The following is a 72089-nucleotide window of genomic DNA, read 5'->3' on the forward strand; positions in this document are numbered from 1 at the left end:
TATTGCTTCAAATGGTCACTGAAAAACCATTTGTTTAGAAAAGCCTACTAGTCCTCCACTTAAACATTTCAACATATAGTATAACTCACCCTCCATCTTTCCCACTCTTGCTTCTTGCCCTCAGATCCCCTTACATTGGCTCATCCCAATGTGTCAATTGTTAGTCTGTCCCTTTCCCATTAGGTTGTAGGCTCTAGTGAGCAGGGTCCTCATTCCTTCTGTTGTCTATATTATCTATAACTTTTGCTCACCAACTGCACTGTGCCTTTCCTCCATTGACTCCACTCCTCTATTGTCTTTGCACCTATTTCAGTGGCTCTAAATCTGTTAGTTGCGCCCTCGCTAATGGGCACAGATTTCAGCCTGCACTGAATATATCCCTTACACCCCAGTAGCTGTGTTGAGTTGTAGAGTGGTTTACTGTATTGTTGTATGTATGGCGCTGCGGATCTCATGTGGCGCCCTATAAATTTACTTTTTAACAGAGTTGCATTGGAATACCAACTAAACACTGAATAATGTATTTTATCTCTGTGGTTCATACCTGAAGATTTTAATTTTGGATTGTAGTAGTCTCATGAGGCTTGTCTATTTTGTTTGAAATGTCCGGAAGACTCCAAATCTAAAGGGACACCTCCCATACTCCCAAGAGTGCAGGCAATTATCTCATAAGTATGTTTGGCTGCCTGCAAGATGGATGTCACTTTCACTTCATCAATGTTTTCATCTTTCTTCTCCCTTCTGCTCCACGGGAGGTTTCTGTCCTCCCTGAGTTCGCCTTAGGACACCTGCGTTACGGTTTGACATGTGTACCGCCCCAGTCAAACTCCCCACCTGCCACTGCCCTTGGAGCGGACATGTCATGAAGACCGAAATAACAGTATCGAGCCATGCACATCGCAGTGAACACTGAGTGGGAAGGGGTGTTAACCACACCCACCCTATGATAAACATATCATTATCAAATAACCCCACTTATTTCTTTCATACCTGCCCTACGTATTTCCCAGATGACAAGTGTGAACAGTAGGTAAGAATGATTTGTAGAAAACTGCATGTTTAAAGGTCTCTTTTCTGTTTTAATTGTAGCAGGGTGGAAGGATCACTGCTTGAACCACATTACAGACATGTGAATTACTGATCTGCTTTTTACTGAAGTCACCATTAATTAATGTTATGTATTGTGTATACTAGCAACCAGAATTATTAACTATAATTACTTTTTATTGTAGGTACCAGGATTTGCATCTGCTTTCTGCACTAGCCACCAGGATTGTTAAATTATTTTATATTATCAGGATTGGGGTTGGTTTTATAGCCTAGCTTTTAGATTGGGGTTGGCAAACAAAAATGTGCCATACCCAGCAGCATTTTAACTGTGTTCCTCTGGATAGTGCATGGAGCAATCCGTACACTGCCCATAAAGTGTGCATTGTCATCTACTGCTGGGGTGTGCCATGTCCTTCAAGGCGTTCCTAGCATTTTTTAAATGCTAGACCACCCCAACATTGACAAGCACACGAGTGGCACAGTATGAACGGGACACGCACTCAACAGTCCTGGCAGTTGGAAAAAAAGTCTGCTATTGAGGGTTTTCGGCGTCTAAAACGGGTGTGGCCAACAAGCTTGTCTAAACATAGAACGGGCGTGATTTGGTCGAGGCGTGGTCTCTAATTTGTCCAACTAGGAATATAGGCTGGTAGAAAGCGTGTTCATAAATGTTAATGTAACATTAGTAAAATTAAATCAAAGTTAAGAGATGATAAAAACACTGTATTAATCCGTTTCACCAATCTATGACATTTTCCCTCAGTTTTACATACTTGCCCATAACTAAGATGGCGCTTGGAACTTCCCTGTGTGTCTGCGACGTAATCGCGCACGGCACGGAGGACGGAGGTAGTTGGCTATTGAGGTTGGTGGCGATACTACAGATAATCGGGGAGAAGATAACTATATTGGTTCGCACCGTACTGCCCAGATATCCTGCTTTATAGGTGGCCTGACTGCTATTGTGAGTGCTCCGGGCGAGGAGCTAGAGGGTAAAAAAAAAAGATGGCGTGTGCTCTGCGGCTCGGCCCGGGGATCCTCCTTCTCTTAGCGATGGGGGCCGCGGCCTCGGACACCTCCTGCCCGGCTCCATGTGTGTGCGAAGGGAGGATGCTTGACTGCAGCAGGAGAAGACTAGGCCGGCTTCATGCAGTGCCTTTACCAGAGGGTATAACCAGCCTGTGAGTAATTTATCGCTTTTATAATGATTGTAGAATGATGTGCACTTTTATTATTGGGAAAGCTCACCTGAGCTTTATGTTGTTTACAAATGTAATGTTCAGGCATAGAATTACCTGTATGCGCATTTGTAGACGGAGTGCGTCTGAAAGGAATTTGTATTCATAGCCTTGCCAGTTTGGAAGTATGTGTCATTTGTATTGTAAGCATTATTTTTTACATTTTTTTTACTATGACTAACCTTTAATCCTTCAGATAGTAAGATCTACATAGACCTTATATCATCTAATCTATTTTTTGGGGGAACTGTTGAATGACAAACTATATTTGAGTTATGTTCTGTGTTTATTCATAAACAATCAGGAGTGAGGGAGCTGGATTTTTAACTCCAGTGTCTCAAAGTCAGTCATTTCATATGTCAATGTGTTAGACATATGAAATTTTTTGCAAGATGAAGTGGCTGGTTAACTTTATCATAAATGTTGTTTATAACAAGTGATAAAAGCTGGAGTATTCAACAAAGTTTGTATTTTCTAATGGAAATGTGGGTTGTAATGCATTTATGTTGGTATTATTAATTTAGTGACCTGGTCTTCTATAACACACAAGAATGCCATATATAAATCTAAATTAATTCATAGTAGGAGTATAATTGTTGGCTGTGTTTTATAGTACTGATGAAGTGTAAATATTTTACAGTGATGTGCATAGCTACACGTATGATTGATTTTTCAAATGCAGCAATTAATAACAAAATGTAAAAAAGTTGGGGAAATGTATATTTATCAGCACCAACTCCTGAGATTTGCCTAGCATTGTGTGAATACAGAAAATTGCAAGCCTGTGAGTAATTCACACCTTCACAAGCACATTAAATTAACTAAACAAAGCTGAGGCCTGTTCAAACTTCTAAGTCGATAGTTTTATATAGAATATTTTGCTTTGCTCATATTTTATTTTGGCCCATCCTGAATTATATGCCCTTCCCACGATATTTCATGTATCTGTGCCCATTCATTCATGCCAAAAATGTATGCATATGTGGACAAAAAATAGCTTAAAACCAGTTGCTGGTCACCTTTTTTTTGACAGTTGACTGCATTATTTCAATTTTTTTTATAGAGATTCATATAAGATGGACTTTTTTTTTTTTTACTGTAATATGTATGTAGTCACACTAATGGTACTTATGTCACTAAGTACCCAGATCTGTGGTCAATTTTCATAAGAAGATTGGATGAAATACCAGTATCTACAAGTTTAAAGGGAATTCCTTTTTGTCTGACGCCCATGTAAGTTGTGACCACCAGCTTAGCAAATTTTCCATTATGCCAAGTCAAATTTGATCAGATTTTGAGGATTTACAAATGATTGTCTGGGAAGACGACCAATTTGACACATTAGATCTGCTTTTGTGTGGCTGGTTTACTGCCTTTGAGGTGGTTAATTGAATCTTATTTTATGGGCTTTGAGCTCTGAATTTTTTTGAGGACAGCATTGATTCCATATGTCACTGCAAAATAGTATTGTACCCTCTGTATTTTTTTTTTATTGTAAAGAGCTTGTCATATGAATGCACCCAATTCTTGCCAGCATGTTAACATGGCTATTATCTTTAATGTGATTGTATGGGCACTAGATGTGTCTTCCAACCATAACTTCAAGTGGTAGCTGGCAGTCTTTAAAAACGATACTACTATCATTCCTTGGTGTGGTACACCTGTAGTGTGCAGATGAGTATCTTATTGTATTAGTATCAAGACCAATAATGCTATTTGCAGTACTACAGTGTAGAAATGTTGGCCTCCCAATATTATGTCTTAGGATAATTCAAATGATAGCACCTTTTGTTAATTTGCCCAAATAGGTAACCAAATTGTACAATGCAGCATATTTCAGAGACAGTTATTGTCTAGACATCTCATACTTAAAAGCTACTATATTAAATGTAATCCTGAGTAATTTACCCACTATTTCTACTGTAAACAAATAAAATAAATCTCACAGGGTGTAATAGGTCAAATCATATACATAAACCATAACACTTTCATATGATGTAGTGCATTAAGGGCGTATTAGTGATGTTAATATTCCTTGTACAACAAAAGATGGATCAGTCTCTATTCAATTAACCCAGGTTGTTTCAGGTTGTGCAATTTTGCACAATGTACTAAGGAAAAGTCTGCAACAATGAATCTGAAAGCACAGTTTCAGCTACAGTAATCGATAGTTAATCCAAAACAGCAGACACTGCACCCTTAGAATTTTTACCTCCTGTCGTTACCACGCTGCCTTTTTGCATTCCGTAAAAACGGCCAACTTACCCTCCATCAGTGTGTGTGTACAAAAGCCAAGTTTGGCTATAGTAAAAACTAAACTAAAATTCATTAATGACAAAAAAAAAAAAGTGTAATTTAAGTCCAAGGGCTAGATTTACTAAGCTGCGGGTTTGAAAAAGTGGGGATGTTGCCTATAGCAACCAATCAGATTCTAGCTGTCATTTTGTAGAATGTACTAAATAAATGAAAGCTAGAATCTGATTGGTTGCTATAGGCAACATCCCCACTTTTTCAAACCCGCAGCTTAGTAAATCTAGCCCCAAAACTCTTACATTCAGTGTGGCTATAGTCTTATGGAAGAGTTAGTCTGTCTTCTGTTCCAAGTGGTAGTGTGTTCTTACTCTCATTTGTGTTCCAGCTTGGAACGCTTAAAATAGTCTTTCCTATGTCTGGTAACTTGGTGCTGTGTGAACTCTGTTTCATCACTCTGAGGGTGTGACTTCTTAAAGTGGATTGCCTCTCTCCATTAAATGGAAACCAAGATGGGTGTCGCTAATGCGTTCTTATGGTAACATAAATATAAACTTATTCAACCATTTTAACGCTGAAGGAATGGTTACCCGTACAGTGTTTGAAAATTACTTTATATTTTGGCACTCTATTTTGAATACACTGTTTTCATACTGATGTCTGTAAGAGTACAAAATTAAGCACCATATTAAGATCTATCAACAGGCCAAGCTATTCTTGCATAAAGAAAGCTGTTAAACTAAGCACTAGATGTAGTCTATCCACACTAGACTATGCTCTGCATGTCATATGTGCTATACTATTATTGCTTTATCCATCACTGTTTGTCCTATGCCTTCTGGAAAAAGAAGTATAATTGTTTAATGTTTTTTTGGTGGCAGACTTATGGCTTCATGCCATTCACTTTTACTATTTAACCTTTTAGAGTAACATATAAAAATGTCATATTTAATGAGATGATTACATCATAATTGTTTCCTCTGCCACAAAAAATAACTTTACAGAAGGGCCTGATTAGCTTTTTAACTATCGTTTTTGAGAGAGGATAATTGTACATATGGGTGGACACGTGTTAAAGGGTTTTTTTCAGTTTAGGTCAACCCACTCTTTGCAAGTTAGCAATTCCGCTATACTTATTAACATTACTCTATACTGATTTAAAGTGAAAATAGTAATTCAAAAATCTAGGGAGCAGTGTATGTGTAGTGAATTCAGCATCTATTGGATGGTGGTGACACATTCACTGCGCACACACCTCCCCTTTCCCAAGCTATTGTTAGAAGCCTGAGTCCTCCAGTTATGCTGTTTTCTCCACCCACAGTGATGACTTTTTTATGTAGTGGTGAGTGTCCCACAGGACTAACCCCCAATAAATTGTATAAACTTTTCCATTTTTTTCTTTGAATCTGTATGTTAAATTGATATTTTATACACGTTATTTTACAGAATTTATCAGTTAAGTGTATTGTATGTTTGTAAATTCTTTCAGTTGTGCTCGTTTTTAGGTTGTAATAAATTATACAGTACAGAGCCTTGCAAACCACAAAGCTGACTTCTGTGTAGGACTCTCCAATAAAACTTTCAGACATTCCCAAAACAAATGTACAATATAATTTAATCTGTGGGAATATATAATTTGGTCATTACAAACCACTTGGATCTGGTTTTCTCCAGGACCATCATAAAGCAATTTGTTCAAAATCTCTGTAGCAGCAGTGTGTTTTACCAAACTTTTTACCTTTTCACATATGTCTGCAGTGGAAGTAACACTGTTTTTTAATTTGACATATGTTGGGATTTTCTTTCTCTCTATTTAACACATTTACTCCTGCTTGGACACCTCAAAATGGTAGTCCTCTGTTTGTGATAGCTGTTGTGGGAGTAGATTCCTGACCAATATATACGGCATTCCAAGTTCTTTGCACTTCCGTATTTGTCAAAAGGAATTTCCTGTGACGTTTCGTGCAAAGTGGAAAGGTCCTAAATGCATGGGAGATTTGAATCTGGTGCCTCAAGCAAAGCAGTCTTAATAGATCAATGCAAAATTGATCTGATCATAAGTTATGCCAGTTGCATTTAGATCAAATCTGTATAAGATTTATTAGGGCCGAGAGTAGAGGAGACCTAATTGAACTGGTTGATGCCTCAAGGTCTCCCAAGTTTCATTTTATATTTTTAATTAGCAAGGAAAAAATGCACCTATAATTTTTCTTTAATCCGCTATGTAAAATTTTGTGAAAATTATATATCTGGTATCTCCATTATTTAATTTTCTGGGGTTGTGCTAATTGTGCAAAAGTAACTATGGGAAGAAGCTTCTTTTTAGTGGTTTAACCTTTTTCACCACCCAATGGGCATAAAATTAAGCAATATTTAATTGTATATGTTGCAAAATGAATGCCTTATCGCTTCTGAAAAAATATAAAAAAGTGTAAAATTCTATAAAATTCAGTGCAGGGCAAAAGATGTTTTCGGTTTATTAATGTGCAAACTGCTCTTAAGAAAGTGTAAGCACCTAGAAGAATCCTTTTATCCAAGCATGACCGGAATTCAAAGAAATACATTTTAGTAGTATTTCTAGCTGATTCGTTGTTGTATTTTTACAGAAACGTCACATCAATGAAACTATTTTATATAATGCTTAGGGAAAAGGGTCATTTATATAAATAAATTGTCTACCTGGCATCTATTGTTCATTAGACACTCTCATAAAATGTGCACTCTGCAAGTTGCACCCGATCCATTTCAGTTCTCCTTTCAGGGACTCCTCCTCTGGACAAGTTCTGAATCTTATTCCGTGGCTCTCCCTGTCCACTAACTGATGGTTTCACAGAATGGTGGCTATTGACCCTGCTCAATTAAAAATTAATGAACCCCCAGGGTCTCGCTGGTTTTCTAGACTGGCTGCTAGGGAGGCTTCCTACTCGGGGAAATCTGTTGATTCCTCTTTATAGGTATTTTAGCAAATACCATTGCTTGCGTTACTGCCCCCATACTGCTGTCTTAGGCAATTAAGCATCATGGAGCTGATGTAGTTTATATTGCTTGGTGTGATGATGGGCTGCATATCTGCAAGCTGCTAAGATCGAGGTAGTTTCCTCGGACAACTGGAAGAATTCTGGTTACACCCAGCATCTACATTTCAAATTGGTCACTTATTTCAAAGGCAATAAGTGAGCATACTGTAATAAAAAATACACTTAAACCTAGACACATAAACATAAGTTTATGGCAAAGCTAAATAATCTTTTGTACAACACAGGGGTATGGCTTTACGGAAGACTTTTGCTAGTTTTAGTTATGTGGAATTACAAACATATTACCTAAAAATAGTGTAATATCTATAGCTGTAAAGATCCCTTAAGCTTACCAAGTTAATTTTAAAATAGCTAATCTCTAAAAGTTGGTCATAAAATATAGGACACATTAACTTAATGATGAGGAGGTTAATGACGTGACTAGATGAGCAGAATTGCTTAATAGTAATTCGTTTAGCTGTTTAATCTTGGTTCTGTTACATTCTACTCTTAATTTGACCTACATTGGTGCTACACAGGTAGTAGCACCCTGAGATTTACTGTTCGTTTAAATACCCTTGCATGCTCCCATTCCCTGCAAAATAAATTTATCCTGTGTTTTAGAATTTGTACCACTCTACGCCACTATCTAATCATGTTAAACCATACGCCATGAATCATACAGTTCACTAATCCCACAATGAAGAGATCTGCTGCTATTACCTGACTCACTGCTAGCATAAGAAGCACAATGATTGCTGCATAGAACAGCTTGAGGCAATGCTCATTTATATTGTGTACTTTATTGTAATAAAGTGTATAGAGGTGAGCATGTCAATAATTTTTCCCTTTAATTTCAATGCAGTGTTCTTGCTTAGTCTCTTAAATTGCTGACACCAAATGTAATAGAAGAGCTGCCTCTTTATTGCACTTTTGCAAGTCACAGACACTGTCATTTTATTGCCACTTGATTCTCTTTTGTGCATTCTTGTGAAAGGGTCACATTTTATAGCTTTTCAGTGGACTGTGAAAGCTTTAAGAATGATATGGTTTCTAATCAAAGGGAACTTTATGAAAAGGGAAAAACAACATTCTGATTAACTTGCAGTGATGCATATACATTTCAGGCTTAAGTGCATGCGTTCAGATAGAAACGGTAAGGAAATGATTGCAGTAAATCATCAATCCCCTTTCAACCTGAAGAGCGTATCATGATCTTAACTATGGTTGGCAACAATCAGTAAAAACCTATAAAAATATTTGCCAATCAATTAAGTGAGTAGCGCTTATGAGTCCATTTCACCCCCCCCCCCCCCCAATCTCAGATGGTACTATTAGCATTTTCCTTTACATTTTTAATTGCTTATATAATGTATCAATAAAAATTCTCATTACATTTTTTTTTTAAATAAAATTACATGGTGAAGAATATTTTGCTACCGTTTGTAACAACTGAAAACCCAAGCTAAAATCTACCATGTAGCCCTACTAGAGTATAATCAATTTGCTAAGAGATTTTAGTTTTTTAGAACACATTCTTTCTAAGCCTGGCTGTGTTTGATTTTCAAACAAAATTGTTTAGGAAGCTAAAATATGAAGCCTGTGTTAAGCATGGCAATATATTGTCAGATATTGCTAATTCACAGTTAGATTATTATTATCAAAAATGATTATATTTGTGGGTTTGTCTATGTAGATAGCTTCTAGTTAAAATCTTTATTACTCTGCATAAATAAATAAATCCATAATAAATGTTCTGCTGAAGTACCGTATATACTCGAGTATAAGCCGAGTTTTTCAGCACTTTTTTTGTGCTGTAAAAGCCCTCCTCGGCTTATACTCGGGTGATGGAGATGCAGACCTCAATAAATAGTACTGAAGGGAATGGTGGTATAGCGATGATTCATTTACCATTCATCGCTTCATCGCTTCACATCCCATTCATCCTCTGCCGCGGCAGCGCTGGACTGCACTGACAGCCTGTTTAGTGAGACATGAGGAAATCAGTAACAGCCGGGACGTCAGGAACCTCCTGCACAGGCGCGTCTGAAGAATGGAATCACTACTTCAACCAGCGCTATTGGAGTGGTAGGACCAAACGGAGCTAGGAACTTTCCTTCAAAAGACTTTGTGTCTGGACGGCTATTATAGTCAGCGCACCCCATCTGTTTGCTTGCAGTCTTTAAGGAATACCGCGGACGGACTGAGAACTGCTATCAAGAAATCGTGAGTTATACACTCCAACACTGCTCTGCATTGTTACTTATTGTTATGTCCTATACAGTTTGGAGCCTCCGGATATACCACCATTCCCTTCAGTACTGTTTATTGAGGTCTGCATCTCCTATATATCCTTTGTGATATATTACATGTTGGTATTGCTACACCAGTCAATCATCCTATTTATTTATCTAGTCTGGGAACAATACATTTGTTTTTATAGATTGTATATATATATTTTTATTTTTGAAATTTACTAGTAGCTGCTGCATTTCCCACCCTAGGCTTATACTCGAGTCAATAAGTTTTCCCAGTTTTTTGTGGTAAAATTAGGTACCTCGGCTTATATTCGGGTCGACTTATACTCGAGTATATACGGTACATTCATTATAGCTAAGAGAGCCCTAAAGGGATTTTAGGTGACACTAGGCCTCGGCAGTAATATTTGTTGTGTTCAAACATGCTCTTAAGACCCATTCACGGTTCTTGCTCCAGCAGAAATGATCTACATATCCTAGTTACTAAGCTGTTCTTAAAATAGGATTTAATAGATCCGAGGGAGAGAGTTTAAAGCCAGGTAAGGTTATATAGCGTATGTTGCTAAAATAAATGGTTTCTTTCAAAAATAAAAGCATTTTGTTGCCTTCACAAATGTGTATAACTTGGTAAACAAATGAATGTATAACGCAGTAGTCGGCTTAGCTCTATAAATATTACTCCTAAATATTTGGTTCTAATAGCATCTGTGTATAGGTTTCATATTTTAACAAAATGTAAGTTAATTAAAATTTGAATTGGGTAACTTGCATCAACAAATAGCGTGCTCATTAAGTCATTTTTCACAGTATATTTTCTTGTATCTAGCTAATGAAGGTCCAATATTTTATTCATAGTAGTATAAATGGAACTGTTGCTGTGTGTGTGTGTGTGTGTGTGTGTGTGTGTGTGTGAAAAAAATAAATAAATAAATAAAAAGTTGCAGCGCCACCTGCTGGGCAGAGTTATACACTGACCTACTAAATTCTTAGTGTGTGTGGGAAAATTTTTTCAAAAAGGGCTGAAATTTGGTAGGGCTCAAACTCGTGAGGTAATTTTACCTCATGAACACACGTGTAGAGGCGTGTGTGTGTGGAAAAAACTATTTTCTCAGAAAGGGCTCATCCAATTGACCTGAAATTTGGTATACTGACATTATTTGACAAAAAATAGTCAAGTCAGTTAACTTCCATCATCCCCCCTCCCCCCCCCCCCGTGGGAGGGGTAGTAAAGGCTAAATTTACGAGTTGAGGGGTCAAACTCATTTTCGTGAGGTAATTTTACCTCATGAACACACATTAAAAAGGGCGCTTGCGTCGGGAAGTAACGATCTTCCCCTGAGGAGGCCTGGGCTAGGCCCAAATGCATGACAAGAACCTTTTTAAGACCTTAAGTATCTTGATTTGACTAGAATGCATGAGTATCATTCAGGCTAAGTAGCAGACCTGGAAGAGATACAACCACTATCGGACCTACCAGTTTAAAGTTCCATGCTAAATTCTTCCCCCTGCCATCCCATATAATTGTTACTTCTCCGAGTCTGGCAACCATAAGTATTGCTGATTGACAGGATTTGCCCAGTTAGCCTCATTGTAGTTTACTTTGACAGTTATGCAGGCTACCAGCCAGAGAGAAGATCCTGCACCACAAACTTGTATACTGATATGAGTATCCCTTGAACATGTGGGTCTTGGGTATAGGGTTGTGCATTGAGAAATTAGCGCTTGTAGATGAATTTCTCATTTAGTTACTTTGTGACACTAATCCCTTTTATAAACTAATTTGCTGCCTGTCCTGTGCCTCAGTTATGCCAAAGATGCCTAAACCCCACAAGCTCTACGAACACACATTCCTTTTACTTAATACTTCTCCACTCTATTCAACTACGACTAGCTTCTCAATACAGCCAACCTCCCTTATTTTGCTCTTATTAATTGTTGCTCTCTAGAATGTTTTAGGATCATTGTGAATTCTCCATAAATGTTGTTTGGTTAGATTAATAAAGAAGTACCACTTGAGGGTACCCATTAGATAATAAACAATATCACACCCAGTAATCCATAAAAATAAATAAATGCTCTTCTTTTCCACTTCCTCCAGCATCAGAATCAAACTTTGGACTCCCGAGTAAGAGCCAGTAGTTAGATAATGTGGGAGTCTGCATTGCTGTTTTGTGCATCTTCATACTTCACCAAGGAGGGAATATCTTCAGTTTGATATATTATCATTCGATTGGATATAATATTCTTACAAAGAACAGCTTTACTGAGTGCTTCTATGGTCGAAGCAGTATTGTTTATCCATTAGACTGCCTAGGCTATTATAAAGTGTATACAGGTCATGTTTTATTGAGATGCCATTTAGTTATCTGATTGACGGCAGTGAATTCTGTGTTCTATAGCAATGCATGTGTTTTTATGTGTGATCATATAACACATTTTATATTTATATGCGTTGAAGATTTACGTATAATAGGACTTATACTGCTCTCAGCGCTGTACTATTCCTTATTTTTTTGTTTACTGTGCTTGTTGTATAAGGAGGTCACTCTCTCCTTGTATAGCAGTTGGAGTAGCCTAGTACAAAACTAGTTCTGGTTTGTTTTTCTTTTCTTATATTGTCCATATTTATTTAAGTTGATTTTTGGTGAAAAACTAAATGTTATATATATATATATATATATATATATATATATATATATATATATATATATATATATATATATATATATATAATGTGGGCCACTAGGAGATTATTTGTGTGTATCCTGTTTTTTTTTTACTATTTGATGACCTTATATTTGGCATGACCTACAAGTATGATGTGGATTTTAAAACTGTGCAAAGAATAGCCTGATATTTCAATGATGGAAAAGTAAATCTCATTTTATCTAGCAGTGTATGGAGGAAAATCGCATGGGCTTTGATGACTATAAATCCTTTGCTTGCGTAGTCCAAGTCCGGTGCACATTTGGTTGCAGTTAGATAAGTGGTTCTGCCAAAGGCCAGATTGCCGTTGATCAGGGGAATGTTTAAAAATGAGGGTTCAACATTGCTAAGCTATTCTAAATCAGGACAAATAATGTGAAGTTTTGTAAATCAGAACCAGATGTTCCCTAGCTTGAATTGAATCCTGTATTTAACATTGTATGCAGTATATCTGTATCTGTGCCCATTTTATGTCTTCTACATTCATTTCATTTTAAATCTTATTTTTTTTTTGTTCCTCCCAATAATCCTTAATGCCTGTGGTGTAAGTATACATAAGAGGCATGCTCAGTACTATTCCACCTGGATAAATGTATGATCAGACTAGACTAGAAAATACCAAGAGGTAGGTGGTCATCCTGTCTAAATAAAAAAGGGTCAAATGGCATACTCTGTATGCCAATTGACCATGACCTTTCCTACCTGAGAATGCACTGCTTAACATGTCCTATGCACATTTGCAATGCATCTCCTTCAGCACAAGAATAGGGTGGGCTTATAAGGTAACATTAAGTGAACCAACCTCTTTACAAAGTGAATTTATGATCATGGAACACAGTGAATACGGGTGGCAGAGAAACAGAGATTGACATTTTATAGACAGATATTGTTGCAGTGCACATGGTGGTCTTAGCAAGGTGAATGACAGATCAGGGAGCATCATATACAGTTCTATGACCTCAAACTTCAGAGAAGATCTGTAATAGATCTCTTTTTTTTTTTTTTTTCCCAACAGAGGCAGGTAAATTTAATGGAAATAGTTTAGATTGAAGTATTTTTATCCTTACCAGCTGCAGCAGTTTGTATTCAGTTGGGTAGTAAATAACACAAGGTGACAATTGTCAGATGTTTAAGAAGCTTTTTCAAGTTGAAATCAATTGCTCAGTTCCTTGCAGCAAATTGCTGAGAACTCCTTTTTAGAACCCTTCCCCCAAGCACATAGACAGATGAGCCAGGGTCTGCATAACAGGCTGTCACTTCACCAATCAGACTGGAGTTGTTGCAGAGGCAAACGGATTTCTCCTCGAAATGCTTGTCTGCTTCCTGTAAAGCACTCTGCAGAGACTGCATAGTATTTTAATTATGGACACATACTTGGTTCACAGACATCTGGTTTTAGTTAATCCATAATAAGACCTTTCTAAGAGGCTTTCAGGTATCTCTTTCTGCAATAGGTTATGAGTGGCGGTGTCTGCCAGAGGCTTTAGATTGTTCAGGAGAGACTGTAAGTAGAGCTCTCTGGCCAGAATAAAGTCGCTCTATCATTGCTGCACAATTGGGTATTGTATACCTGGCCACGGTGCTGCTTCAGATACATATAGAAGCTCTTACTTAAATCTTCATTCATGCGACATGTAGCTTAACAGAGCTTGAGATAAATACTTTATTCCAATTTTGCATTATTTGAAAAGCAAGTTAGTAGTTAACAATGCTGCAGTTCTCAGAGGTGCAGCCTAGAAAAGTGCCTCTGGCTGCTTGTTTGATATCTTGTATTCCTTCTTTATTGATAGAAAATAAATCTTTATTTTAAACCTTACTATGCCTTGTCTCAAGTCACTTTAGGATTAAGCATTGCAAGTAACAAAGTAAGATATCTAAATTTGTATTATGGCACCAGCTCAGGATGAGATGATGAAAACTTATTTTTTTTTCTTCCCGTAAGGGAATTTTCCTTTTTTTAATTTTTTTTTAATCCATTGTGCACACTGTAGATGCTGCCAATGGTGATTTTATTAGCTGATAACTTAATGTAAGTACATTTTTATATTGCTAAAAGTAAATACAATACCCACCTTCATAGAAGTTTTGCCCTAGTTAAGGGTTTCTCAACTCTGACCCTGCAGTAACCTGCAACTAGTCATATTATATCACATCATACACCAGTGAATTAATCTGCTTGCACTGGTAACCAAATTCTAATTTGTTTATATAGAATATAATACTCAAAACCCTGGGTTGTCAGTAATTGGTCAAATCAAATCCTGCCAGTCCATAGGAGGTCCTCCTCTCCATTAAACTGTAGTACAGAACTGGTACACATATATGAATTGTAAAAAATGTCTGTTTCACCAGCATTGTTAATAATCACATTCATGCTTATGTGAAGGCTAAGCTCTCTGAAGTAGGTAACCTGTACAGTCATGGCCAAAAGTTTGTAAGAATGCCACAAGTATTTGTTTTCACAAAGTTTGCTGCTTCAGTGTTTTTAGACCTTTTTGTCAGATATTGCTATAGTATACTGAAGTAAAATTACAAGCATTTCATAAGTGTCAAAGGCTTTCATTGACAATTACATTAAGTTCATGCAAAGAGTCAATATTTGCAGTGTTGATCCTTCTTTTTGAAGACCTCTGCAACTCGCCCTAGCATGCTGTCAATCAACTTGTGGGCCAGATACTGACTGACTGGTCGCCCTTTCCTGCCTAATCAATGCTTGTAGTTTTTCAGAATTTGTGGGTTTTTGTTTGTCCACCCCGCTCTTGAGGATTGACCACAAGTTCTCAATGGGATTAAAGTCTGGGGAGTGTCCTGGCCATGGAACCAAAATTTCGATGTTTTGAACCCTGAGCCACTTATCACTTTTGCCTTATGGCAAAGTGCTCCATCATGCTGGAAAAGGCATTGTTTGTCACCAAACTGTTATTGGATGGTTGGGAGAAGTTGCTTAGGCAAAATTGTGAGTGAGCCGACTCCCTTGGCTGAGAAGCAACCCCACACATGAATGGTCTCGGGATGCTTTACTGTTGGCACAGGGCTGATGATAGCACTCATCTTTCCTTCTCCGGACAAGCGTTTTTGCAGATGCCCCAAGCAATCTGAAAGGGGATTCATCAGAGAAAATGACTTTATCCTAGTCCTCAGCAGTCCAATCCCTCTACCATTTGCAGAATATCAGTCTGTCCCTGATGTTTTTCCTGGAGAGAAGTGGCTTCTTTGCTGGCCTTCTTGACACCAGGCCATCCTCCAAAAGTCTTTGCCTCACTGTGCGTGCAGATGCACTGACACTTGCCTGCTGCCATTCCTGAGCAAGCTTTGCACTGGTGTTGCCCCGATCCTGCAGCTGAATCAACTTTAGAAAGACGGTCCTGACGCTTGCTGGACGTTCTTGGGTGCCCTGAAGCCTTCTTCACAAATTTTGCACCTCCTTGAATTTCTTGATGATCCCATAAATGGTTGGTTTAGGTGCAATCTTACTAGTAGCAATATCCTTGCCCGTGAAGCCCTTTTTGTGCAAAGAAATGATGACTGCCCGTGTTTCCTTGCAGATAGCCATGGTTTTGAAGCTTTTAAAGGAAGGCGGTGCTTCAGTCTGTCATTCTAACTCAATCAGCATGACCGAGTGATCTCCAGCTTTGTCCTAGTCAACACCTTTGTTAATGAAAGAATCACTGACCTGATGTCAGCTAGTTCTTTTCTGGCAGGGCTGAAATGCAGTGGAAATGTTTTTGGGATAAAGTTTATTGTCATGGCAAAGAACAACTTTGAAATGAATTGCAATTCATCTGATCACTCTTCATGACATTCTGGAGTGTATGCAAATTGGCATAATAAAAAACTGAGGTAGCAGAGTTTGTAAAAGATGTGTCATTCTCAAAACTTTTGGCCATAACTGTAGTTATTGTATTATCAAAGTACATTCTTTACAGTAACTGCAAGTTGAGTATGAGTTACATTGTAAAGCGGAGTGTAATTCAGACCTAGGGAATAGAGCCCTTGCTGCTTATACACTGTACTTGCAGAGTGAACAGCATTTGTATAATGTAACTTGAACTTCATCGAGCGGAAGGTGTATAGTCTACAGTAGAAAGAAATACAATAGAAAGGTGCATGAGTATTAGAATTGTTTTAGCTGATTTTGGACATGACGGTTGCATTATTGGTTACATCAGTAAGTGTTATTTATTAAAATATTTGCAGACGTAGTAATGCACTTATCTATTATGGGAGATTGTGTAAGCTCTACAAAAACTGGGTTATTCAGAGTAGAAGTTAAAAAGAAAAGCTATAGACTGTTAGGGGTGTGTGAAATAATAATGAGTAGTGGAATAAAACAGTTGAACAATTCTGAGTGCTGAAGTGTAAAATATTCAGTAACTTTGGTTTAAGGGACATTCTATAAATTATTGCATACCTGAATGAGAGAAAGTAATAGTTTACTTGCGGTAGATAGTGAGGGTGGGCAGAAAGAGTTAAAAACGGTGAAATAAGATTGAAGTATATCGTGTGAACGTGCTTTTGTGCTGTGGGAGAAAACCTAGAGGAAAACCCAGTTAAAGACAGGACCAATATACAAACTCGGATAGTTAACATACGTATTAACACTCATATAGCCCCTGTGCTGTGAGGCATGCTCTCGTTTAAGCTAAAAGAAGTAACAGAGAGGTACTTTTGTAAACTATCCTTTAAATTGCTGTAGTCTAGGAGTCCTTGTGCAGCCAAATGGGTGAAGATGGCAAAAATTGATAGCTGGTATATGAAGTGGGTTATGAATTCCAGAGACTCAAAGTTTTATCACTGAACAGGGGGTGTGCTCATGCTGCAACCCACCACACACCTTAATTGTTTTTCTGTCAGCAGTTTTATTTATGCCCCCTAATTTACACAAAGGCATCCTCTGAGCATGGGGTGGTATAACAGTATCTAATGTGCAGAGTGGAGTCGTTTCCAAAGAAACTGGTGACAAGCACAAAAAATAGAAGCCAAAATGATAATGCAATATTAAAGTTATAAGAGGACACAATCACACTAATAAAAGTTGTCCAAAGGTGGAAATCCTCCATGTTAATCTGTACAAGAAATATCTTTTCTATATTTGCAGTATATTAAGTTTCACAAAAAAATTGCAGTAAACACTTAGTCATGATGTATAATTAGTTTGTCTTCAGTTCTGGTTTTTATTTGCTTTTACATGTGCTCATAAAATAAATATATTTTATGATGTGGGTTATTTTATGTTGCTTTTGAGCAGATGGTACCCCATAGTCCACGATTCTTTGAAGCTGCATCTTTTCTCAATATGGATCAGTAACATTAAAATCTGTTTTTCAAACAACGGTTTATTTTGTTAAGTAAATCCTCATTGGATCTAGATCATGGTAGTGGAGATGCGCCAAATTGTGTGTATTTGAAAATGAAACAAATGTCTTCCTGCATTTAGGTGGTCTTAAGGCAGAAAATATACATGGGTCAAAAAGTTCCACAGTGCTCAACATTATGGGCCTTTATGCCTTCATGGGATGGCCACAAGAACCCTGAAAAGAATATCCATATCTATACCCCCAAAAAGTCTTTAAAATTGAATCTAGAAGATACTGCATAGATGCAGCTATAATTCTTGTGGTCTGAAGAGATTTAAGTGCTACTATTTGCCTGAATGCCAAGCATTATATATGGTGCAAATGAAATTCTGAGTACCAAGCCATGTTTCACCACCCCCCAACAGAGAGTATAGGTATGGTAGCATCATTTTTGGGCTTACTTTTAATGTCTGGGTCTGACAATCTTTATATAGGATAACAGTCTACAAATGTCTGGAACTGGGCATGTATGTTCTAGGATGCTGGCACCAGGCCTCAACCTAAAAAGAATGCCACTCTCTCTTACTTTGCTCTAATTGCACATCATAGTATGAGTCTCCGCCTAATTACCATATTGGTATCCCACAGGCTCTGGCTCCAACTTTCCACTCATTATACTGTTGCCAACAATCGGTAATGCTGACCTGCTTGTAATGTATATTGAGTTCTGTCAATCGTAAGTAATCAATACTATACTGTTGAATCTCCAATATATACAAGACTCCTCTTTCTTCTACACCAGTGTTTCCCAAACCTAGTCCTCAAGGGCCCCTAACAGTGCTTGTCTTAGAGTGTGTGTGTATGTATGTGTGTATATATGTATGTATATGTATGTATGTATGTGTATATATATATATATATATATATATATATATATATATATATATATATATATATATATATATATATATATATATGTATGTATATATACATATACACATATACATATACATACTAATACTATTACTATCTTGCTGGAGCACAGGTGTATTCACTGCTTACTTACTGTGACTGGATAACTTATAAATAACTTATGGTATAAATTTATATAAAGGAAATAGCGCATGGCGCTTATTTATATAATTGCAAATGTACTTTATTTTTGATAGTGTGTATTTTGGTAAACAAAATATCTTTATTTCTGAGATCAGGGGAAGAAATTTGTTTTTTTGTTTTAACTTTGCTAGAGGAAATGCATTATTTCTGAGGTATATACCTGATGCAATAAGCCCTTGTTGAGTAATTTTTTTTTTTTTTGTGTGTATTTTTGTAGGGAAATGACTTGTTTGGAGTTCTGTAACTTTTCTTTGTGAATGCATTCTGCAACTGTCTGAAGAAAGGACCCATGTTAATCTTATGTTAATTAGACCTTTGTGTGAGGGTCCAGCACCTGAAGGCACAGGAAGATTAGACTTGCTGTTAGATTTCCTGTGTCTAAAACAAGATGCAGGAAATCACAGCAAGTTTTATGATATCACAGATAAGTGTAAATATGTTTAGCTTTGCAATGCATCTAAACTCATGTTTGGGTAAACAAATTGCATCCTGATTCTAAAAATAGCTCAGACCTCAGGGGGCTGGCTTACCCAGTGAGGCTGTGTCCAGAACTGTATAAAAAGCCCTGTTTTGTATTGAAAGTTGTTGTTCTTATTTCATCTGACCTGCTCACTAATACCTTCAAACAGGGTGAGCAAATAAACATCACTTGCATCAAAACTTGGAAACTTGTCTATCCCTGTGACCTACAGATTAGACCCAACTCTAATCCGTTCCTGGCTGTTCTGAGATTTGGGTCCAGCTTCCCAGTACCACCGCTCTGCCTGTACCCAGCAGCTCTGACCAGTACGATAGGCCAGGGGGGATCCATCCACAGCAACCATGATCCGTAGGATGAGGTCAGGGGTACCAACCCAGGTACACCAGTAATGGGGGTACACTAGCAGCGTCAGTTACCCAGAAGAAACCCGGTACTGGATGCCGGCAAGGAGTCCAGTGGTGGCAGCATTTGTAAGCCCCCCCTATTGCGGTTAGAGGGCGCATTTGGGATAACGAAAGGGAATGTGGGCAAAGTACGTCCAGCTGGTTCCCAGCAACAACAGACAGGGTGGCATAAGCGGCCCATCCTGTCACACTGACACATTTTGAAAGATCCACAGGTGGTATCATTATTTCACTTGTGACCTGAAAAACATGTATTGTTAGGGGTCCATGAGGACTAGTTTTGGGAAACACTGTTCTACATGAAAGTCACTAACCTGATGCCTGGTTATGGATGTTTGAGACATAGTTCCCGAGTATGCCATAAATGTTCAATTTGGTTCAGATCTGGTGATTGAGAAGGCAATGACATAAGGATAACATCTGTGTATAGATCATCATTCCTTTAGGCATCCAAACATGTTTTATGGATGGGGTAGTCATCATCCTAGACACCTCTTTTATCAGAAAAGTAATGCTGCAACATGGTGGGGTGAAGATGATCACTCAGTAATATAGACTATTAATTTAGCATTGTCCTTGCCTTAGGAAATGTCTGCATCACAACCATGCTAGGGAAACATGCCTTGCCACATTATGGAACCAACAAAACCCTTCACTGTTTAAAAAAAAAAAAAAAAAAAAAAAATAGGCAGCCCTCAGGATCATATAAAGTTCTTTAGGTTGACTCCAAGCATGCACTAGTCTGTCTGAGAAAATTATTAAGAATCTCAATTAAACATTGCTCCTACCGTCCACTGCTTGGTAGTCCATTGTCTATACTCTTTGTTCCAGTTAGCTCAAAAATGTGCATTGCTAGGTGTGATGAGCAGTGCACTGAAACCCGACCTTGATTTCCTCGTTAGTGGACTCCTTGTAAGACCCCATTTTTGCTATTGAACTGGCCGGTCGCACAGCAGGCTGAAATTTGCAGTTCGTTCATCTGTGGTTTCCTGCTTTGCCTTGCACTTCAAATGAATGCATGGATATAATGAGTTGGAAATATATACTTCCATGCATTGTTACCCTTTGCTGATGTTCTTCCCTCTGCGTTCCATATGACATAATCTTAGACACAGTTGCTCATGAAACTTTAACAAGTCGTGCTGACTTGTTAAACTGAAGTTCCTGCCAATTGCGCCCCAACAATCACCTCTTTTTTTCCCAAACTCACTTGTAGCAATTTTGACCACAATGATAGACATCCAGGGCAGTCAAACATTTATATACATGACCCTGACCATGCTGGGATTTTTTTTGTTGCTTAATTAATGCATGACCAACACACACCTGTGTGGAAGCCCTTTTTTTTTAGGATGTTTGGTGTACATCGGTTACCCAGTTGTTTTTTTATTTATTTTTTGCATGTTTTTTGAACTGCCTACCTCTGTATGTGTATTTTTTTTATACAAACTAGTGTGTATATTCTATATCATTTTATTTCTTTTATATTGTAGATCTAGTTAAAGAGTGGTCTGATGGTTTAAATGGGAATGGATATGAATGATCTACTTTTTCACTAGGAGAATTCTCTGTATTTCTCTGCAGGGAACTGGATGATCTCACTGAGATGCATAGCAGATTACATGATGCCCTTCTCTAAAATTCTGCGGCACACATGGATTCTTCTTGCTTGTGAAATATTTAGTCAATTCATTTACAGCCTGTCAATATAGAATGATCAACTTGCTCTTCTTCCAGACACAGTAATGCTAGGCTGATTGTGGCATTTAATTCTTAAACATTTTCTCTGAGTCATAAGAACAAACCACAATTGTATTAGCTATGTATGGAATCAGGAAACACGGTGAGTGTGTCTTAAGTGACTGAGGAGAAAAATAAAATCCCTGGTTAGGGGAGGAGGGAGGCACATATATTTCCGTTATCATATGTAGACCATTTAAAAGCCAGAAATGGTAGCTCATAAGTAATATCTGCAGTACACTGAGTGGCTTGGTGAAAGATACTTGTAATGATTTGTAGGTTGTACTGCAGATCTAGTACAATAATCTTAGTTTGTTGTGTAGGCAAAACATGATCAATGGTGGCCTCTCGAAATCTTCTATCCTGTCTACACTCTTGCATCATGTTTTCTATTCCCAGAAATTCATGACTGCAGAATGCTCAAAGATTCTTGTTCTTCACAAGGAAATCTTATTTCAGGTTAATAGTTACTCTACAGTATGCATTATACTTAGTATTTCCTGGTATGATTGTTTGAGAAATTTTTAATTTTATTCCTGGTTTGTTTTTTTTGTTTTTTTATTTAATACAACATGCAAAAAAAATCACTTTCACTGTGTTAATGAAAAAACAACAAATCATATCTTTTATCTTGATTGTATGTTAAACAGAAAACAGGGAGAGTGTCAGTGGATAGTATCCCAAGAGATATGAGAGCGTCAGGGGGTAGGGTGCCAGAGTATAAGATCCCAGGGAAGAGACATGTGTAAAGGCAAATATATAAAATAGTAAAAGAAGGATATCTAGATGTATAATTTTTCTTTTCTTTTACTATTTTTATGTACTGCACGCATCCTCCATGGAATCCATATGCTTGGTACCCATCCGGGTCACCACCATAGTATTCTCTTCCCTGGCACATTAGCAATGTTCTATGCCCCACTTTATTCTCTGTTCTAGAAACCGTGTGATCACTTAATGTTTCATCACTGCTAATTGCAGATGTATGAAAGTCTCGGTGAAGCTCTTAGAATGTCTCTGAGATCAACCCTGATAAGGCTGCTATTAACTTGATAATGATGCAGGAATTGGATGTATTGGTCATGATGAAGAAGATAATCTGGTTTCTCTAAGTGTGGAGCAGTGATGATAGAAGGGGGACTTGATACAGTGCTGTTGGAGAGTATGGAAGATTTAAAAATGCTGTGTGGAACCCTGGAAGTCAGAACTTGGACTTTTTTCTTTTCTTAACCCAAAAATGCTAAAAAAATAAATAATTGTTATATATTGTAATTCAAAGTGGATAAACTTTGCTAGTTATATTTTTATATCTTAATTTTCTGTGAAATGAATGAAGTATTTTGAGAAAGGCCTACAACCCTCCATGGAGGAGGCCTTTTCATCCCTTGGCGCTCTCATTTGAGTAATTTTCATTTCACAAGATTATTATTCTTCAAAAAAGGGCAAAGCAAAGATGAAAATTTTACTTCCTTGTGTTTTTGTGATGTGCTCTACCAGCTATGATTGCAATTGAAAATTATATTTTGGAATGCAAATGTAAGTGGACTGCTGGCATATTGCATGTAATATGACAACTAATCATGAAATACTGTTACCTGTATTAAGTGGTAGGCGGTTCTGCGACACAAGTAACTGATCTGGAACTTTTCTTCCTTTTTACCTTTAGGGAGGTTAGCCACAATTGGTTGACTGTTTCCAACAGTAGCCTTGTGCCAGAATTGTATTCTCTGCAAGAAGTGTAAGTTCTACTTTTATTTCCCTGCTAAAGACAGACCTGTGTAGTTGAAGGGGTTTGAGAGGTGTTTGCAGAAGTATTTTGATATTTACTTTGTGGGACTTGTATACTGTTTAAAACTAGATCTTATAACATTTACAGAAATCTTGTTTTTTTACCTCTAAATAATATTACTTCACTGATGAGGACCTGTTTGTTCCCCTACCAGGAAAATGAATTATAATGAGTTAACTGCAATACCTCACCTTGGAGAGCCAACATCTAACATCACTCTTCTATCACTGTAAGTATAATTAAAACATTGTTTAATTTTGTATGTGCTGCCACATATATTTAATATACCTATGTAGAGATAAGTGGAGTCCTGCAATTGCCCATCTCTACCCTTTTTTATCTAGTGCTTCAATGCATTAGATAGAAAAATGCCATTCCAGCCTCTGTGCATATTACAGCTTTCCACTATTTTGGGAGCTTCAATTGTGTATTGGGGTACATACATGATTGCAGTATGCGCCTGCATAAAACAAAATTTAGACTTTTGTGTTTAACCACATCAAGGCCACATGAAGTATTAATTTCTACACAGCTTGGTCCACATATGTCGCTGAGGTGAATAAATAAACAGACCTTAATAGCAGTTATGTGCTCTTTAATGGGTCCTGACCGGTAATGACAGGAATAATGCCCAATAAAATGGCATCTTTAGTACGAATACCCAATTTTATGCCAGCAGTAATAGGAATGTCCAGCATGGATGGTGTCAAGTGCTTTGCATGCTAGCGCATTTCTAGCTGGAAAAGTGTTAGCGTTTATAAGCTTAATTGCTTCTGCCTTGTCACACTTTAGCAATTACACTTTGAAAACATTTCGTACAAAACTGTAATGCCCATTATTTACCAGCAGAAAGTAGTATTGCCCACTAAAAGGTCATCGGTGTCCATAATGCCTAATAAAATACAGCAACAGTACTAGTTTTGACCAGTATTGGCACCAGTGCTCACTTTTCTGCTGCCGTCACCTTTCACCATTCAAACCATTGTCTTTCTGGTGGTAGATCTAGTTAGTGGTGATTTAAGGGTTGCAACATTGGCCTGTAGTTGTTCAACAGTGGCCAATTAGTATCTTGTGGTACTTGAGCAACATCACTCAAAATTATGTAGGGACTGACCACTACTGCTTGCTCTCGCCTCTCTTCTGTTTCCCCAGAAATGTTTCTTTAATTCTCTGGTGCAGAGGAAGCAGAAGGCAGAAATAACTATAGAAAAAAATCACCCCTGTTTGTTCTTCTCCCCAGCGCTCATTCCTGGGCTATAGTGGGAATTGCATAAACCGTCATAAAACTTTCCAAATGCAGACAGACAACCAAAATTGGCCCTATCCCCACTTCCTTTCTAGAGATTTGTGCACTTTTCATTGTACTAATGTGCAGATGCAACATAGTTAGAAGGTAAAAGCAAACCCAAAAACTAACATGCATACTCTTTGCCCATGAACAACGTGACAAAGGATTTTCTGAAGGTAAATAACATACTCTGTCATTTCATAGTAGGCTAGTTAAATCTTAGCTTTGTGTAAGATTGTGCAGGTTTGTAGTTTTATTCAGTTACTTGTATTAAGTTGTGGATTATTTTATATTGTGTTTTTATCTTTGCAGCGTACATAATAAAATTTCTGAATTGAATGGAGATTTGCTTCAGCAGTATCTTTCACTGGAAACCTTAGACCTGAGCTCCAATCTTCTCACTGAAATAAAAAGCTCTTCCTTCCCACGGATTCCTTTGAAGTACTTGTGAGTGATGTGTTAGCTTGTGTCAATTTTACAGCAATGTGAATATTTTGTGACCTAATATTCTTCAATGCTTCTTGGGCACGGTGTGACTGAAATTAAATAGTCCTGTTGCAATATGCGTATAATACTGTGATAGGGTTTCTGCAAGATCTTTATTTAGGAGCAACACACATGGATATTTTGTTACTGTTTTTTTTTTTTTTTTTTTTTTTCTTAAATAGACCTTCAAATCAAAAATTACAACAGCGTGCAGTCAGCTTGGTTCCTTTTATCTATCCAGATTAATTTGCACCTTTCTAAGAGAATAAAAATAATATGTAACAAATGGAAAGCACAGGAAATATACTTGAGCCTATTTGGTGTTTTACAAGCCTTCACAAATCAGTAAAATATTGAGTTTTAAAGGGGATTGTCAAAATACAGTAGATGAACATGATTATTATTTTTTGTAAAAAAAAAAGTGCTTACTAGCAGTGTTAGGGTACATTTTAGTAATTCACCAGTACTTTGTCCTATATTTCTTAACAAAAAATATTTTGGAGCATTTTATGGCAGTTTAGGGCTCATTTCACCCTTTCTTTATCAAGTTTAAAATATGAAAATACAACATATAAAATAAGTTATGTCTTAAGTAGCAAATGAATAATTGGACAGAAACACATGGTCTCCAAAGTATTCCTTAATTTTACTAGCATTAAGTAACTTGTGCTCTTACAAAAGCAAATTGAACCATTGAAAATGACTGAACTAAGTTTTCATCAATTCCCATTTTTACTCCAATTTGTAGAAAGTTTGTTTTATACTGCATGAGTGTTTTTAACTTAAGGAAAGAATGAAATGCATTTGGCATATACTTTCCCCAAGTGTATTGTAGTATTTCAATCAAACCAGCCAAAATTAGTATTTACCATCTCATGCTGCATCACTGAACCACAGCTAAACATTTGCAAATTTCATGCAGCAGTTCTGAAGGATCATTAGTCATCTTCGTTTCAGAAGAAAAAGAAACACAAGTTTCTAAACTTCCTTATTAATCGACTCTTGTTCTAAGCAGGGTTGACAAGATAATGCCATCAAAAGACACAACAATGTTGTCACACCACAGTGATATGGGCCTGTTCTTGATATTGCGTCCATAGCTTTCCTGCTAGTAGTTTCAATCCTAATCCCCCCCTTTTTTTTGGAGCAAGACCTTTCCATGTCAGTGCAGCATAGGGGGAGTTTATTGATGGTATACAAGTGCCTAATCTGTACATTTTTTTTCAAGCCAAAACCCATTTATGCTGATTTGTGGAAAACACATCTTGTAAGGTGTTAGGTCTACATCTGATATTAGGGAAGGCTTTTTGCTATCTGACTAAATGAAACAAAATTGTAGATGAAGATCAGGCTTGTAAATTCAGTGTTTTGTGTGTGCAAACAGTTAGGATTTTTTTTTTTTTCTTTAATTTTCTAGTATTGTCACATTTATTTCAGGAACCTGAGCAACAATAGAATTGCTACTTTGGAAGCTGGGTCCTTGGACAACTTATCTGGATCATTGATAGTTTTGAAACTGAACAGGAATAAGATTAGTGTGATTCAACCAAAAAGTTTAAAACTCCCTCATTTGCAGTATCTGTGAGTATTTTTCCTTACACTATTTTTTGTATGCATCATTGAATGCCAGTGTTGACTGTTAATGCTTCATGTCCAACCGGCTGGAGGCGTTATAGGTGGAAATGTGAGCTGGATGTTTCTGCTTAATCTAATTACAAGTCAGTCCTCACATTTACTCTGGGTTCTACTTATAAATAATGTATTTGTAAATAAAATGTATTCTGTATATTTTTCTTTCTTCTAGTGAGTTGAGACGTAATCGAATCCAAATTGTGGAAAGCTTGACTTTCCAAGGGTTGGACTCGTTAAAATCTTTAAAAATGCAGCGGAATGGAATAGGCAAACTAATGGATGGGGCATTCTTTGGACTGGACAATATGGAACAGCTGTGAGTAATATGTTTACAAAACTTTAAAAAGCAAAGTTTACTATCTAAAGCTTACATTTAGAAAAAAAAAAACAAAAACATAGTGCATCCTATATGCAGATATAATTTGTTACTTTCATATGTCAGTATGCTGAACCATGTTTTTACTGACATTTAGACAATGGATTAATGACAATGATGCATTTCATAATGGGTCCTACTGTTTGCCCCGCATTGTGAACACAGAAAATATAAGGTGTAATAACTGATGGCAGTTTACACTATTTAACAATCAGTTTAATTGTTCACTAAGTTAACTATCCAACACATTTAATTAAGGGAAGTTTATAGGGGCATATTCAATTCTCGGCGGAAACTCTGAAAATCTAATAACGGTAATCGTGCACGGAAAAACCGTTAATACGGTAATTTACTTGCTGGATTTCAGCTCACAGCTCCCTGAGCCGCGGGCTGAAATCCAGCTAACGATTACCATATTAACGGTAATAGTTTTTCCGCGGCGCGGAAAAAAAAGAATTGAATATGCCCCATAGGATGGTAATGGCTGGATCTTAAATGGATTACAAAGTGAATTACTTCCACCACACCTTGCTACAAATGTCTTGAAGAGATCCTTATGCTGAGTCACTTTCCTCCAGTGGCTAAAGGTGTTTACAAGTGCTGCTGAAACTGTATTGATTGTGGTGTAGCTTGACACTTACTGTGAAACCTGTGCATGGGTTGTTTGGACTTCCAGGTTATCACATCATATATTACAAAAGGGATGGAAAGTAACAAAAAATATGTCCATTTTGTTAACATGACTTAGACTGATAGGAGAGGAGCCTGCAGTTTTATGCTTGCTTCACATAATTACTGTATTTTTTTTTTTTTTAAGTCTTCATGGCTCAACACCTTTTAGGTGTAAGCAATTATATGTTGTATTTCTATTTCAGCAATTTGATTCGATCCCAATAAATGTTGGATTTACTGAACAGTAAGATGCTATTGGTGTGTGTCTTTACTTCTCTAGTTTTCAAATAATTCAGGAGGTAGCCATTGTCAATTTAATAATCCCCTCTCCATCTTTCATATGAAATTTTGCATTGAACATTGACCCTATTTACTATGATCCCTGTACTTTACATTGACCTACACAAGTAAAGAATTTGCTCGTTTTTATTCTTCTAGCTTTTGTTTAATTACTCCTACATAATGTTCTGTTATTGTCTCCTACAGTGAGTTAGAATATAATAATGTCACAGACATTAACAAAGGCTGGCTGTATGGGTTGCGATCTCTACAACAACTTTACATGAACCAAAATGCAGTGCAAAGGATCAGTCCAGATGCTTGGGAGTTTTGCCAGAATCTCTTGGATCTGTAAGTGTTCAAGTGCATTCCACTTTGTATGTGTATTTGTCGGACATTGTGCAAGACTCTAGCTCTGGATCTTTCATTTTTGCATCTGGGTGTCATCCCATCATTAACTGTGATAAACAGCATACATTTAGTAGCTCCACTGGGTAATCATTGAAAATAGGCCTCCCAGATTCTTTCACATTACTGACCAATTCACATTTTAGACGTTTACTTTCAAGACCACCATGTTTGTTTCTTTTGGATTTTTTTTAATGCTCAAGAACCCTTGAATTTTACTCTCTTCTTTATTTGAAGTGTGATTGATAGAAAATGAGAACTACACAAAACTTGACTGTAACGCAACCAATTGTGTTAAAAAGTAGCAATTGTCATTACAGTAAGGCGATGTATAGTTGTTAGGCTTTTGTTTACATTCCAGGCATTATAAGCATTTTCCTTTCTTGTAGCCTAAATTAACTGTTAAGCTTTTTCTGCAGGGGATTTTTTTATTTAGAGGAAAATGTATTTCTGCTCATCTATGTGATGTTCAATTTTTATAGGCTTTATTATTTTGAAACTACCATTATGCAGTTTTGGTTATTGCATCTGTTTGATTTTATAGCATGTTATGTTTTATACAGGTAGATTGCTGCTAGATTAGATTTTTATTATTTTCTTAATGTTACTGACATGTCAGTGAGGTTAGGAGTGGATTAGTGTTATGTTTTACACTGGTTCATTTAGTTTTTAAATGGATTATAGTTTAATTTTTGTTTATTAAAAAAAAATATAGAAAATAATCAGCCAGTCACTTGGTGACTGTCACTGTATTCTCCCGACTGGTATGGCGCTGCCTCAGGTATAGAGCGCGGGGACTTCGTCTGAGGAGCGGCCATTTTCAGGGAAATGCCAAGTCCCTGCTGAGACGGAGGGGAGACTTGAATTTCATTTGGCCGCAATCTGAGCACAGATTAAAAAGCTGTAACGCAAAAGAAACAAATGAGAGGTACAATAAGCAAAAGCCTCCAGTGAACAGAGAGGATAATCCTCACCAAAGCAAAAGCCTCCAGTGTGGGAGTTTAACGGAGAACCCCCCCCCCCCACCCCATCCCACTGAGTGGTCTTCAGGGTCTTTGGACAGACAGGGAGGTGCTTCGGCCCATAGATGTTCTTGAGCCATTCTGTTAGCCCTCCAGGGAGCTCAGTTTCTCCAAGGAAAACCAGTCCACCTCCAATTCGTCCATGCCACTGCAGTGGCATATGTAAATTGCCAAGGAGGAACAAGAAGTGCAGGAGCTATGCAGGTAGCGGAACAGGTCTTCTTGTGGGTGGAGAAATTCGTTCCACCGATTTCAGCAGGGTTTATTCTTGGAGTGAACAACTGGAAGCAGATTATGGCAGGCATGCAATTCTTCCGGGAGAATGGAAAGAAACTGCATCCTCAGGTGTTTCAGGAGTTAGTCTCGAAATAGGGCCTGCCAGATCTGGATCTGATGAATCCTAGTGATTGTGTCTGGATGGCAAGATTCTGTGCAAGAACCAAAGTTTCGCTGTGGCTGTGGATGTAATGTCCATGAGGTGGGACTCCTGTTTAAGGTTAAGGTCTCTGCACTTTCTATGCTTTTTCAGCGCTGGTTGGCTTTCCTCCCTGACGTTTCTACTTTCCTTCAGAGGGTGATTCATGTTCTGCCACCCAATGCTCCTTTGTTGGCCCCGTGGGATTTGAACCTGGTTATTGAGGTTCTTCAGCGTCCTCCATTGGAACCCCTGGTGTCAGCTGATATGTGTTTCTTGACGTTGAAGCTGGTATATTTGCTGGCCCTTGCATCTACTCAACGGGTGTCTGAGCTTTGAGCCTTGTCCTGTAGGGTTCCTTATCTGTTGTTCCAAGAGGATAGGGTGGTTCATAGGACCAAACCTACTTTCTTGCCTAGAATGGTTCCGGCCTTAAGAAAAGGGATTGAGCCTTCTGGACCTTCTTCCTCTGTTAGTCTGGACGTGGTCCGGGTTTTACAGGTTTAAGTGGACAGGACTTCTGCTGGTTGCAGGTCTTTCTTTTATTTTTGTTCTTTACGATTCTCATAGGAGAGGTTGGCCGGCCGCCGAGCAGAACATTGCTCGTCAGATAGGTCTATGATTAAGCTTGCTTATGTGTGTAGAAATCGGCCTGTGCCTCAGGTTCTCACGGCGCACTCTCCCGTGCAGTGGGGGCTTCCTGGGCTGAATGCCATGACAGCCCAGAGCAGCTGTGTAGGGCGGCGACCGGTTCCTCAGTTCACAAGATTTTGCCGGTTAAACATTTTTGTGTCTGCGGACTCCAGTTTCGGACGCAGTGTTTTGCGGGCTGGTAGACAAAAGCATTTACTCCTTTAGGGGCTACTTTAGGAGGTCCCCATGGTAGCCGTGTCCCCCAGAGTATATGAAAGAGAAAAGAAGAATTTTGTACTTGCGTTAAATCTTTCTCCGATTCCATCTGGGGGACACTGCGTCCCTCCCTTTTGCTGTTCTACGGTTAGTTGTGGTGTTGAGCCCTTTTCTTAGGATTTGAGTATTACTGAGATCTGTGGGATTGCAGAGGGGAGTTAAATGTACTTGGTTGCAGCCTAGATATAGTTAAAACAGTTTATTTTATGAACATGGGCCATAATACACAGGTTTTTATGAAAGAAATCCTTTGGAGATCAGCCATCTTATTAGCCTTTCTGTAAACTGTGGAGGTTTCTCTAGGCTGGTCAATAGTAGTTTAAGAGAATAGAACAGTAATCATTTCCTCTAACAGTTTTGGGTGTTGTGATTTGATATGGTGTGAAATGTTAAACATCTATTTATAACAACGCACAAATTTTTCTAATTTGATGCATGTACATTAAAGGTCATGTTAAGCTAAAATTCTTCTATCCAGGAAAGAGAAACTTCCTTCAAAAGTAGTCCAAAACGTAAGAGCCAGAAATTTAGGAATGGAATATTAAGAGGTGTTGTGCTATAGTGGCATGGCATACTTGAGGAGCTGGAGCACATAATGGAGTAGATACATATAATAATGTTTTTGTTACATACTTCTCAAAGTGTGGCTTTCTTGTGTGTCCTTGCTGACCACCGTTTGTGCTTCTGTTCTCCTCATTCTGAACTTCTTCATCTAACTTATCTTCTGTCTCTGCTACACTTGTGACTTTATATTGCTATTCCAGGTTTATTATATTGTCTGCCCTTTTTTTCTGCATACAGTGCTTCTTCACCACAGGCACCAATTCCTATCAACATTTTTTTTACCCACTCTTGTGTCTTACTGCCCAATTTGTTGTAGTTTAAAATCTAACACCACTTTGCCTCTTGTATTAAGCAATTCTAAGTTCCTATTTGGATAAGCATACTAAAAATCATGTTACCTGTTTGCTGTAGTTATAGGTTGTGATCTATGGCTTGCATATTTTTTCCTGGGGCAGCTATAAGCAGGGATCAGGACAGTTTGAATTGTGCTTGAGCACTCTACATACATGATTGAGTTCTGGGACTGTCCATCAGCCTACCGTGTTGCATAGAGGGGCCAAACATAAATCAAACTATCCTGTTCCCTATCTGTAGTTGTTCCTAAACCAACTTAAAGAGGAGAGTAGCTGTTTCTGCATGGATTTGTCAGCTTTAATTGGGCCCATCTCTCATTAACTTCTTAACATAAGGTGAAGTGGAGATTCCCATTTATATGGGTTTAAAAATAAATGTGCATTATAATTGTATACATCATTTTATGCTCTGCAGCAAAAATTATATTTTTTCTATTATTAATCGGTGGAAGGCAATTCAGAAATTGTACCACTGTTTCAGTTTGTTCTGCCTGGTTGTTATATTTTACTTCTACCTTCCCACAGAGACTTGTCAGACAACCAACTGAACCGTTTGGACGATTTTACATTTGTTGGACTGACCTCGCTTGAAAAACTGAACCTAGGGGATAACCGGATAAATCATGTGGCTGAAGGTGTTTTCAAGGGACTCACAAATCTTGTGACATTGTAAGTGGTTTAAATATTTTTTATTATTTGGTCTGTTGTCTGAGCTAAAGTTTCCACATCAATATGCTTCAGATTTTCTATTTCTGAGGATTGCAGTCTTTTTTTTTTTTCCTAATGTATTTCTAAATCCAAGCAAGGATTTACGGTTATATTTTCAAATCCTGCAAGGGCGGATTGCACAGTGTCTTAAACACTCTTGAAATAACCATGGTAATTAAAAAATAAATAAATACTAGTTTAAGTATAGTCAGCGGTACTATTTGCTTCTGTTTTGAGAGCACAGTGAAGGTTTGGAGCTTATCAAATTTGAACTATATTGAAGTATCTCCCTCGCAGCTGTATGCATATTTTGAGATGCAAGTCTACACAGTATTCAGAAATAAACATTTTAAATAGTATTCTCTTTCCATTAAAGTTTAATTAAATATGTAATCTGCCCTCCATTCAAAATATTGATTTTAGTAATCCTGAGAAGCCTGCTGCAACATTCACATACATGTTCATGTTGGTTACAGCCTCCACTATCCGCAGGCGCCGCCTTATTCCTCACCCCTGGCACTCCAAACTCACCCGCTTCCTCCAAAGGTGCTCTCGTACCGCTGAACGCCTCTGGAGGAAATCTCGTTCCCTGGCTGACTTCCTTCACTTTAAATTCATTCTCTCCTCTTTCTGCTCCGCCCTCTCCCTTGCTAAACAATCCTTCTTTAAGTCCCTCATTACTTCTCAATCCTCCAACCCCCGCCGCCTCTTTGCCACCTTCAACTTCCTCCTTTCTCCCCCTCTCCCTCCTGTCCTGCCCTCCCTCTCCGCCACTGACTTTGCCACCTTTTTCTCATCCAAAATTGATGCCATCAGACTGAACACCTCCTCCCCTTCTCCCGCCACCCTCATCGCCTCGCCTCCCTCCAGCAACCAACTCTGGTGCTCCTGCTGCCCCACAACAGGGGAAGAAGTTCGCTCCCTTATTCTCTCCTCTCCTCCCTCCACCTGCCTGCTCCATCCCATCCCCATCCCACCTCCTTCGCTCTCTTTCTCCCACCGTCTGCTCTTACCTCGCACACCTCTTCAACTTATCACTCTCCTCTGGTGTAGTCCCCTCCTCCTTTAAACACGCTCTTATCTCTCCTATCCTTAAATAACCCAATCTTGACCCCACCTCTCTCGCTAATTATCACCCTATCTCACTGCTCCCCTATGCCTCCAAATTACTGGAGCGGAGTGTCTGCTGCCGCCTCGCCAGACACCTCTCGGACTTTTCTCTCCCCGACCCCCTCCAATCTGGCTACTGTCCTCTTCGCTCCACCGAAACTGCCCTGGCCAAGGTTACTAACGACCTCCTATCGGCCAAATCCAAGGGTCACTTCTCCCTACTAATCCTTGACCTCTCCGCAGCCTTTGACACCGTGGACCACCCCCTCCTGCTGCAAACTCTTCTCTCCTTCGGCCTCTCTGGATCTGTCCACGCCTGGTTCACCTCATACCTCGCTAACCGCTCCTTCTCTATCCACGTCCGGCTCCTCTTCCTCCCCCTACCCTCTTCCTGTAGGAGTCCCGCAGGGCTCTGTTCTCGGCCCTCTACTTTTTTCGCTCTATACTTCCTCCCTTTATGCTCTCATCTCCTCCTTCGGTCTTCAGTATCACCTTTATGCTGACGACATTCAACTCTACATCTCCTCCCCTGATCTTTCTTCCACCCTCCTCTCTCGTGTATCTGACTGCCTCTCCGCCATCTCCTCCTGGATGTATGCGCGTTTTCTCAAAATCGATATCTCTAAAACGGCACTCATTGTCTTTCCTCCATCCAGACTCCCATGCCACCATAACCTCTCTTGTCGTCAACAACACCACCATCTCCTCTGTCACCCAACTCCGCTGTCTGGGTGTCGCCCTCGACTCCTCTCTCTTTTGCCCCCATATTCACTCCCTTGCCCAAGCCTGTCGCTTCCAACTTCGCAACATCGCCCGCATCCGTCCCTTTCTCTCTTAGGATGCTGCCAAGACTATCATTAATGCACTGATCATCCCCCGCCTGGATTACTGCAACCTCCTTCTCACTGGCCTCCCTCACTCACATCTCTCCCCCCTCCGCTCTGTACTCAATGCGGCCGCAAGACTCCTCTTCCTCTCACACCGCTCCTCCTCTGCCTCCCCTCTCTGCCTCGCCTTACACTGGCTTCCCTTCCCCTACAGAATCCTTTTCAAACTCCTCACCACTTACAAGGCTCTCTCCCACTCTACAGCCCCCTATATCTCTAACCTCCTCTCCATTCACACTCCTGCCCGCTCCCTGCGCTCAGTCAATGATCGACACCTCTCCTCCACTCTTATCACCTCTTCCCACTCCAGAATCCAAGATTTTTCCCGTGCTGCCCCCCTTCACTTCAATGACCTCCCTCGTTCCATCCGCCTCTCTCCTACTCTGTGCTCCTTCAAACGTGCACTGAAAACCCACCTCTTCCTTAAAGCCTACCAACCATCCGCATAACCCCTTCATCTCCTCCACTCGCTCTCTCCCTTGCCTCATCTGGTTCCCTTTGTGCCTGTTCTGTTTTCCCTCTTTTAGGATGTAAGCTCACTTGAGCAGGGCCCTCTTCCCTCCTGTCTCCTCACCTGTTCTTCTGCTCCGTGTTTATTGCTTTAACCTGCCTGGAGTTCCTGAAGTACTGGTATTTCTGTTTATTGTTTTGTACTGTTTCACCCTGTATAGTGTACTGTTTGTATGGTGTACGGCGCTGCGGAAATCTTGTGGCACCTAACAAATAAAGGATGATAATAATAATAATAATTACAGTCATGAGTATAATTCTGTTCTCCGCAATGTCCCGCAGAGTTGCCCTTGTAACTGTTGGGAGGACACAACTTGGCAATGTGACATCACAGATGTTTCTTTGCACCCCATAGAAAATCAGTTGTGTTTGAGTACTTTTGTACCTGGCAATGAGTGCAGCCAGATGTCTCCGTGATATCCTGCGACTCAACATGGGGATAATTGAACTCGCCGGAATGTGTTGATAATGGCTCAAAAGACTGTCACCTGAAGCTAGTTTTTGGCACATTATATTGGAATGTTACATATCTCTAAAATCATGTATGTTCTGTAGACTTCATTCATGCAAAAGTAAACAATGTATCTTACAAACTCAACGATAAGTTGTAGACCTAAGTGGCGGAATCTCTGTTTTGCTCTTTAGAAGTGATCTTCGCTTTATGGAAGCTTACATATTAATATATCCAACTACATAGATGAATACTGTTCACATATTGTGCATATCTGTTCTACTGAATACCTTTTTTTATAATAGAGAATAAAATCTTGTTCTATTTTCCCTTTAAGACCACTGTAAGCCAACAATGCTTCAGGGCTAAAGCACGTGCCATGCATAATTCAAGGAATTTGGGCAAGATTACTGCAGAGCTAAAAAATTTTATGTTGTGACTTTATGAAGGTTGTGCAGGAATGTGCCGTGAGTCACCATACACTCACCACATTTAAGAAGACGTTATAAAAGCTTAAACATATATGTATGTGTTAATTACCCATACAAATTGTCAACTATTAATATTTAATAGAACCTAAGGTTTCCTCCTGCATTTTGTAAAATGTGTATTGTATAAGCAAGAGGATGGGAAGGGATGATAAGGAGTACAAAATGTTGTCACAGCCTGGGGCTTATTACTATAGGTTTAGAAAGATATGTAAGCTGTCAAAAAGTTTCTGTTCAGTATATAACTGTTTTCCTTGTGAATGATGTGTGACCTGTAGTGATCCTTCATTGCCATCTTGACTACTCATTTTCTATTCTCTCTGAGCTGCTTTTTCTGCCTGTGTGCAGCAGTTGTGTTTTGCACTTGTAAATGTGTGCATCAGTATTATGTGGGATAACTTTCCCTGCACTGTCTATATTATCAGGATAGTAGAAGTTGTCCCAAGCAAGCTCTCTGACCTCTATAACATGGTCTGACTGCATTGTGCAGTTAAATGGTCATGGAAGCCCTTGATTACTTCAAATATAATTTATTATCTTACAGGATATTTATTTTCTAATGGTCATTTATGAACCACAAAAATGCAGTAATGAAGTGCAAATGTTTTACTGTGATGCAACTGACCTGATTTGCTAAGTTGCAGCCAGTTTTATGAGAATTTGTGTGGAGTTGCAGGCTAAGGCGGTGGCGCCTTTTTTTTTCTCTCTCTCTTTTCCAGTGTGTAGCAACCTGTTCACTGATTACTCCCCCCCCCCCCCCTTTCAATTTTTCTATATTCTTCTCCATACACTTTTGATAGGACAGTGGGACTAAAGTAGTATATCAGTCTAGAGGTTAAGAACACCTATGCAAGTTTGCACATAGCGCCACAATCTAACTTGTCCCTTTTGTCCCTGTATTTACTATGTTATTTTCTGTAGGTCTTTTCATCCCAACCACTTCTGAACCATACCAGTGTGTTAATTGTCATCAGTCTTCGTGTGTTTTAAAGTTTTTACCACACGTTGATACCCAGCCTCTCTATTCCCTAATTCCTAAAAAAAATGGAGTGCAGTTAGACCAGGTTATCAGTTGGAGATAACTGACAAAAATATTGTAATTACGATAGTGTAGCAACATTGCGTTGATATGCTATAATAGAATTCACAAATCATAAGTATGGTAGTACCTAACAATATATAGGTACATTCAAGAATATATACCATGGATACAAAATACAGCACACATTTTATTTTAAGTAATAGGCAATTTACAGTTTACACCTTTTTAGATGTCGTTATTTGCTTAGTTTATGCGAATATGCAATAAGTATATGTCCATTAGATAGAGAATAACATAAGAAAAATATCTATTGAATACCTTGTCCCACTAATGTTGTTAATATAGCTTAATACAGTAAGTGTAACAATACCTCTATATAGATGTCCTCTATATAATGTTAACTAGGTCAGTTGAGCCATACTCTTAAACCCTTCACAGTCAAATTTTGTATAAGTTCTTTAGGCTATCAATTGTGTTGGGCTGTGATATTTAGCATTATTTGTTCAAACTCTGTTTCCACACTGTGATGAGCGTGTGGAAATTTAACGGCTTGTTCCCAATTATTCATCCAAGGTTTTTTGGGTTTTCTTTTTGTTCTTTTTTCTGTTTCCACTCTAGCCGAGAAAAATGTCTGAATGCATTCATATTCTGTTAACCTTTTTGCAACCTTTCTAATGCAATAATTAAAACCAATCTGAGAGAGTTAGAGCCGCATGAAAGGGAACAAGAATACATTAATTAGGACTTTCTTGTGGCTTTGGAAGGGCGTAAGAACAGATGACAGGCAGACTATGCAGTTCAGGGTCATCAGATGTTCACAAGCAGGAGAGCAGCACTGATTAACAGGGCTCCAATCACTGATGCTTAACGAAGCATGTGAGCAGGGAACTCATTCAGACAAGGAAGTTGGTTTGTGTCTCCTCTGCAACTATTTTTTTGTGCATTAACCATACTGATACCAGAGACCTGAAATGAATACATTTAATAGACTAATATGAATGAACTATGTCCCTTGTTACAATATACCATGTACTGATAACAATTTGAACATTCCTTTTTAATCTAAAGACATTTATAACTTTTGAATGTCTCATCTCCCAAGAACATAAATAGCCTTGATTTGTGTGTGGAAAGGTTGTAAATTCATTTTTCTTTTGCAGGACTCGTACACAAGACTTTCTTAATCATTGTAACATTATTATTACCAAAAAATAACACAGTTGATCTATTTTTGTTTTATATATTCATTGCTATTGAATGCTATTGACTAAAACGATTGCTTAATACAGAGACCTTCGAAACAATGAAATCTCTTGGGCCATTGAAGATTCCAATGAAGCATTTGCCGGGCTCTTCAAGCTACAAAACCTGTAAGTATCAAGAGACAGATTTCTGAATGTATGACATTGGGAACATGGATCACTAGCACCAAATAGCTTGGCATGTCTAAAGTGTGAATGTTCCCAAATGAACATATTTTCATTCCAATTGATTCCTCAGTTAAGTATCCTTGATTTTATTTAAATGATCATCTTCATTTCTTTTGGCTGCTACACTGTTGCATTCGTCAGCTTTGTCGATGTCCAAGGCCTAGACAGCTTCTTTTGTCTGACACTTGATTGCCAGAGTGATAATGCTACTATATACCCTTGCACACTCTTCAGGATTGGTCTCTAAGCACTGTAATGTGTTTACGTCTGATCTTAAATTTATGTATTAAAGCTAGGCTGGTATCTTGTTTGGAATCTCCCAAAGTTTCTCTACTCTACTTCATGAAGGCAGATGAATTGGAATATTAAATAAGGGGCTTAATTAATTGGGTTTAAAATATTGTAGCTTCCTTTGGTCTATGCATGATAGAGCAGTACATCCTCATTTAGATGGAGACCTTTTGCTGATTTGTTAACCCTTTTGTTTCAGCATTTTGCAAGGGAACAAGATTAAATCAATCACAAAGAAAGCTTTCACTGGCCTAGATTCACTGCAGCATCTGTAAGTATTTGCATGTTAGGTGAATATAAATAATGAGACACATTGCTAAAGTCAGATACAAAATGCGTAGCAATGCTCTGTCAGTCCTTGTGACTAGATTGATATTGGCTTTGGAATATGGGAAATTTCAGTTTTGTGATTGTAAATGAAATGCAGTTTGTAATGTTTTGGGCAAATAAAAATATAGCTTATTATACAGCTATATAGCAGCTGTCAGATCTTAGTCAACCAATGATATGATGCCTACTGTAGCAGTGAACACCTCTTTCAAATGCTTCCCTGTGAGCTATTTGCATTAAGCAGGTTGTGGCAATTAAGATGCTGATAAACTAAATTTCCCAACATGCTCAACAATGATTTAAGTCAGTGATTTGTTTTAGCTCAAGCAGGACTGTTTGACTATATGCTGACTTAACATTGTTTGGGGAAGAATTGTAGGTGACTATTGCATTTGGCAAAACACCACAGAAATGTTATACTTTGACATTTCCAAATGGAGATACATTTTTTTCCAAATTTCTCATAATGGAAAACAGATGTAGATTCTGAAAACTTTTCCTTTTTTCTTGGAGAGCAACGAAATGCACCAATGCTGTTATTATACTAGGTTCTTATAGCGACAGCATATTACACCGCTCTGCACAATCACAATGTTTATTCATCAATATCAAACCCTGCCCCAACACCACCACCACACACTTTTTTTTAGTCAGAAGCTAATTAACCTACCAGTATGTGTTTTTGGAACATAGGAGGTTATTTGAAGCATTGGAAAGAAGAAAAACCACAATGGGAACATCCAAGCGTCGCACAGATAACCCACAGGTCTAATCTAACCCAGGGTCCCAGTGCTGCGAGCAGCATATTGCTAACCACTATGCAAATATTAGTGACTTTATTTAGCATGTTATCTCATTACTAATTAGTATGCTAATGTACCCTATAATAGAAAACTAAGAGGTCATTTTCCTGAAATTAGATTGTATCAGACACCAATACTCTGGCTTCTATAATGTTTAATTTATGGAGCTGCTTCACTTAATTAATACAGTATATGGATATTTCATATCTGATACTGTACTGTTTGAAAGTAATTTTTTTATTTGACATTTGTTAATTTCTCTTCACAGCGACTTGAGCAATAATGGGATTATGTCTGTGCAAGAAAACGCCTTTGCTCATATTAAGCTCAAAGAGTTGTAAGTACTTATATAAAGTAAACGAACATATGCACATCAAGCAATATAATTGAATACATTGCATCATTCCTATCTACACCCTGTATTGACTTTAGAATTACACAGATCAGTTACAGTTAAGTTAAGGATTTAATTTGATAGGCTTTGCATAAAAATAATTGGACTGAATGGTGAAGCTTCATTATAAATTCTCTTTTATTATGCTCATTCAAAAGATGAACTTAGTATTTTGGAGACCCTTGTATTTTTGTCCTGCCATTTTTACAGGACATTCTGTCTCAATTCCAAGTGTTACAGCCTTGGGTACATATTAAGGTTTGCTCTAAATGTCATGTTAATGCTGTAGATACTTGCCATCTTTACTTACTGTGTGAATCTTCTGCAGACTCCTAAACACAAGCAATTTGCTTTGTGACTGTCAGCTAAAGTGGTTTCCCCAGTGGCTAATTGACAGTGGTTTGCAGTATTCTGTTAATGTGAGCTGCGCTCACCCTGATTGGCTGTCTGGACGTTCTCTGCTCAGCGTGGATTCTGAAGATTTTATCTGTGGTTAGTAATTTTATTTACTTTGTACCAGCTCACAACATGGCAACAATTAGATTTTTTTTTTAGTTATATATAGACAAACATATTTGCTAGTTGTGATTTTCAGATTATAGAGTAAAGGCTTAACTTGAAAAGTTGTGATCAGAATTATGAATTTGGTCATGAGACGTGGGGCAGGAACCCCCCCAGCTGTCATGGAAGAGTGGAAACATATTGTCGCAGTATGTTTGTTTTCTTTCCTGGTGACTCTGTTGCCTTTTGAATGGTGGACTGCATGCCATCATTCCTGTGAGACTTTATATACACTAATGCATGATGCCATTTTATGTGATCAGGAACTGTTATGATTATTAACATCCTTACAGTAGCGGATAGCAATAATTCCTATGGTATTTAAAGATGTTTTGCTTTTTAAACGTGCTCTGGTTGTAAATACAATAGTTAAATTTGCCATTTTGTCTCAACACAATTTTGTTAGTAGTCTTAAAGGAGTTGATATGAAAAATGAAAGCATGCTTAGCTCATAAGTGCCAATCACCTGAGGTTTCAATGGCTGTAAAGGTACCATGTCCTCATTCCTCTCTACATTACACATACAATTGTGAAGATTTCAAGCAAGGGACATTGATATCCTCTGCCTGTAGAAAAGAATGTGGCCTATGGCACCGACACTTAAGTATGATTTAACTTTCATTTTATCATCTTCAATTCCAAGTTAAACCTAATTGTTTACTTTTGGGTAGAATAATCATTAATCATTTTTCAGAGAGCTGCATAAATGTTACATTACAGTTAAAAAGCAAACCAAGTAATAGTTGCTCACTAATTTCTTTTGTAGCAGTTTCTGTGTGAGGGCTTTAAGGGGCATATTCAATTGGGTTTCTCGGCCCGTGGTAACACACCCGAACTGGCCGCAAAGGCAATCCACGGTACTACAGTAACGCGGATTTTCGTACGCACCCCATAGGGTTGCAAAGGAAAATCTGCGTTATTGCGGTACCGTATTACCATCAATACTCTGCACTTTTCACAGTAACGTGTGTTATCGCGGACCGGAAACCTAATTGAATATGCCCCTAAGAACTCAGACCAGAATCTTTCCAAACTGAAATGCTGAGACTGCAGCTGACAGAGTAGTTTAGCTTAGAAAAATATTAAATGAGATGTTCCTCCACATATTTCTATATATTAGTATAAGCAAACACATAACTACTAACTAACATTCAAACAAATTCCTCCAGATCCCTGCAATTCTGATTGACAGAAAGGGACTTATTAATGCTGTTTTTTTTTCTTGCAAATGGCTTTAATATGTGAGGGATATGAGATAAATTAAAGTTTTCTATTTATATACATTTAAGACCTCCTTATTCCTATTTTTGTTTTCCCACCACAGATAATTTCCCCAAACCACAAATCAAAGTTCATCCAGAAACTACTGTGGCATTGAGAGGAATGAACGTGACACTTGTTTGCGCTGCAGGGAGCAGCAGTGACACGCCCATGTCTACCGCGTGGCGGAAAGACGGTGAAGTCCTGTATGATGCCAAAGTGGAAACCTTCGCTAGATATCAGAAACATGGGGCTGAGCTTTTAGAGTACACCACTTTTTTGCATCTTTTCAATGTCAACTTTACAGATGAAGGGAAATACCAATGTGTCATCACCAACCACTTTGGCTCCAATTATTCCAGCAAAGCTAAACTCACTGTTAATGGTAAGCTTTCTCCCTGAGTTTAATGTCTCTTAAAATGTTGTTCATGATATAATTCAATGTGTAAATACATTAACACTTTTAAACTGTTGTCAGTCATCTACCCTTTTATTATTACAATTAAAACTACTAATCTATATTTGTATTCCTGATTTGTTGAGAAAGACCTCCTGCTGTGTCCTGCATTAGTTGTTTTTGTTAAAACCTCATACCCATTGGCAATTTTTTTTTTTTTTATTTTACTTTTCAAAACATGTTAACATTTTGTATATGTAATAGCTGTATAGAATCATATGTTAAAGCCTACTTGTAATGCACAACTGTACATAAGGCAGAGATCATTTTTTTTATTTATATGGCACCACAGATTACATAGTGCTTGATATACAGTTATGACCTATATTAAACCGTAAACATAATGATAATATGTACATGGGTACAGAGCTGAATAATAAATACATGATTGTAATTAATAGAACACACAGCATACAGAAACAATTCCGCAAAAGACCCGATGGGGACAAACAAGGCCCATAGAGAGTGGGCAAACATAAGATACAGTAGAGGACCCTGGCTGCTAGAGCTTTCATTCTAGAGCGTAGGGCCTGTAAGAAAGAATTGTAGCTAAATGGACTTTAAGCATAGCACAGGAGGTTACAGTCAAAGTGGCAGGAGGATGAGGAGCAAGGGATTAGAGGTGTGATAGGAGGGAGGAGAGGAAGCAGAGTGGGGCAAGCATTGTAGAGAGACATGGAAAGCGGTCAGTGTAGTGCTACTATAGGTATATGCTCGTATGATGAATAACATGGTAATACAGATGAGTAAGAGACTGAACATACTGCAAAAGACAGGGTTTTCAGCTGGGTCAGTGATCTTAACCAAGCTAACTTTGGTCAGTAAGGAGTGTACAGGCAAGTACTTGTTAAGGATTGTAAGAACTCACTGGAGGGTGACGGAATTTCTTCTCCTGTAGCAGTAATATAATGTAGAGAGTTGTCCTCATGTAAACTACACTTGGATGTAACTCCAAATTATGCTATACTAATCTTAATACACTTGTAATTAACACACTATACAACCATTAGCCATTATGTGTATCAGACATGTGAACAGTGACTTGAATCAACGCCTAAAAACCTCCAACAGAGACAAGCAATGAAATCTAAAACAAACCTATAGTGCAAAAGCCGCATATCATGTATTAATTAAAATAGCACTTTCTTAGTGCAATTCAGAATATCACATCAAGTGTCTACTTTCAGTACATTGGTTCTAAATGATCACATGAGATCAGTGCAACATGAACCTCTACCGACAGCTAATTCTGATAATGCCTATAGCATTTATAATGGAGAGAGAGGGGCACAATTTTATAGTCGACAAGAATGGTGTGTTAATATTTTATTGTGTGTGTATATAGGCCTTTATAATTCAGTTGTAATATTAGATTTTTCAAACTGCATTGACATTAAAAGATGACTTCATCTTTTAATATATATATTTAGAGTTGTTTGTTGCATTTACTTTGCCTTCATCCATGTATTCTTACATTTCTATTATCGCAGAAATGCCTTCATTTCTGAAAACTCCAATGGACCTGACAATTCGCACCGGTGCTATGGCGCGTTTAGAGTGTGCAGCAGAAGGTCACCCCCCTCCACAAATTGCGTGGCAGAAGGACGGTGGGACAGATTTCCCTGCAGCCCGAGAGCGCCGCATGCATGTTATGCCAGAAGACGAGGTTCTGTTTATTGTCAATGTTAAGATTGAAGACATGGGGCTGTATAGTTGCACAGCACAAAACACTGCAGGAAGCATTTCTACCAATGTCACACTTACTGTTTTAGGTAAGAAAATTTACTTAAAATGACACTAATTCATGCTCATTGCATAGATCTCAATCTAAAAAAACTTATGAAACTGTATAGTATGGTGCATGTTGAAGCACCTCTGAAAAAGTGGGAGTTTTCAAACTATATTGACTATAGACATTTATAGAATTTTCTTCAAACCAAATGAGAAGTTGGCTCCGTGGAAGCCAACTACAACCAGGTGGTAAATATATGAAGCTCCGGGTTCTTCAACACCCGCGAGTTTGGCGTCTTCAGCGCTTAAATTTAAAGCGGCGCTGCCTTGTAAAGGGAAACTTCCCTATGCAAGGCAGCGCCAGTCTTTAAAGTTTGGCAACTATTGGCTAAACAGTAGTTCCCTCATTACTAGCTGGCCTCTAACTGTTTGTATTTGTGGGCGGGGCTAACGATGCCAGCGTTTTATCATCCACCCCAGCACTACAACCAACCACAGAATACAACAAATTACACCCATGTGAAACACCTGTGTGTGTGTGCGTGCTGAAAGAGCAGCCCAGGGAAAATGTAACCCTGTCTGCAGCCTACTCCTGCAGTCTAGCTGGATTTTTACCCATTTCCCTATAGGAGAGGTGTGACATAAGCCTCTTTGCCACAATATATATAAAACTGGCTTTTTAACTCCTCTGTTTGAATATGACACATACTAGCAAAATTTTAATTTTCTCTGTATTGTATCAATACCACTTCACTGATACAATACCCTATATAGGCAGGGAGTTCTTGTGACTTCCTGTTTACATTGGTATATTCTCATTGAATTGTTTCATTTTTTTCCCTGTTTTATTGTTAGACTAAGGGAATTGGACCTTGTGGTGCTGTATAACATTTATGTTACATTCATCTTTATAATCAAACACAGCAGTAATAGCAATGGAAGATATGAACACTTAGCATTTTACATTGTTGTTATTAGATACCTAGCATTCATTAAATGCTAGGAAGCCTCTGGTAGGCATAACAATGTTTCAAAATGCAAAGCTAAAACTTTATTGTTATAATTGTGAAAGACACACCATTAAGCAAGCTTTTTTTTTTTTGTAATTTTTTTTTTAAAAAAACAACTTTTTTTTTTCATTACATGTTTTATAAGGAGTTGATACCACAATAGGGAATATGAATTTTCTGCATTCATGCATTTTGCATATTTCAGTTAGAAAAGTGGGCTTTTTTATACACTACAACTCCAGTCATATGTGTCGTAACTGGTTCTTATTCAGCTGCACTTCTTTCATTAAGCATTCATGTATTTTATAACTGTTTATATTCCTGTTCAGAAACTCCATCTTTTATCAGACCCCTGGAAGATAGAACAGTTGCTCGTGGGGAGACAGCTGTATTGCAGTGTATAGCAGGGGGCAGCCCAGCTCCTCGACTGAACTGGACTAAAGATGACGGACCACTCTTGGTAACAGAGCGACACTTCTTTGCTGCTGCAAATCAGCTGCTTATCATTGTTGATGCTGGCCCAGAGGATGCTGGAAAATATACATGCAGCATGTCTAATACTCTTGGAACAGAGCGGGGTCACATCAACCTTTTTGTCCTGTCATCACCTAACTGTGAATCATCACAAACTGTCATTGGCTACGACGATGATGGTTGGACTACTGTTGGTATTGTCATAATTGTAGTTGTCTGCTGTGTAGTGGGAACATCTTTGGTTTGGGTGATTGTTATTTACCACATGAGGAGAAAAAGTGAGGATTACAGCATAACCAACACTGGTAAGTTTTTAAGAATTTTATGTCTGCCCTCTATTGGCCCATATTCGCTCTGTAATTTGTTGACAATAACTATTACAATAGACAGATTTAGTCTCAGAACATTATGCAAACTGTTGACCAAAAACAAATTAATATGTCTGTAGTTGGTTTCTAATGTTAAGCTGGAAAGAGTATTTCATCTTAAATCAAATTCATTTTTGCATAATCTGTTTTACAGAGGTTTTAATATTTGATAAATCAGACACTGAATAAGGTGGATTTTTTCCATATATTTAGCTCCTTTCCCACAGTAACTAGCAAAAATATACAGGCTTATATGGATATTGAATTATTGTAGGTTTGTAAGGCGCCACAGTGTTCTGCAGCGCCTTACAGTAGGGTAAACAGAACATACATAAAACAGGGACATACAAGGCAGACAAAATAAATGCAGACATGAAAACAAAAGGTATGAAGAGCCCTGCTCATTAGAGAGCTTTACATTCTAAATGGACGAAGGTACAGCTGAAACAAGAGGAAAGAGTGTGACTTAGAGTGGGGATTGGGGCAGCTGTGAGGGTGTATTAGTGTGAACATTAAAAAAGAGAAGGGTTTTTAGAGAATGTCTACATTTTTTTAAGACTGTGGGAAAGCCTGGCTGGGCGTAGTAGGGAGTTCTATAAGTGGAGAGAAGTCTTGTAGGAGCCAGTGAGGTGGTTAACGAAGAGGAAACAAGGTGTAGGTCAGAGGTAGATCGAAGAGGGTGGGAGGGAGAGTATTTTAATATAATATCTGCGATGTATGAAGGTGTGGTGGTGTTGAGGACTTTGCAGTTAAGGGTGAGTAATTTGAATCTGGAGGACACGGGCAGCCAGTGTAGGAATTTGCAAACTGGTGCAGCAGATGTGGAATGGTGAGAGCGGAAGATCAATCTTTAAGCAACCTTTAGTATGGATTGAAGTGTAGCTATATGGGTGTTTGAGATGCCACTACTGCAGTAATTTGCAATAGTCAAGATGGGAGATGAGAGAATGGATAAAGTGTGTGGTAGCATGTTGAGTAAAAATAAAAGGGCGTATTCTGGCAATGTTTTTAAGGTGGAATTGACAGGACTGGGAGAGATGGATGTGAGGAATAAAACAGAGAGCAGAGTCAAGTGTGACACCAAGGCAGCAGGCTTGGGAGACTGAGGAAATTGTGGTGGTATTGAAAGTGAGGGAGATTTGAGGGGGGATGGTGGGAGATATGCTCTGTTTTGGATATGTTGAGCTTTATTTAGTATAGGGACATCCATGTGGGGATAGCGAGGTAGTACAGGAGGAGAGAGGTCAGGGGACCAAGAAGTTATGTGAAATATATAAAAGCCTACATACATCCACTACATGCAGTGCAGTCCCGTATGTAATAATCGGATGAATGCGTAATCTAAACACACGTCCGTACCAATATATTGTGTTCTTTGTTTTTGTATGTTTTTATATAAATTAGGAGACCTCATGTACCACAGAAGTTAGGTTGTGTTGGATGAATCCAAATATCTCAGTTTAGTTCCACTTTTATATAGAATTTGATGGTGAGGCTAAATGTGTTGAGTAATGTCATAGAATCCCGTAGTGTCTTTCCCTACTAATACACTATTCAAAGCAGCATTTCCATTTATTTGATCAGTTTTCACCAACAGTGCCTCCCCCTTAGTGGAGCATGGAAACTTCATTTATAAACAATTTTTCTTACGACTCCTCCATTTTTGGTTCTGAAGCAGTCTGCATCTTCACACACAGCATCTGGCTTTCTGCTAGCTCTATGACATGAAAAACAGAGCTGTGCTTGGAGCAGCCGTGGGGCTCTAGTGAGGGACTGGATAGGGTGATTTTATTTTTTATTTTATTTTTTTTTTACCCTGACTGGGCACCTTTAAAGGATTGCACTTGATGACATAATAAATTTTATTTTTAGCCAGGATTTACTACTATATGGATGTGTATTTTGATTTATCAAGAGTCTGGCAGTGAGCTTGTCCACTTTTATTTCTTTTTCTTCTCAACAGAGGACATGAATCTACCTGCTGACATTCCCAGTTACCTATCCTCCCAGGGAACACTGTCTGAGCCACCAGAAGGATATAGTAACTCTGAGGCTGGCAGCCACCAGCAGCTGATGCCTCCTGCCAGTGGCTGCGTTCATAAAGGAACAGATGGTAAGTGTATTTTAGGTGCAAAATGAATGTATTTATTTGATTGGGTTGTCCTATTAAATAACATATCTAGTGTTATTGTCAAATTAGGGTTTGAACATGGGAGTATTTGCTCTGTAAGACGCATCCCACTTTTGTAGGCACACATAAAACTTGTAAGTCTAAGGCTTGCAGCAGAAATGATATCACTATGCTACTAATGCACACTGGTTGCTTGGAAAGGTTTTCAAAATTATTCTCTGAGCCAAAATGCTGTTCCCCGGCGTATGAACTGAAGCATAATAGAACTCAGAAGGAGAAAAGTAGTCATCGAAACAGGCCATCAGGTATAAAACTTCAGAAGTGCTTAAAATTGTAAGAATATTTTCTTTTCTTGACTAAATATTTTATTATTGCACCTGTGATTTTCAACTCTGTCAGGACCCAGAGGTGTGTTAAATCTCCATGACTAGAACAATTTTAAATATTTTGCATGGCATTGTGTTTTTGTTTTGTTTTTAGAATTTCAGAGCCATTAAATAAACTAAACTATTCTTTGTTCTGTTGCCACACCTGACAATCTCTAAGTTAAGCCGCTGTGTGTAGGGTGGGGGGGATGTGGGTGGTAGTTCAACCATCCATCCCGTTGACTGTTTATAAAGCTCCATCTGCGGTTTGGCACTTCTAAATGTGATATGTACAAATATAATTTTGTGTGATTTGTAAAATACATGTAGTGTTTAGAACATTTCTCAAGTAATGAATCAAGGCATAAAAATGGTTGACCTATCTCAAAGCATAAATATTTTGGTTAATGTGGGTATATTTAGCTGTGTTCTATAGAATATTGATGACCTGGATTGGTTTAAATGTCACATAAGGCTATGGTATTGTGAACATGTAGAACACCACCACAACAGTGAAAAGCCTATTGAATGACAAAAGGGATGGTGTTGATAATGTTTCATAACTCTTTTAGATAAAACACTAATGTGACCTTCCCTTTTAAGATTTATTATTTGTTACTCTTACTGTGCATTATAAAGGCAACAACTGTAACCTCTTCTATTAAAGGATTGTATGTAGACACTGGAAGTGAGGCAGATGCAGAAATCCTGAACACACAATATGCGCCTAATATGCAGAACAGCAGGATACCCCAGTTATATGGACGTAGTGGCAGCATACACACAGCAGAAATACGGGATAGTCTTCCTGTCCCAGGTAAGAAGTACATATTGCAAAAAAGTGATTGTCCTTTCCGATTGCTCACTCTTTTGTCTTGTTTTTTCTTTTGTATGTTGGTGTTTTATAGTTGTGTTTTTTTAATGGTTCTGATCTGGTTTCCATAGTTCACTATTACATGGTATTGTTTAATACCATGCTTTAGGACAGGCCTGTCCAACCTGCGGCTCTCCAGATGTTTGTGAAACTACAAGTCCCAGCATGCCCTTCCAGCTATCAACAGGTTGTCTACTGGCAAAGCATGCTGGGGCTTGTAGTTTCACAACATCTGGAGGGCCGCAGGTTGGACAGGCCTGCTTTAGGATCTAACTTGGAATTCAAACCAAGGTCTAAGTGTTCTTAACTAGCCCCTCTTATGTTTAATAGTTTTAAATGTAAATTTGTTCATAGCTACTAATCCTGTCAATCTTGATGGTAGATTTAATAAAACATCTAAAAAGAAAAAGTGAAGGTTTAGACTATATAAACCAGTCGGATTCTAGCTATTATTTTCTAGATTGTACTAGATAAATGATAGCTTGAATCTGATCACTTGATATGGGCTATATCTCCACTTTTCTGTTTTGGAAATCCCGCACATTAGTCAGTGGTATTCTTTGGTAAAATTGCAAGTGACTTACCAGTTATCTAATAGCAAATTAAACAGCTAAAAATAAAAATCTGAGGTCTTGGTAAGATTCTACAATTTGTTTTGCATGTAAAAGTAAAAGCGTACTTTTTTGCCAGTTACATTTCTCCACACCCCTGGTGCAAGGTTTCTGGAAGTATTTTAAGCAGGAGATTTAAAAGATAAATCTGCTGCCATAGACTTTATGGCACCAGGGAGGAGAAGAGGCGCTATTCCGTAGCACTTTACAATTGGAGACAAACACAGTAAACAAACTGAGTAAAAAAGACAGAGGTGAGAAGGCCCTGCTCGCTAGCTTACAATCTATGGAATGTAAGCCACTTAGCCATGCAGTCTCCATTTGCAAACATTTGTGATATTATTAGGAAGTGGAAGCGTTTAGGAGAAACAGCCACAAAGCGAAAGACCACGTAAAATCATACAGCTAAAGTGCAGTGGTGCCTAAGTCGCCAGCACTCTGCTGATATCATAGCTGAAAAGTTCCGAACTTCCACTGGCATTAATGTAAGCATAAAAACTGTGCGGCAGGAGCTTAATGGAATGAGTTTCATGGCCAAGCAGCTGCGTGCAAGCCTCACATCACCAATGCCAAGCGTCAGATGGAGTGGTTTAAAGCACACAGATACTGGCCTGTGGAACAGTGGAAATGTGTTCTGTGGAGTGACAATTCGCGCTTCTCTGTTTGGCAGTCAGATGGGCTGGGCCCTGGGTTTGGCGGATGCCCGGAGAACGTTACCTGCCTGACTTTAGTTATGTCAACTGTGAAGTTTGGTGAAGGAGGAAAAATGGTATAGGGCTGTTTTTCAGGGTTTGGACTAGGCCCCTTATCTCCAGTGAGGGGCAATCTTAATGCTTCAGCATACTCCTAGTCATTTTGGACAATGCTATGCTTTCAACTTTGTAGCAACCGTTTGGGGAAGGCCCTTTTCTATTCCAACATAGCATGACACTGCCCCAGTGCAGAAAACAAGGACTACAAAGACATGGTTTGATGAGTTCGGTGAGGAAGAATTTGACTGGCCCACACAGAGTCTTGACCTCAACCACATCAAACACCATTGAGATTAACTGGAACGGAGATTGCGAGCCAGGCCTTCTCGTCCAACATGAGTGTCTGACCTAATAAATGCTCTACAGAATGAATGAGCACAAATTCCCACAGAAATACTGACATCTTGTGGAAAGCCTTCCAAGAAGAGTGAAAGCAAAAGGGGGGACCAAGTCCATATTAAAGTATATGTATTTGAATACAATGTCATTACAGTCCCTGGTCAAGTGTCCGAATATTTTTGCGCATATAATGTATATACCTGTCTCTAATTAATATGGTCTTGGTGCTTAGAGTGCACCTGCATTCTAGGATTGTGTATTATACTTTCGGTCACAATATTCACACCTGTAATATATTTGGAAATTAGGGTGTGTGGGCCCCGCCCTTTGAATTATTATATATGTGTGTAATCTCATTGTCTTTACTTGCAACAAAAATGTAATCCTGATTACACACATTAAGGTTTACTGCGTCAGGAAAGGTTATGAATATTTGGAACAATTTTACTATTAAAGTGAAACAACTTAATTCATTGCAATTTATAATGTATGAAAACAAATGTAAAAAAAAGTCTTGTTCCAGCTTTGATAAAACTTGCTTGTACTTGTAGGTACTGGACAAGTTATGATCTGCTCCGATTGTTATGACAATGCTAATATCTACTCACGGACCAGGGAATACTGTCCATATACATACATAACAGAGGAGGACCCAATGGACCAAACGTTATCCAGCCTTATGACCCATATTCCAAAGGACACATACCTGCCTCACACTCATGAGGTGGCAGCATCTGCTGCTGAGCAGGACATTTCTGCATTCCTCACAAACTATGACAGAAATGAGGCAGTAAAAGCCAGCTGTGGTAAGCAATGCATCTGGTTTACTTCACATCTGTGGTTGTAAATCTCATTATTTATGAGGTTTTTTTTTTGTTTTTTTTTCAGAAAAGCATTTTTCCACCACCTTGCTTTCTTGTTATAATCAAACTATGTGTCCCTAATTCATCTCTCAACAGGGTTATTATTCACAAAGAAGCACCACTAAATGAAAAAATGTCTGCATTTTTTTTTAGACTAAAGAAAATAACATCTTCCCCGAGTGTCGTCATAGTACTTTAAATTTATTTTTCTCTTGTTGAATCAATTGATTGCATGCACAGCAACGTATGTTAGTGATAGAAAAAGAAGGAATAATATGGGGCTGGAGGGGTTAGTGCTAATTATGTAATTGGCCCTTTGGAGGGACTCTTGGCAGATTTGCTTCAAATTCAGATGCATCTTAAAAAGTTTGGTGCTGTGGTGTGCGCAACCATGTTCATTTTACTTTGAATTATGTCGTTATTTGGACACCTGATTTTAAATATATAAAAGGTTTAATATATGTAAAACACATTTAAAATATACGTTCACTAATTTTTATCTTTCATATTCTCAAATTCATGATAAGATGATTTGCAAATTACTAAGTCCTCTACATCGCTATGGTATTAATATAAGCAAAAATTAAAGGATTACTCCGCCAAAAAGTAACACTCTTCCTGGCATGACCCACAGCTAGTAGAACCATGGGGATTATTTCTAGGATCTCTGGCATGTAGGAGATGCTTGCCTCCAGATAAGGAAGGGATGGGAATATAAGGGTGATTATTTTTCCAATCTGAATTGACACTTTAGCTAAAAATCTCTAGCAGATAATTATATAACAGAATGAGTGTTCTATGTATGTAGTTGCCGAGGTTGTCTTTAAAGCGCTCTCATACAAAATACTTAAAGGTTTTTTACAAGTAGAGGGCAACAGGGAGCGAAGAGGCTGTATGCAGCTATCTGGTTACATGAAGCTTCTCCTACACACAGTAATTTATCCTCTTTTGTCACCTTCCAGGTGATTCTGGTATTTAAGTGAGCACTCTGTAGGCACACACATTATGTAGTTGTTTGGTCTATTGTAGAATGTCTTCTCACCATCTTTTCTTAACTTACTGTTTTCACTGCATAAACACATATTGCTGCTAATCTACTAATGTGAACCCTGCTTCTCTGGGAAGGTAATGTGTGGCCGCCTGCATAGAGAACATTTGTTGCCCACCACTGATTTTATAATGTAATCTATTGTAAGTCCCAATATAAACTGTAGCAACTGTAATAAAAAATAATTGTAGAGTAGTAAAATTATGTTGGTAATCTGTACTAGAACTGTACATTGTTTTATATGCTTATTCTATTGTGCTTTCAGACTCCTTTCCCTGTACGTCTTGGAATATAAAGAAAGATGGCAACCTATCTGCAACGCACTCTCACTTCTGCCATCGTCCTGTACCAGCCCATGAAAATACAATGTTAAGAAATGAAGCTGTATCTTCAACAAAAACAGAAGAGCATCCTCTACCCAGACCTTGCCTTAGGTCATGTGATCAGGGCTATGATTTGAGCAGGACTCCAAATATTGGTGATTACAAGGAGACGACCTAATTATACCAAATAAATCTGCAAGTCAACTGACTTTGTATTGACTACCTCAGAATCTATTCCATGGCCAAAAAGTGCTACAATAAGTTTGTTTACAAACACATTGAGTGGACCAATGCAAAAAAAGCCACTGCATCAGAATGCAGGCGGGTGAAAAACTATGTAGCTTGGATCGGTCATTATGCGAGCACTTGTCGCTTCTTCTACAGTTATTTGCATCAAAGAACAAGATGAATCCATTCACTGTGATGTTGGTTAAAGTGGATGAATATGCGGTATCCTGGCTTCTAGATGAACTAGGTATTAGACAAAGGTTCTAATATTACTCTTGCAGGTTCACAGCCAAGCGAATCAACTCATTAAAATGTATGCAGTGTCTGCAAATGTTTGACAACATGCATAGAAGCAAGCATGTACCTTCTCACTATTCCCAGATAGTCCTCCTATACACATGGTACAGTTCCAAATACATATGTACTGTAATAAACATTAATGCCTTTTAATATTACTGTAAACATTTAAGCAGGAACTGAACAGCAGTCATATACACAGCCTTACTTTTACCAGCTCTAGCCATGAAATCTGAAATGCGTTATAGAACAAAATATATAACTTAAAAAACCTGTCTTTAAACCTAGAATTTCCATAGACATTCCAAGATAAAGGAAAGTTTTGTGTTTTTCTATTCTGTAGTAGTGTATTAATTTTTCAAGAGACCGAATGTGTATACCACAAAAGTACATTGAAATTGTGTTGAAACATTTGGAGGGCACTTATGACAACTGGTGCAAAGATAACGCATAACAATTCAAGATTTGCGTTTGTTTTCTATACTTAACATACTTAGACATGTACACTGATCAGCCCCAACATTAAATGGCACTTGTCAATGGTTGGGATAGATTAGGCAGCAAGTGAACAGTCGGCTCTTGAAGTGGATGTTGTGGAAGCAGAACCAATGGACAGGTGTAAAGGTCTGAGCAACTCTGACAAATTGTGATGGCTAGACTACTGGCTCAGAGCATCTCCAAAATGGCAGGTCTTGTGTTCCCGGTATGCAGTGGTTAGTACCTACCAAAAGTGGTCCAAGATAGAACAACCGGCGACAGGCCAATGAACACCCAAGGCTCACTGATGTGTGTGGGTAGCGAAGGCTAGCCAATCTGGTTCAGTCCCACAGAAGACCAAAGTATAGCACAAATTGTCCATGCCAAAGTGCCCATGCTGACTCCTGTCCACCGCCAAAAGCGCCTACAATGGGCATGTGAGAGCCAGAAATGAACCAATGAAAGAAGATCGCCTGGTCTGATGAATCACGTTTTCTTTTACATCATGTGGATGGCCGGGTGCGTGTGCACCTTTTGCCTGGAAAGAGATGGCACAAGCATGCTCTATGGGAGGAAGCAAACCGACGGAGGAAGTGTGATGTTCTGGGCAATATTCTGGTGGTTAACCTTGGCTTCTGGCATTCATGTGGATGTTACTTTGACATGTACCACCTACCTAAACATCATTGCAGACCTCTTAATGTCAATGGTATTCCATGATGGCGGTGGCCTCTTTCAGCAGGATAAGGTACCCTACCACACTGTAAAAAATATATTCAGGAATTCTTTAAGGAACATGACAGAGTTCTCAATCCAATTGAGCATCTGTGGGCTGGATAAACAAGTCAGAGCCATGGAGGCCCCACCTCGCAACATAGATGGATCTGCTTCTAAAGTCTTTGTGCCAGGATACTACAGGACACCTTCAAAAGTCTTGAGTCCATGCCTTGATGGGTCAGAGCTGTTTTGACAGCATGAGTGGGACCTACACAATATTAGGCAATTGATTTTAATGTTGTGGTTGATCGGAGTATGTGCCTATCAAAGCATGGGCTTTCTATGTTATAGTATTTGAAACAAAATATGCAAATATTGCTGACCTAAATTGAGAGCATTTGTTTGCTGAAAGGATTTCATGAATTGTGAAGTTCTCAATATTTTTGCTTCTGATGGAAAAATCAGTCCCAAAATCTTTGTTCATTTTTAAATGCACTCTTCAGTGAACTACAGCTTTCTGTTACCATAATAAGCTGCAATCCTACTGTGTTTTGTTCCTCTCAATTTCTACTTTAGTTACTCCATTCCATATTATTTTGCGCTATGCTCATTAACTTAGTGAACATTATCCTCCAAGAGTGAATCCTGTTTGAGTAGCGTATTTAAAGAATTTAAATTTTTTGGTTTTCATGTTGTCTGTAATGCTTTTATTCGAGTTTGGGGGAAAATCTACATTTTTTTTTTATTTACTTAAGAATAATACCCAGAGTGTGACTTAGAGGACTGGTCATATTTAGCTAACATTTATAGTGTCATCATGCATCGATAAATAATACAGATTGTTGGGTCTGTGGGCACATAACAGCTGTGCTAGAACAGTAACACACTGGTGGCTCATTTCTAACAATGACAACATACTAACTAAATTATGTTATGTGGGTTTTACATATATTCAAAACTATGAGAGGAATGAGGACTGAGGGAGGTAGAGTGGAAACATTATTTTATGCCCAAAGAAAAGACCTTTTGCAAGGTAAAATCTATAGTGTGCTTTACATTAAGGCATCATTGACCAGTCCTCTTTATGTCCCTGGTACAGTAAGCTGCACTTTACAAAATAGCTCCATGAGAGTCCCTTGTGAAAGCTTTCATATAAATCAGCAAGTTGTTTTTGCACAGCATATATCTGCTTTGTTGCCCTTAGTGAATATGTTTAGATCATATTTATTGATTCTTCTCTACTTGGTTATTAAATTGCTGCTTGTTGATATGAACATATGGTCTCAGTTTTATCTTGAGACAAAGATTTAATACGTGATTAACATCTGATTTTAAAACTGCATGTCCCATGAATGGAAGCTAGTTACTGGGAAGGGATAATTTGAGATGTAGCTTAACAAGATTGCCTTCAATAATAGTTACTTTTTATTCCTTTGTCCGTCTTTTCCAGTAGCAAATTGGCATTTTCTGAGGCATAATGCAAAACTTGACACATTTAAAACACAAAAGTGGCATCACAACAATACTGCGGTATGCAAAGAATTGCAAAAACCAACATTGGCCTATGAGCACCAAAATGTCTGTATAATGGAATACACACTCCAAAAATGATGATGACCCCAGTTGACAAAAATAATTAATGCAAGAAACAAAATAGATGAATCCAAAAAAAGAAAAATAAAGCAAATAAACTAACATCCCAGCACAAATTTTATGTTACATATTTATGTTGTGGAATGTATCACCTTAATGGGTGATATGAAATATGGCTGCTTGTGCCCTGGTTCATATGTAGTCTATTACTCTGCAGTCCTTTTATATTTTGCAATGCATTTTCAATTATTGCACAAAATCCTATACCTAGAGTTTGTCATTTAACTCGTTGCTCTTTGTCAATTATGTTTCAAGATAAACAGTGTTGGGACATACCCAAGTAGAATTAAAAAAAATTCTTCATAAACATTCCCCACCTATAAGTCCTCTTTCAAAGTCTCGGAGAGTTATTACAAAAATGGCAGGCCTAATTATAGATACCCAGGCATATTGTTCACACTACATATAAGCATATATTTATGTTCAGTAACACTACATTCTGCACCTTACTTTTAATATGCTTTGTGTACCTCATTTACCAAAGTCGTTTGTTTTGCTTATCGGGTTTTTTTAAGTCTATTACGTGTTGTCTTGGTTCCTTTGATTGAACAGATCCCTTGAAATTCAAGAAATACATTTATTCTGTTTATTGTTATACAGTACTTATTATGATGTCTTATGCTATTTTAAGGAAGATGTTATCTGTTCACATCCCTGTTAACTACACAAAGTGAGTTGTCTATCGTGTGGGCTAAATCATTTTTCTTAGGTATGCAGCCCATCCATTCATTAGGAACAATTTAACCCCATTGAGTATTGTTCCCTCCACTATGTACAGGTGACATGAAAATAACAGATAATTTAAAAGCAATAGAAATCTGATTTCACAATCTGCTAATTTTTAAAATGGTTTATTTTGGATTGTTGCATGCAAAAAGTATATCTCCAGGCTTATTCATACACTACTATGAAATATATGTAAAAAAGTCATCATAAACTTTTTTTCATGCACTATAACTTCACTCCATGTTAAATAATTTACTGAGTACAGTAGCCAAAGATTATAGGCTTTGTGGTTCATTGTTAAATATGTAAATATACTCCCAATGATAAAATATTTTTGTACACATAACCATTGTTCATTGTAAATGTTTCTTTTTTTTGTTTGTTTTTTATTTTTGTTTTTAAATATACCAAAATATGCTATGTTAATCAGGCAGTCTGTTGGCCTGATATGCTATATTTGAAATGACATTTTATGAAAGCATTCTCAATCAATCAGATGTGTGTGGGTCAACTGTTTTAAATATGAATAAGCACTAAGCTTCAAAATTACGCCTTAAATGCTTAATCTTCAATGAAATAAAAACACATAGTTTACAGTGTAAAGGGATGGCTGTTTTTATGGACTTTGAAGATTATTAGGAATGATGAGCCTGCTGCCTTTTATATTGCACCTTTTCTTTATTAGGTGGCTTGGGTGTTTTCGGCTGCTACAATGAATTTATATGGCTTTTGGCAAATGTTGAACTGGTTTATATCCAGCCAAAAGTTGCCTTTTCTTTAAAAATCTAAGCTATGACTTTCAAAATGAACAATGTTTTTGGCATCCACCTTAAAACAGAATATTTTAGACATGGGGAAATGTGTAGAATAGCAAATTTCTCTTATATGTGAATGTAACTTCTACACGACATGGCCTATATTGTAAAAGTTAACACCATTGATGCTTTTGGGTAATGTGAAAAGGGTGTCCTATCATTGTACACTCCATGTAACAGATACTGTCTACCTGTTAGATCTGTACACTTTTTGTATCGCAGGTTCACTTTAGTCAATTATAATAGAATATTTTTGGCAGACAAGAGAAACTCAGCCTTTTACAGACATAGCAAAGCTTATTTTGTGACTATCTGATTTCTAAAAATGTATTTATAACAGTCAGATTGTTTTAGTTTTATTCTCAAATTTCTATTTACTGTACTACATTGGATTTACTGGGGAACATTTCTGAATACTCGTTCATAGGTAGAAATGTGCTGCAACAGATGTTTACTTTTTATTAACTAATAGATAAATTGTAGACTCTGGTTGCTATAGCAGTTTGTGCAATAGCTTTCATAAATGTCTCACATTGTATCATTGGCAAGAAAATGGAATCTAGCATTATATTTTACTGTGTGTTTCCAATTGTATTAGATGCTTTTTATCTACAATTGGATTTTCCAATGCTACATCCTTAAAAATAAAATAACCCAATTGTAATGCTATGCCCATTAAGCTTTCATATTCCTGAATTTTCAAATATATGTATTGCTCTTTAATTTTAACCCCAACAATGTAATTACACTAAAGTTTTGAGTTTGTAACTATGCAATATATATATACATATACAAAACATTACTACTTATGCTGGCCAAATGTTGCAATATTGCAGGTGATGAGGGGCAATTGGACTGATATTGCAGCGTTTGGTTCCAAATCAACTATGATGCTCGATAATCTTTTATATTTATATAGGATCGTTAGGAATATTGGTACATGTGGTTGAAAGATGATCACTATCAGCCTGTTTGCAATCATCATAATCGGCACCTTAAGTGTTCCAGCTGTAAGCTTGAGTGGTTGGATCTTTTCAAATTAGGCCAGCTATGTATGGACAGTTTTAGGTTCTTTTCATGCTTTCCAGTGATAGAAAATCCAACACTATTTTTAACAACTAGAGGTTCTAAACCAGCATAATAACATCATGTGTACATGTACATAACCCACATTATGTAGTAGTTATTGGGTTTTCTTTGTCATTGTGAGAGGTGGTTGGCTTTCTCTTTTGTAGAATACCACATCATAAAATTATGTTTGCTATGGATTATCTGACAAAGGCTGAGTCCCTTTTAATAGAGGCTTCTTACATTCCCATTTTTGGTGGAAGCTAGTTGTTGTAATTTGCCACTACTCTATAGTCTTGCATCACAGGTCATCCATCAATCAATGCATGTCATTTTCAACAGTGAAACAGCAAATAGCTATATTCTTGTACTTGTAATTCAATGATTTGAAGCTAATGTTCCTGGTACTGTTATGTATTCACACAATATAATCTGTTCGAAAACATCTTGTGTGTCTGTTTTTCTTTGAATAATTTAAGAAATTATTTTGAAGCCTTTGGGTGGTGGTAGCAAAATCTCTTTTAATGCCAAATGCATTCAGAGTACAAGTACATGGAGATAGAATAACACATAAATTTTACATTGCACTTGGCGAAAGAAGCTCATTATCTCTTGAAAAACTCCCTTACAACTATACTGTTGGGAATCTGGTGGTTTCTGTGCTTCTCTAGAAGGGTTGCTATGCTACTTTTTTTAATTCCCTCTTGGGACTTGAAGGAAGCAATAGCTCCCAGTACTTTAGGCGTTTAAAGGGATAGCTGAAAGTTATAGTGTTTTATAGTCTTGTACTGTGAGCTCCATTTGTATTGCAAACCATGTTCATAGCTACACAAAATTTTAAAATTATATTCTGAATTATTGCCCCCATCTCATCAAAAACGATACTGAGAGAGAAGACTTTACTTGATTCAGAGATGGTCAAAATGTAAAACTACCATTTAATTATGCATATTGCCTGTTTTTTGTGGACTCCTTAATTATTGTTAGTCTGCTTTAGAATTTGTTTACACTACCTATTTGCAATGTAATCTATAAGAGCAGACTTCACAATATTATAGCAAACAGAATAAATAGCTGTAAGTAAAGGGCTCATATGGTACCTGCCTACTATCAGAATGTCATATAATAGTGTGGCATGTCTTTGCCTGTTAAGACTTTTGTCTAATAAAGCTGTTCATGTATATAGTAGGGCCCATATTGGACTTTTGTTCAAAAGCCACTCGATCTGTTTCTTATGATACAGTTACTGTGCAGTATTTGATACTATTGCATGGTGAGTTTGGGGAAAAAGGCAAAAAGCAACATTTGTGCTCTCCTTTCAAAGGTAAGTGGTAAACAGGCTCTCTCCTGTTGATTGGGAAGTCTCAAGAGTATAGAGTTGCTGCATGTGGTATTCCAATTAAGGCAAGCGGTGGCTCTCTGGGACCACCATTATGACAACGGTCGTACACAGCGGGGGGCAGGACCATTTGGTCACACTTCCCTTTTAAGGGTTCTTTACTTCTCAAGGACAAATTGGATTCCATGGTATAAAGAGTTACAGAAGCAATGTTGCACTATTTACTACAGGTTCAGAAAAGTCCTTTTTTTTATATTCACCAGCAGTTTGGGGAGGCAAGGAAGTATCGCTCAGGCAAATGGTTTGGAATTAAGACATCTATAAAATACCTTTGTGTTCCCAAGAGCAGAGAAGGAAGTTTTTTGGCTGAATTGAGTAGGGGCGGACACAGCTTTTGGAGTCTATATTATAAGGGGCAGGAATTGGATTTATGTACAGAGCTAAATCCTTACCACCCAGAATCACTAGGTACTAGGCATTATATCCACAGACTACAAGATAGAATTCAGAGACATACCACAAGCAAACCGTTTCAAAGAATCCAAAACTACAGTCTCCAGATTTGTGAAGATTAAACCAGTTTGAAATAAATATTTTCCCTATGGAAGCATAACATTATCAAAGCAATAGGCATCGTGCAAGTCTATTGATCTCATAAAATTCCCTATCTACTTATACCAACAGAATATCAGCGTCATTGCTTTCTCAGCTTTTGTGTTCTAGGCTGCCATTCAGTCTTTAACATTCCTGAGAACATTCACCAAAATACTGGTAGTGCTAATGCAACACTTGAACAGGAGCTTATGGCTTCCACTTACCTGGATAATATTTTAGTTGTAGGAACGTCAAGAGTTAACTCAAACAAGAACGAACAAAGTAATTACTTACAAAGTCACAGTTGAATCATAAATGGAGAAGTACCATTGTAACAACTACATGGTCTAACGTTTGTGTCTATCTTTATCAGAGGACAAGGTGTCTGTATCTGAAAGATTGGACAAAATAATACTGTTGATATGTCACATTCAATATGTGCAACATCCTTCAACAAGAGATTCTCAGTCTTTTTCGGAATCCTGCCATGGGCAAGATGGCATATGAAATGTCTTCCATTAGAATTACTGAGACAATGGTTCCACAAGCAAGAGTTGCTGTTTCAGGGCATTAAACTAACAGGTGTTATAATAAAGTCCTTCAGGTGGCGGAAGAACCTTTATTAAGATAGCAGGGAATATTCCTTTCAGAACCAAAGCTGCTGGTATTAACAGATGCCAGCACCAAAGGCTGAGGTGCATTTTTGAATTCACTAGTGATATACGGTACCTGAAACCAAAGCAAAAAGAAAGCACCATACAAATATTTTAAAAATAAGGGCAGTTTAGAGAGCAATTGTGCATTTTCAACTGCACCTTCATCACACACCGCAAAATGTTTTCAAACAATTATGCCAAAAGCACAAACATAATTGAGGACCTAGCACCAATTATGGCTTGGTCAGTTGAACAGCATAATATCTCTTTCAGCATTTCATGTAGCTGTTAGAACCAACACCGTTACAAAACTTCCTCAGTCAGAATATGGAAAGTTTTTTTGTTTTTTATATAAATGAATCTCTACTATATAATGAGTATTGTTGAAAGATCCAGTATTCAAGGAGATTATCCTGTTAAAACTAAAAGTGATCTTTAGGAGGGTTCCCAATTTGAACAATAGTGTGGCCCCAACAGTTTTGAAAAGGATGCCTTTGAATGGATCATGGTTATGGGGGTTCGAAAATGTGTTGGTTTTTTTTCTCCCACAGTCTGAAGCCTGTAAATAGTTAAAAACATAATAATGACCCACGGCGCTATGAATCACAGTGACAGTGTGGAAATAGGATGAAGTTAAATGCTAGAATAAGGAATATAATAAAAACAACAGTAGGCTCTCTAAAAATAACCAGAAGGGTTTATTGTGAACTCAATAGCAAAAGAGGGGAAATGAATGCCAGATAATAGATGTAAAGGGTCAAAAATAAAAATATAATTAAAAAAATAGAAAATTATTTGAAATGGAGTTCACAATAAACCCTTCTGGTTATTTTTAGAGAGCATACTGTTGTTTTTATTATATTACTTATTCTAGCATTTAACTTCATCCTATTTCCACACTGTCACTGTGATTCATAGCGCCGTGGGTCATTGTTATGTTTTTACCTATTTCCACTGGGAAGTTTGGAATTCGTCCCGCCCATACCCACTCTGGCAGCTTTACATTTTTTTAGAACAGCGCTGTTATCCCTATACATTTTCTGAAGCCTGAAGGTGTAACGCCCAGGAATTTCATTCAAGGAGTAGTGGCAAAATATATCCTGGTCGACTCCTTATTACTTGTAATGTGAAGTATGTGGTTATCTTCTAAAGTGCCTGTTTGGCCTACCACAGGAACATTAAAGATCAAAATTAGAGAACATCTGCTGAGCATTGGGTATGGACTTATGACACACAGGGCTAGATTTACTAAACTGCAGGTTTGAAAAAGTGGAGATGTTGCCTCTAGCAATCAATCAGATTCTAGCTGTCATTTATTTAGTGCACTGTACAAAATGACAGCTAGAATCTCATTGGTTGCTATAGGCAACATCTCCACTTTTTCTAACCCGCAGTTTAGTAAATCTAGCCCGTAATGTTTATAAACATTTTATGGAAGTCCGCAAGAAGTATCTGAGAGGTCTGAAATCAATGGGTATAGAGCATGTGAGATTAAATATGAGGGGTGGACATCAAGGAGGTTATCCAACAGCTAAATCTTTTGGATACGAGTTGAAGGCTTCATTCTAAATGGCCTTAATGTGGTTATACATTTAGGAGCTTTCTTTTATAAGTTGAGGTCTGCGTAGTCATGATGGTCACTCTGTCTCCTGCTTAAATTTCTGACACTTTTTCATATTTGAGCTTTTGTTAGTTAATGTTATGAGTAATAGTAGGGGCATAATTTTTAGTTGCATTTATGAAGGATGAGGATTTGTGAATTATATTTTAATATATATTAATAATTCACATGTGCACATAATGTGTATGTATTGTAACAATTACCACAGAGGGATGGGATTGATATCGATAGGTGCTTTTAGAAAGAGAAATGCCACTATTGATTTACGATGGAGACTCTTCTTTTGCACACTTAATTCATGAAGTTAGTGGAGGGGGGGGTGGATAACTTAATTGTTACTCTCTCTGATTGCGATGTGCTCTAGTAATACGAGGAATCTGTCATCAGTTGTTGAGGTTACACTACCGTAAACCTGGTAGTCTAGAATGAGGTATGATGTGAAGAGTTTAATGCATGACATTAGTTATGTGTAAAAGTATGTTTCAACTTAAAACCCTGAATTTACCTTCTCTTGTATGGGGACAACTAGCAGGCTTTCAAAAGGGGTCATAAATACAGGCTTGAGACATTTTAATCCCCAGTTCGGGCATAGCTCTATGAAAGACGTAAAGGCAGTGATTTTATTAGTAACTGTGAGCACACTAATCTCTGGAAACCAAGTATAGGACTAAGGACTGCAAACGGGGCGAGTCCTGGAATTGTTTACAGGCTCTATTTACTTCTTACCCAGTGAGTGCAATATATATATCATGTAGTATTCAGCTCCTTCTCTCATAGGTACCTGTTTGCAAACGTGTCAGGTCGAAGATGCAAGGGAAACTGTGCCACACTGAGTGTAGAATATTAAAAATATAAATGAAGATATTGTGAAGCCAGTTGGACTCGTACCAAAAGGTGAAAATTGTAAGCTTATCTGTGAGATGGTTGCTGCAGGCAACGCTGTATTCTTGAGCAGTTCCAATGGTGTATTTCAAGTGAAACTACAACTTAGAGACAAAGCCAACATTAGTGTAGTACACTCCAGATCATTACACACCAATTGATCAGACCAGTAAGTCCAAAATATAACATTCATAAAATCATAAAAAAAAATCAGGCAATGGCCTGTACATATAAACATTAGTACTTTGCAAACATTGTATTAGTGGCATGTCCTTTTGAGCTTTTTCAGGGAATTCCTCTTAAATAGCCTACACTCTAATGTGTTTTCTTTCCTGTCTCTGATCATCTGAATAGCTAGCATATTTGTTAGGGCTGTCATGGAGTCCATAGAGGAAACTTAACAGGTAAAAATAATTTGTTTAGTATTGCATGCACATTTTTGGCCCAAAAACTATAATTAAGTTGAATTTAAATCTGCGTCGAACCCAAAGTATAAACGGATACATCTCAAATAATTGTATTCCAAAGTAGTAATCAGCACAAAATTGGCATTAAGAAAAGTTTTAAAAAATAAACTTTCTATAGTATATGTGGATCACTTTAGTTCCGCTGAGCTAGATGTTAGGAGATTGTTTTAAGAAAAGTATTTATCATGTGCCCAACTCCTATTTTCTTTTTTAATGCGTTTGAGCTCAGAAGTTAATTGATACATTAGCAACAGCAGCCACTGACCAAAGTGTTTTTTTTTAAAAAATTACATACACTACAATTGGCAGCAAGGATAAAACCATATTCATCACTGCACAAAGACTTGGCCAGGAGGCCAGCAGTGGTTTGTGTAAAGTAGGAGCTGTTGTAAAAACTCCACAATGTGTCATACAGGAACAGAGTGCTGTCAGGGCACGTGAGTTAACTCGACCATTTGTTAACTGTACAGTAAATGTAGCAGCTACTACATTCACTGTATTTGGGTGTAAATACTCTCTCCCTACATAGTACTTGCCAGACAGAACATAGTGCAGTATACTCGCAAGCATATGTGCAAGATGAAGTCACAACAGAGCCCATTGAATTTTTTTTTTATATAAAATAAATGTACAATTCTAAACATAGAAATATGGTTGGTTTAAAAAATGTTTTTTTGTTTTTTTACATTAAATGCTTAACTCAAGATGCTCTTAATGTGTACTTTACATAAAATGTGTTTGTGTGAAAATCTTGTGGCGCCTAATAAAGAGTAATAATGATGATCTATCTTTCTTGCAGACACATGTTTTGTGCTAGTTATTAGCGCATGGTTTGCAAAGAGACTACACCGTGTCAGTCATTACTAGCATTCAGCACTTACAACTGTCCTGTAGCTGGTCCATATGATAGAGCTTAAACAAGTGTACTTAAGAGAAACCTAGGATTTAACCATATGCAGGGCCTTACTGCATATTGCTTATGGCTACCGCCCTTTCTCACCCCCTCTCCGCTCTGCTCTTCAAGTTGTAGGCAGTCGTAAGTGCAATTTGTGTTCATTGAGGGTTAGGGCTGTTTCTAAAGCTATTTCACACAAGTTACATCGTGCAAACGGACTTGCATACGAACATGAATCGGTCTTGTTTTTGATGTGGGCAGAACTCGTATGATGCCAGACACTGTTGGTTTAAAGATAAAAAAAATGCAGGAAATGTCATCAAAAGGGACATATTGAAAGAGTGCAGATCAGGAAGAATATGCAGTAAGTTAATTAAATAGCAAAATCACTGTGAAAGAAGTACATTTTCACAGAAAATGAACTGGTAGGAGATAAAACTCAGAGACCAAGCCCAGGATATTCCAGAAAAAAACAGGTCTTCCCTTGCAAGAGTCTTTTTAACTAGTTTAAAATTTCCCATGGGGAAATTCACAAGGTGATTTTGCGGTCTGTTGCCATAGGATTGACTGGGAGGTGTGTAAGGGTTGGATCTGGGTGGAGATGGTGACAATACATCTGCCACAGTTCTCTAAAAAACAAAACAAAAAAAAACAATGAAGGCTCAAACTGATTACAGCAGGGCTTGTTGCAAGTTGATGAAAGGGGCTCCAGACTTCCTGTACTCGCTGTGGGAGGAGATTACTGGCCAGGAAACAGTATAGCAGACATGTTGCAGTCCAAATTAAGGCACTTGCAGCCAACTGGCTGCAGTTACCCTAGAGTGCAGTCCATCTCATGGTTCATTATCGGAATGTTACCCCATCAACAGTATATCCAGACAGTAATGTCTTTGCAGGCGATATGTAATATAGTCCATCGTAATAAGTGAATCCAAGTCCGTCCACTTTTTTTTACAAAAGAATAACCAAAATCTGTAGATTGTAAGTAACAGGTGGGTCAGTTCATATCCACTCATCTTGTCACAATGTACACTATACTTTCCATCAAAAGGCCCTTTCTATTTTCACATGGTACAATCACAGAAATATAAATGTATTGTATAATATTTATAGGCATGCCAAGCATGCAACCAGCCATCCGTTTAATATTTCCCAATGAATGCATAGGAGCCAAGAGCTACAGTCTTGAAGCTTGCTGGACATTCTTGGGTGCCCTGAAGCCTTCTTCACAACTATTGAACCTCTCTCCTTAAAGTTCTTGATCCGAAGAATAATTCATTTCTGTGCAATCTTACTAGCAGCAGTATCCTTGCCTGTGAAGCCCTTTTTGTGCGAAGCAATGATGACTGCACATGTTTCCTTGCAGGTAACCATGGTTACCACAAGCAGAACAATGATTTCAAGTACCGCCCTCCTTTTAAAATTTGCAGTCTGTTTTTCTAACTCAATCCGCATGACAGAGTGCTATCCAGTCTTGTCCACGTCAACACTCTCGCCTGTGTTAAGAGAATCACTGACCTGATGTCAGCTGGTATCATTTTGTGGCAGGGCTGAAATGCAGTGGAAATGTTGTTTTTGGGATAAAGTTCATTGTCATGACAAAGAGGGACTTTGAAATTAATTGCAGTTCATCTGATCACGCTTCATGACATTCTGGAGTATATTCAAATTGCCATCATAAAAACTGAGGCAGCAGACTTTGTGAAAAATATTTGTCATTCTCAAAACTTTTGGCCATGACTGTAAGTTGCCACTTATCTTTGTTGTTCATCATGCTGGGATATGTGTTAACATTGACAGGAATTGTGAACATATTTTCTAGATGTACATTATCTTAGTAGCATCACCACCACTTACACTACACCAGTTATTTAGCATAGCCACACCAACTATTTTTTGCTTTACTTTCCTGTAAAGCTGGCAGCGCCGGTGCTAGGGTTCACGGCGCCCTAGGCAAAATAACGCCGGAGCCCGCTCACCCCCCGCTTACCAGATAAAAGAATAATTAATTAAAATTAATTTAAATGTTACTTACCTTTTCTTCCTCTAGCTGCTCCTCGCGATGCATGCTGAGAGGGGAGGGGAGAACTCAGAGGCGCCGCCGGACAGACTATCACATGATCACTGACGTCCGTGTGACTAGTGTGAGATGGAAAAACAGCGGCGGCACCCCGCTGCCGCTGCACTTCTCTCCTGAACCGCTGACTAGATTACAAAATCTAGTCAGCAGCGCCCTGCAGGTCCCGGCGCCCTAGGCAACTGCCTAAGGTTGCCTAATGGGAGCGCCGGGCCTGAAAGCTGGGTACACACTACACTGATTATCGGGCCAATCAGACGATATACAACTGATTGGCCAGATATCTGTGATTGTGTATACTTACCCGATGGTCCAAAGTCGTCCCAAAGTGCCGATCATCGCTTCATCTTGTTGGTCGTACTGGTTAGATTTTTGTCGTTTAGCAGCTAGTTAACTGTCAGCAGCTGCTGACAGTTCAATGTAATTCTGCACTATCTTCATGCCGAGTGAAGGAGAACAGACAGCGAACAGGCATACGGTCAGCGTTACAGATGGTGAGAAATGCCAGACATTTCATTCATTCTGCTGCAGCACAAGTCTTTGTACGCTTCACTAGGTTAGCTAAATAAACGAAGAGTGGTCTTTAAGGGCAGAGCGGACACTGCAGGACATTTGCATGCTTCAGTTCCTCCCCATAACATCTTCCAGGCTGACAGTGACAGGCTGTAAATCTGAAGGTAAATCGTGTGTAGTGTGTACACATGAATCGGCATGCTGATCGTGTCTTTTTTTTTTTTTTTTTTTTCTTTTGTCTGTCGTTCATAAATCGCTAATCGTTAGCATTTCATGAAGTGTGTACCCAGCTTAACACTGTGTGCTGCAATATGCCCACCTTCATGACTGGTTTAACCAGACTAATTTTTGTTCTTAGGATGTACTATTGAGCAATATAGTTCTCCAAGTCTGGGCAGAAACACATGAGGCTGATATAACCTAGAAAAAATAGCAGACAACCGTTTTTATTCTTCTAATGTAGTGATTTGGCTTTTGCAGGCTTGGATACCCATTGTGGCAAATCCATTATTATGATCATCCATTAATTTTACAGCATCAACTTATTACAATTTAAATGCCTTACACACAAGTTTGTCACAGGCCATTTAACCTACCTGTGGGAGGAAACTCACATGAACATAGTGATAATGTACTGGTCATCAGGCTCCGCACCATGAGGCAGCAGTGCTAACCACTGTGTATACCACCAGTCGTATTTCAAACCTCATGCTGTAGCTTGATCTATTTTAGCAGTAAAAATTATTCTGGTATCCCTCCAGGTGCATACAAAATGCAAGTTCAAAATCGTGTAAAACATTATTTAAATTGCATAAGCACCATGTAGCTTATACAGACACATTATCAGCTGGAACTATAGAGGCTAATACTGACATCAATTAGAGAACTAGTCGCATTCTGAGCAACTGAGGGATAGCTGTGAGAAGTAAGAATATGTTCCAAAGTTCACATTTTGTCCCTGGTTCTAGAAAATGTATAGATCATCATCGTTGGTAGTAGTAAATATCTATATCTATATATCTCTATCTCTTGAACTTTCAAGGGTTGTTTTATATGTATTATACTGGAATACTTGTTCCTTTTTTATGTATGGTCAATGATCATTTGGAAAAAATGGCATACGTATATCCCATAAATTTGGATAGAGTAGACTGCCCGCCCTGACCACCTAGTCTGTTTTAAGTTCCACCCAACAGAGCCCCATTTAGTTATTCTCATGTCCCAATCTGTTTTTGTCACCCTGTTCGCTGAAATTGTGGCTGTCTAATGCGAAATAGGGACTGTAAAAGGTTTGGGGCAGACTTCCCATATCCTCAGGACAGAAGAGCAGATACATCAAGATATCTGTCTGACTAAACAGGTGCACCACCTACTATTTCATTATCAATGTTCTGTTGGATATAGTGGTGACAGAGCGTTGTGTTACATACATAAAAAGGAAAGAAAAACCAGATTCTTTAAGTTTGAATACAACTGATACTTTGACCCAAAGGAAATGAAAATCAAATTTAATGTGCATAAAACTTGCTATCCTGAAATGCTCTTGGAATTGAAATGAACACTTGTATAAAGAAGCTTTGCTGCCACAGCTTTGAAACAAACGATAGACACTGTTTGGAACACTGAATATTTAATAGTCTCATTTACCCAGTAGTATTTAAATATTTAAATTACAGCCTTGCGCTTGCAAGATGAATTATCATTGTTTCCCTTGGAGAAATACTGAAACAGATGCATCCTTACAATTGCCTTATACATTTGTCCTGTTTTCCTATCCCCTATTGTCCTACTAATTCTTAACTAATCTTCATATGGTTAAGTGGAGAGCTGTGCCAATGTACAAACTGTTATTATTCCCTTTTTCTTTTTATTTAAGTAGGACAGCTGGAATACTGAAGTTAGTTAAATAGCTTTTATTATATGGTGTAGTTTATAATCAAACTTGTAACATAAACTGATATGACATTATATAAATGTACTTAATAATTTTTCTGTCATTTTTAACAGTGTGTGGTGTAACCTAGGCCAGTAATATTCCTTGACTTTCTAGAGTTTATTACAATTCTAAACAGGCTATGCTGGAGTCAAAAAATTAAAAAGAGAAGGTCCCAGAAATATTGTTATGGTATCCTCTATTGTATGGCTTATTGCAGTAAAAACTTATCCTATGCTCTCCTTCTTGATTATATTTTCTCCTCCAACTCCCCACCACCTCCTTCCAACCCATATCCTTCTCTTAACAATAAAAATAAAATATGTTAAAACAAAAAATAATACAGGCAGTCCAGGCTTCAAGGGAGTAATGATGATCGCTACACTTGCTTCCACCAAGTGCTGCACATGGAGAGGGGTGAAAGGTGATATTTCTGCCAGGCATTCTAGCTTCCAGGAAGGAAGCAAAGAGTTATGGTTGTTATGGCTTACGACTACTATCATGAGCTTGTAGAACAGGATGTAGAGGTCTTTAGCTGTAGCAGCTGCCTTTCCCTCAGAGCTCATTGCGCTCACAGGTACTCGGATACCCCCAGGTCTTACACTCGGCGTACTACAAGCTTTTGAATGTAGCGCAGCACGGGATACCGGGTGATGACAAGTGAAGCAAGATCAGGAACAGGCTGTGGTCTAGGGTCCGAAGCAGGTAACGTGGTAAGGTACAGGCAAGAGGTCAGGGCTGGCAGCAATCAGAGAGTCCAGATAACTAAGCAGAAGTTGGGGCAATAAACAAACAATCCAAAATCCAGGAAAACAAACAGAGGGTTATACACAGAGAATCAATCCCAAGTTTTTAGCAAAACAGATAGGAGCAGGCAAGCTAACAGAAACTGGATGCTATAACTGGCAGGGAGGCTAAACCCGGCTGCCCCTGATGCCGGGACGCGGCATCTACACACAAGCGTCCTGACCGTTGCCTTGGCAATGGCTGGGCTGAGAACTGGAAGTGAGATCCCGGTCATCATGTAGACGGCTGGAATACATCAGCCAGCGGCATTGAGTCGTGGCGGCTTGAGGCACGGCCACAACTCATAACAATGGTAACAGCTGATCACGCATGAACCATTCCTCCATTAATGTCCAAATTGTTTGTGCCTGGACCTTGCATATAAAGACCAAGCGCAAATGGTTAGGGAGAGAGACAGTTGGATACAGAACGGGAGACAAGCTGCAACAACATTGAACCCCAGATGAATAGAAGACACAATGTAACAAGAAAGGGACCACCTGTAGATGGACTTTTAGGCTGGCCCTGGGACCAAAAAGAGGAAATGTAAAAGAAAAGGGTTCCAAGTTGAGGAGGATGTGAATTGCAGAGCCATGACTGAAAAGTTACATTGTATGTGAAGTGAGCAATGGCTGAACAGCCAGTAAAGCTGTGTAGGATCCTCTTTGGAAGGAGGTACCTGCACTGAACTCTGAAGGATTGTGCTGGTATAATGAAGAACACTGTGAGTGGGACCAAACACATTTTTCTGTTATTGGATTAAGTTAGGATCACTTGTTTGTGAGATAATAATTGGTAATGGATCATAGAAGTTATTTATCAGTTAGTTATTTATAGATTGCTTATATGTTATGTAGAAGATTTCATGAGTTTCTCCAGATTAACTATTCTTTGTAATGGCAAAGTACGAACTCCACACCGATGGAGCTTGGCATGGAATCAAACCCATGAACCCAGTGCTGTGCCTCTTTATACGCAAGACTC

At 38.2% G+C, this 72089-nt stretch overlaps 1 protein-coding gene across 1 annotated transcript; it reads left to right on the plus strand.

Moving 5' to 3' along the window:
* Positions 1–1875: 1875 nt before the first annotated feature.
* Positions 1876–59787, plus strand: LRIG2 (leucine rich repeats and immunoglobulin like domains 2). Its single transcript, XM_075196266.1, has 19 exons — positions 1876–2231; positions 23224–23295; positions 23501–23575; positions 24947–25081; positions 26558–26701; positions 26925–27068; positions 28287–28430; positions 32276–32419; positions 38236–38316; positions 38867–38938; positions 40069–40137; positions 40523–40686; positions 42080–42400; positions 43963–44244; positions 45543–45992; positions 48019–48168; positions 49219–49368; positions 51679–51933; positions 53304–59787. The coding sequence occupies exons 1-19, from the start codon at positions 2056–2058 to the stop codon at positions 53537–53539; spliced, it is 3264 nt and encodes a 1087-aa protein (XP_075052367.1). The 5' UTR covers positions 1876–2055; the 3' UTR covers positions 53540–59787.
* Positions 59788–72089: the final 12302 nt, after the last annotated feature.

The sequence above is a fragment of the Mixophyes fleayi genome, chromosome 2 (genome assembly GCF_038048845.1).
Source record: "Mixophyes fleayi isolate aMixFle1 chromosome 2, aMixFle1.hap1, whole genome shotgun sequence".
In the NCBI taxonomy this organism is placed as follows: Eukaryota; Metazoa; Chordata; class Amphibia; order Anura; family Limnodynastidae; genus Mixophyes; species Mixophyes fleayi.

Coding starts and splice junctions, on each gene's coding strand:
- LRIG2 (XM_075196266.1), top strand. CDS start 2,056: ATGGCGTGTGCTCTGCGGCTCGGCCCGGGGATCCTCCTTCTCTTAGCG. Junction 28,431..32,275: donor TGCCAGAATCTCTTGGATCT/GTAAGTGTTCAA, acceptor ACCTTCCCACAG/AGACTTGTCAGACAACCAAC. Junction 40,687..42,079: donor TTCTGAAGATTTTATCTGTG/GTTAGTAATTTT, acceptor TTCCCACCACAG/ATAATTTCCCCAAACCACAA.